The 61,233-nt window shown below is 36.4% G+C and overlaps 1 protein-coding gene across 1 annotated transcript; it reads right to left on the bottom strand.

Annotated features, from left to right (window-relative positions):
* Positions 1-24,079: 24,079 nt before the first annotated feature.
* Positions 24,080-26,221, bottom strand: LOC135783340 (interleukin-3 receptor class 2 subunit beta-like). Its single transcript, XM_065294030.2, has 7 exons — positions 26,115-26,221; positions 25,863-25,995; positions 25,468-25,591; positions 25,288-25,375; positions 25,086-25,185; positions 24,868-25,004; positions 24,080-24,766 (listed from the first exon to the last, which is right to left on the bottom strand). The coding sequence occupies exons 2-7, from the start codon at positions 25,948-25,950 to the stop codon at positions 24,512-24,514; spliced, it is 792 nt and encodes a 263-aa protein (XP_065150102.1). The 5' UTR covers positions 25,951-25,995; positions 26,115-26,221; the 3' UTR covers positions 24,080-24,511.
* Between the last annotated feature and the right edge of the window lie 35,012 nt (positions 26,222-61,233).

Below are 61,233 nucleotides of genomic sequence, written 5' to 3'. Positions count from 1 at the left end.
AGTGTTTGTGTGTTTGTGTGTGGTGTTAGTGTGTGCATATGTGTGAAGTTTGTGGTCAGTCTAAGATGGAATACTGATAACTGGCGCCAGTGTGATGATCTCACCATCTCTGGACACGGCTCATTTCTCTCTCTCTCTATCTCACATAAACACACACACAGACGCACACACAGACGCACACACACACACACACACACACAAGAGTCTTTGGCCTACACAAACCAGGCTTGACTCCAAAAAATGCAAACTATTTCCCAAGCTGTAGAATATAAGCTATGTCTTAAATCAGACCTGGCTGATAATAAAACAGGTTATATTCATTGACTTACATTAAGGGTTGGGGGTTAAGCTATATCTTAAGCTTTTTAAAGCAGCAAACTACTAACCAGTCAGCAATGCCCTGGCAATCTTCCAAATCATGCAAGCAACCACCTAGAAATTCCAGGCTACTGGCAAGTCCAAGCAAGAACACCGGCAACAACTGTCACTCACATGTTTCTTAGAAACGATAGAAATCTAATGTTCATTTCCTTCTTCCTGCGTTTATATCCAAAGAATCTTTTTTTTTACCAAACTATTGTTCACTTTTGTGGATAAAGTGCACGTTACACGACAGCCATCAACATCACGATGGGCTCTCTGCGAGGAGCACAGCTGCCGGTTAATGGATGACGTGTACGGGTCTTCATTCATCTTGAGATAATTCATCTGAAGGGATTTCAGGTCTGTTACAATAATGCACTTAAACCTGTTAACCTTCAAAGCTCAAATACAGGACACCCAATAGCTCAGGATGTCCATCTGTAACTTTACACCTCACTGTCACTCTACTTGTTTTTTACTCGGCACGAGTCGATATCGTGGCGCCGCGCGGACAGACCTCAATCACTCAAGACCTGACCATGTGAGTCTCAATGCTGTGAACCGGACCCAGTCACAAGACCAGCCTGACTTAGCATTACAAAAGCAAACACAAAGGCATTGGTACGGTCCACAGGGACTCGAAATAAAGCTCAGATTGATTTGTAATTCAATGGAGCTGAAGGTAAAAACCCGATCACCTGCAGACATTTCTTTAAGAGCAGTGCCAGATGAGTCATGAGTCGAGTTTTTCAGCTTTAAAATATGATGCCTATTTCATTTAAAGAAAAGAACTTGGATCTGAATAGTACAAACATATTATAGCCTAAATATATAAGATATAAAACATCAATGAACTAGTTAAACTCACAGAACCTATTAGCTCATCACAGTAAGCTTGTTTGGTTGTCTTGACTAAGCAGACCAATCAGTAGGAAATTATTGTATACATGCACGCACGCACGCACACACAGCTATACTGCTGTTTTCTAAAGTGCTCCTACGGTTCCAGACAGACGCTCTGTATTAAATTAAAACTAATTTGTGTCGGGTTTTGGCTGGATGAAGTTTATCTCTTGTGGATCAAAGATCATTAATCCTGGTTTATACTCTGAAAGTGATTATTCCCAGAAGATCCCACAATAGATCTGCAGTTCTCTATAATAAATGTGACTAACTTCATCAAACTCACACAAGTACTTCAGGTCACAACCCAGACCTTTTTCTTCAGAGGGCTTTTGATCGTACCGTGACATCTTACAGACACAAAACTAACAAATCTTGGTTTTGCTCGGATACACATGGATCTTATAAACTGTAGCCAGCAGATTACTGCATTCTTTAAAATAAATGTGTTTCTGGTTAAGGATGTGTTTCTATAGAAATCTGGGCAGACTCATTTATTATAACTAAATGATTTATGCAAATAAAAGTAAATATGGGCTATATTCATTATGTGGTGTGAGTGAGACACAGACGCAGGGAATTCTGGGATATGTTGTCAATCATATACTGTATGTGCTGTCTAAGAAAGTCTATTTTGGTCTTCATGAGGACCAGATCCCAGTGTGAACGCTCAGGTTTCCTTCCTGCCATTGGTTTACTATTTTTTTCCGCTGTGCAGCTGAGGTAAACAGGGTAAAACTAAATCCCTCTGGTGACTCCAACACAATCCCATACGACAAAAATATGTTTTAAATATATGCTACATACATTTTGTAGAAAGTAAAGCTTAATTAAATATATTTTTTTACATTTAGTTTTAACCTTAATGTATCAACTTTATTTTTCAAAATGCATTGAAAGCATATACACTCACCTAAAGGATTATTAGGAACACCATACTGACATTGATTCAACAAGGTTATTTAGAAATGTTTGCCCATATTGATAGGATAGCATCTTGCAGTTGATGGAGATTTGTGGGATGCACATCCAGGGCATGAAGCTCCCGTTCCACCACATCCTAAAGATGCTCTATTGGGTTGAGATCTGGTGACTGTGGGGGCCATTTTAGTACAGTGAACTCATTGTCATGTTCAAGAAACCAATTTGAAATGATTCAAGCTTTGTGACATGGTGCATTATCCTGCTGGAAGTAGCCATCAGAGGATGGGTACATGGTGGTCATAAAGGGATGGACATGGTCAGAAACAATGCTCAGGTAGGCAGTGGCATTTAAATGATTCCTAATTGGCACTAAGGGGCCTAAAGTGTGCCAAGAAAACATCCCCCACACCATTGCATTAATGAGAAATTGAACAGGTGTTCCTAATAATCCTTTGGGTGAGTGCACATTTCTAATTTTACAACCCATATAGCAATATATGCAAGTTCATTTTATGAAGTAATTGTGAAGTTAAACATATTTTTTTTATTTTAACCTTTTCAAACCTGTTATTGGTTTGTAACATAAACAAATGCTGCGTAAATATATTTTCTTATTGAAACACACACAAAAAAAACATATTATTTTTAAATACATTCATGCCAAAAATAAAGAAGAATCTGTCCTGATCTCTGATTGTTAAACACAATCCATTTCTCTTCAGTAATCCAGAGTGAAACGAAATATTCAACTAGAAAAAAAACTGTAGGGTGATAGTTTATTTTATAATCGATTAGGATAGTGAAACTGCAAGACAAACTTTAAGATAAACGATGTTATGCCATAAATGTCATTCACACAAATGCTCATAGCTTTAATGACACCTGCAACAATAAACATATCAAGACTTGAATGAAGCTTTAATAAACTGTCATTGACTGACTGAGGATCTCACTTCTGGGATCAATTGATGTAGATCTTAATGAAATGAATGGCTCTATAAACATTAAATTATCCCAAATGGACAAACACAATTAACATGAAGTTGTAATTAGACTGCTTCGATAATTAAGATGTTAATATAATAGCATCTTGTGTGCAGGGTTAATGAGAAAGTCAAGATTTGCTCTAATAACTAAAATTAAGATTAATTTAGTTGTTTACTCATATGAGCCTCATATCAAAAGTATTTTACTGGTGTCTACTAAAGCAAGCATTGCTCATCCAAACCTTCAAACCCAGGTAAATAATTAACTCTGCTGTATTATTTGTATGGAAATGAAATATCTCACGTCATGCAGCATGTGTGTTTGTGTATAGAGGTCAGTGTGTGTGTGTGTGTGTGTGTGTGTGTGTGTGTGTCTGTGTATATATATACAGTACTGTGCAAATGTCTTAGGCCACCATGCCAGAATTAGATTTGTTGTTTTTGCAATGTTATGGTGACGATATATAATTGTTTCTCAGTCTCTTTAATAGAATACAGGAAATGTGTATGTAGTACTAAAAACTGTATAATGTAAAGTGATGTGTCAAATTTTTAGGGTAAACTCCCCTTCCACTTGCAGGAAACTGTGGGATCTCTTAAACCTAAATAAAATTAAATCCTAAAATATTTTTACCTCATTCTGCTCAAGATGTGTTTAGTGTCAAGAGAGGTCACACTAAACACCAACGATGCCTAAAGACGACATTTAGTCCTGAAAGTTAATTGTTTTTTGTACATATCTCCTGTGTTTTCTGTTTGTATTTTAAAAAAATAGATTGAAAAATAAATATGGATGGACATTAAAACTTCTAAAACAACAAGTCTGGTGGTGATGGCCTAAGACTTTTGCACAGTACTGTATAAATAAATAAATAAATAAACAATATACATTGTATAAATACTGTATATATACACACACACTGACCTCTAGTGGTCACAGCGTAAATCTTAACATGACAACTGATAAAGTTACTTGAATTAAATGCAAAATATCTAAAAATTAATTGAACATTGGATTTTGGCTAATTCAATATTTTTAGGTAATGTTGTATGTTCTTAAAATGTTATAACAATGTTATAATTATGTTGTGATATTTAATGGTGATATCAGCAGTCACCCCCAGAGGTCATTATTGTCCTGTGGTTTTCGGAATCATGATTTTTCCCTTTCCCTTTAACACAATAGCATTTATATTTATAAAGACCTGGCTTGTTTGTGCATGTAAATGATTCATTCAATTTACTCAGTTTTTTAAGGTAAGTGATCGCAAATCAATTTATTTAAGCTACATTTAAACAAAAGTTTTCAGTTTTTTTTAAATGTAGCTTAAATTATAGATTGCGACCATTTAACTTAAAAAAATTTAGTAAATTGAATGAATCATTTTTTTCAGTGAACATTAACATTTTGTGGTATGTATTTTCTTATTATGTTTTGGGGTATTTTGACTGATATCTGTATGATTGAGGATTTTGGTTTGTTTTTAATCTACACACACACACCTCTTTACTGTAGTTCTTTAGTCTTAAATCCTCTCAGTCAATAGATAATGATGATAAATAAGAAGACATCTCTTTATTTATGATTGTTTATTAATGCCTGTTTAAAATAATTGATTTCTAATTATTTATTTCTTTATTTACTTCATAATATTTACTGTATTATCGTTTTTTTGTGTTGTAAGTGTCAATGTCTTTAAAACTGCAGCCACTTAGGATTTCTTGAGTCCAATTAAAACAGTGATGTCAGAGCTGATGTGTTGAAACAGGAAGTCGATGGTTGAAGAAGAAAAAAAAACACAGGGGTTATGGCTGATTTTACAGAAATCTCTAAAGGAGAGAGAAATGGGTGTGCAAAATGATCAAAGTGTCAATGTAAGTGAGAACATTAGAAGTGTAATAACAGTTTAAGGATATAATCCATCATACTGAGAGAGAGAGAGAGAGAGAGAGAGAGAGAGAGAGAGAGAGAGAGAGAGAGAGAGAGAGAGAGAGAGAGAGAGAGAGAGAGGGGGGGGGCAGGGATTATCATTTGATAGATGATAAATGCTCATTCATTAATATTAGTAGATGAGAGTTGGGATGATTTATTGCTGCCAGCGTGATGCACTTCACTGGTCACTCAAGTGTTACAATTGAAGATTATATATGTATATATATATATGTGTGTGTGTCTGTGCATGTGTGTGTGTTTGTGTGTGTGTGTGTCTGTGCATGTGTGTGTGTGTGTGTGTGTGTGTGTGTGTGTGAGGAGGTAGATGATGGGGTGGCTATGGTTTCCTCATATAAAGCAAACGTCTCTGTATTCATTCAAAACATATGTAGTCCATCATGATAATGAAGTCTCTCAATGATCTTTATTGTTGTGACCAACATTAAATGTGAGACATTATTAGCTATAAAAATGTAATTAATGAATAATTAAATCATTTGAAAGTAAAAGCAAAACTATCGCTATCAGTAGATGTCATTTTAAGTAATTGAATTTCAGTATCAGCACAGAAATTTTGTATCGCAGCATCCCTACCTTAAAGGGGACATGTCACAAGACTTTTTTAAGATGACAAATCTTTAATAAGAAATCTTTGGTGTTCCCAGAGCACATATGTGAAGTTTTAGCTCAAAATACAATATAGATAATTTATTATAACATGTCACAATTGCCACTTTATAGGTGTGAGCAAAAATGTGTCGTTTTGCGTTGTGTCCTTTAAAATGCAAATGAGCTGATGAAATGCAAACACTGATCACCATAATGATGGTGTGTTGAAATTGAAACTCGATTGTGCTGTCAATTATTGTTTTCTTTCTGCACTAAATGGCAGTGCCATGGTTGGAATAAGGGGCGGTATTATTATAATAAGATCCCCTTCTGACATCACAAGGGGAGACAAATTTCAATGAGCTATTTTTTCACAAGCTTGCAGAGAATGGTTTACCAAAACTAAGTTACTGGGTTGATCTTTTTCACATTTTCTAGGTTGATAGAAGCACTGGGGACCCAATTAACATGGAAAAAGTAAGATTTTCACAATATGTCCCCTTTAAACGTGAACAAAGTAATCTTGAATTAGTTTTCATTTACTGAAGTCAGACAGCCTGACAGTTCCATGTGTACATGATTTTCAAATTTTTCAAATATTGCCAATATTATGCCCTTTTTTACAACATGTAATATAAGTCTCAGATGTGTCCAGAATGTGTCTGTGAAGTTTCAGCTTAAAATACCTCATAGATAATTTATTATAGCATGTCCAAAATGCCTCTAGTTGGGTGGGAGCAAGAAGCACTGTTTTCGTGTCTGTACCTTTACATGCAAATGAGCTACAGCTCCTCACTCCCTTGCCAACAGATAGTGAGCGCTTAAAGGGTTAAAAATAGATCTGATTCCTGCGAATACAGAGACAATACTATCTTACATTTAGAAAAGCTTTTGGTCGGAGCCGATGGTGTAGTGGGCAAGTGCTCCGACATATGGTGCAGTCGCACTTTCGGCGACCCGAGTTCGAATCCCGGCTCGAGGTCCTTTGCCGATCCCGTACCCCTCTCTCTCCACCCTATACTTTCCTGTCCTCTCCTACACTACTATATCTAATAAAGGCATAAAATGGCCCAAAAACATAACTTAAAAAAAAAAAAAAAAAAAAAAAAAAAAAAGCTTTTGGGTAAAATGATCCAGTCACTCAATGGCTGTGGGCGGGGCTTTATCAGTGTGATGTCACATTAACAAGAGAATCAAAACAGCATGTCTAATGAGGTTTAATGGGGAATAAAAGTGTGGTATTAGGGTGGTTGTGTTCACACACATTTATGTCCAAACACCTTGTAAAAGTGGACTTTGCGTAGAATGGGTGCTTTAAGGAGGGACAACACTGTAAAAAAAATCCGTAGAAATTGCAGCTGGGTTGCCGGTTATTTACCGTAGATTTAAATTTATGTTATTTACTGGCAATATTTTGTTCAAAGTTAAATGAACATTAAACATTTACAAGTCTTTGTCTTTACAGAGTAAAAATAAAAAAACAGCATCAAGCAAAACATTCTGGAAAACAAAATCTGAAGCAAAAAACAGAAAAAGGTTGATGATGATTTCTGGTTCCCAGAATGCTTTGCATGAGGCTGTTATTGTATAGTTTTATTCTGTAACGATAAAGACTTGTTAATATTTAAAATTTATTTAACTTTGAACAAACTCTTGCCAGTAAATAACATAAATGTAAATCTACGGTAAATTACCGGCAACCCAGCTGCAATAACATTGTAATTTCTACGGATTTTTTTTACAGTGAATGACAGCGTGCACCTTTAATGTCATTTCAAAATGTGACATTGTTGTGAATTTAATAGTGTGATACAGTTTAACACACAGAATTGGAGTGACAACTAGATTGAACTGCAGTATGTACATGACCATTCATCATGTATAGGAGCCTTTAACCAAGTTATTCTTCTGGTAGTTTTGAACTTTTACTCCAAACCCACAACAGAGACTGAGACGAATTATTCATCAAAGTCAAAACCTTCACTTACCTCACTGAACTCTCCGGCCCTCGGGCACTCTCTCCTCACCTTTATACTGTTTGACAAATCTCTCTCTCTCTTGATCTCTCTCTCTCTCTCTCTCTCTCTTTCTCTGTCTTGTAAGTGAAGTCATTTCCCTCCGTGCTGATGATAAATGATCAGGCGATCCTCTCGGTGCCCTTCCAGTTCTCACAGCCTAATTAAAGAAAACATTTCATGATTGCCTATTTTTCCTCATGCGTGACAAGCTATTATTCTTTCTTCTACCTGATTAGGGCTTTATTATGCCGAGATGTAGATTGATTTAACAGGGCAGAGTAATAAAGCTGTACTTGCCGTGATTTAAGTAAGGTGCAGGTTGAGTCGGTCACAGTAATTGTTATTACTGACTGCTGATGGAGGAGGCAGAGAGGGTTGAAGATGAAATTGAATTAGAAAATTAGAAGGTCACCGGATGAACAACAGGTGGCGTTTTGGGCTGGATGGAGCTGTCAAGAGAGAACATTTGAACTGCCCGATTGTCCCAAATGATAAATTGCGTCCATCACGTTTGCTAATACTGACATATTTCCATCAAAACAAGATTAATCTCTTCATCAGAGCGGACAGTGTGTTGATCTAATCTGTGCTACAAATGAAACGCACGCTGGCAAATTGCTTTTTTCTCTCTTTCATTTGTGCATCAGAGGCTGATTGATTCGATTATTTTTTAATAAATTAGGAATTGAAGGAAACAATTTTCAACATCTTTCCTCTAAACTTAAAACTCTGCAGCAGCCTTTTTTTTCTCTGGACACATCGCTGATGAACAGTGTTTAAAATTCATTCAGAAGAGATGATCAAAATACACAAACACTGGATTGTTTCATTATGTTAATGAAGATATCTTACACACTTCTATTGCTTCCATACCAAGCTAATGATATTTTTCAATCCCTGTCCTACACTAAACCCTCTCGTAGATTTAAAGTAAAACATGATGAGGAGCAGGTATGTGACTCTGGACCACAAAACCAGTCATAAAGGTCAATATGTGAATAAATAGGCTTTCCATTAATGTATGATTTGTTAGGATTGGATAATAAAAAAACTAAATATTGAGAAATATTTTGAGAAATAATCCCATTAAACCAGAGCAGTCTCATTAGACGTGCTGTTTTGATTCTCTTATCAATGTGAGGTCACATTGATAAAGCCCCGCCCACTTATAGTCCTGCATTATCATATTTCCACCCTCAGTGAGTTGTACTCTAAATACTTTTTTCTCAGACTGTATTAATCAAATCTATTTTTAACCCAAAGTGCTCATTGTCTGTTTGTAAGGAAGTGAGGAGCTGTAGCTCATTTGCATTTAAAGGTACACACATGAAAACAGTGCATTTTTGCTCCCACCTAAAAAGGGGCATTAAACAGAGAGCTTTAGGGATGATAGATTTTTGTAGGCCAACCCAAAAGTTAACTTCACATGGGTTCCCTTGCAAAAAGTTAATAGGATTTTCCATAGGGTCCATAGGTGGCACTTATACTTTTGTCCATCAAGATGATCTTCACAAGTGAACACAACTTTTATGAATTTTGATGTACAAATAAGAAACTTAAGGATGGTCGGTCGACTCCAACATCATCACCACCAAGCCTCCAGCAGCTCTTTAAAACCTTATTAAAGCATTTCCTGATAAGAAAATTCTTAGTGGATGAATAATTTTTTGGGAGTATTCTGCCCATGTTGCATGATAATGTTTAAAGTTCCAGACAACAGCTGTGTCCCACTTCGAAGGCTGGATCCTACGAATGAAGCGTCCAATGAAGGCGATGACTCTGTCTTTAAAGACCGCAGCCTCCAAAGTCCACAAAGAAAACTGAAATAAGATGGAGGATCCATAAGTTGCATCACTTGCTGTACGCGCCCACTGTGCCTGTCAGTGGGACACAGCAGAGACATTTCTGACTTATTAAAATAAATATGGAACCAGAATTTTTTTTTATTTTATTTTAGAAAATATGACACGTTTATTAAACTAACCAACAGTTCATCAAATTAACCAACCTTTAAAATACAGGCAATACACAGAATAATATTAATACAAAACGTATTATAACTTATACTAAAACAGTGACATGTGGTTTAACAAATGTTTAATTTAAAATATCCAGTCATTACCAGGGGCAAAACTGCACATTTGTTGAGGGGTATGCAAGATCACTGTTGGCGGCCCCCCAAAAATGTTCAAATCTGTTCCCGCTTTTCTGTGCTTCAGAATGCATTCAGTTTCAGTAACGTGACTGTGTTTGTCTGCGCTGAGGGTTAGTGGCTGACCCTTTATAAAATTATATTTTAACTTATAATATAACTTATACTTTTTTAAATGCCATGATTAATTTTGTATTATATTTAACAAATAAACTTTTTATTAGGTATGGGACAATAAATCCCGATATACACTAAAAATATGTGGCCGATCACTATTCTGAATGGCACAGCCGATATTATGCACAGCTATTTCATGTACTGCGACTTTTAATCACCAAGTCCTTATCGATGTGAAATCACTGTTGGTTTGAGTCGATTATAACATGCATTTGAAAAAACAACGTCAAACAAAATCATTAAACATATTCTTTATTATCATGAAAATACCTAAAAAGATTACTCAATCTTAATCTACCTTAAGAGATTTCCTGGCGATGCATGTGTAAAAAGTGTCTGTGGCCCATATTGAGTTTCTGCACGAGAGCGCCCTCTGGCCTTTAGATGTAGCGGCATTTCACCATAATCTATTGAGAAGCATAGCAAGCATCATCGGCCGATTTATCCATCCATCCCTACTTTTTATTATTCGTTTTATAATTTTTTCTATTCACATCTTTTATTTTGGCACAATGGCGCCCTCTCTTGTGCACCCCATGCAATGCATACTCCATTTTTGCGCCACTGCCGTTATATGCACGCAATGAATCTCGGGATAGCATAGGATGTGCAGGATCCATTCGTTCTCTTTCGCTGCCCAGAGAAAGAAGGACGCATTCTGAGGTTGGATTTTAAGCAGACTTTTAATTGGGACGGCCTTACTGAACTTCATGTGCGCTGCTGGGATGCAATCAGTCTTAGATTGCTGCCTTTGGAATTTGCCCTTCGAATTAGGACACAGCTAACATCTGCCCTTTAAAAGGCACATAAAAATATCTTGAGTTTGTGTTAACCCTAGGGTTCGCCTACCTCACCCTACAGCTCTCTGTTGGCTTTGTCTGTTTTTCAGGTTGCCTCCTGTTGTCCTGGTGGTCTGTTTGGCCTCCAAGAAGATGCTGGAGATTTAGTCATTTAGACAAATTAATTTAAACGGATTTAAAGCTCCATATTGTTCACTAGGGCCAATAACAAACCTCAGTACTGAAGGTCAACACATTTGCCTTTAAAACCTGCATGGAGAGGTTTATGGCCCATGCAACAGCAGCGGGTCTATCTGAAGAGCCCAGAGCCGAACAGATCCATCTTTAGTGTCTGTCAAAATACTGGGACAGCACTTGATATATACAGTAAATCTGGGTCCAAACAGGGCAAATACATTGCATTCTAGTCTTGTTTTTGGCAGAATGAGAGCAGTCTGTGTCCAAATCCAGCTGTGATTATAGTGTTAAATCCAGACTCGCACTATAATCTGCTCTACAGATGTAAAGCTTTGACCTGTGAGACATGAAAACACACGCAGTATAATCTCATTCAGATAGGAGCTCAGCCTTGAATATCTCTGATCAGGATCATCTCAAACTGCACGTCTCTCTGTGACTCGGAGTCGTCTATGAAACCGATAGTGAGGAGATTAAAAATGTTATCTACAAATCCCTCTTCATCTTCATCTGTGCTTAAAGAGCCGCAGGGAACGTGAATGAAGATGAATTCGATCTGAACTGTTGTTAATTTACAGTGTAATGGTGAATTTGAGCTCTCTGCAGATTAAAATCTGATCATGTGCTTCACTCTTTCACCAGCAGGAGGAGACACAGCTTTGTATTTTCATCCGCAGACTCAAAATTAGTTCACCCAAATGTGTCAGTATAGACTCATCCACATGTCAGCTTAAAACCGCAGGCCATTATTTCATCTGAACACATGAGATCTAAGCAAGAGATTTTGACTGATTTGTTCCCAGTTTGATTGAAAATACAGCACATTGTATAGATTACATTTACACTTATGCATTTGGCAGATGCTTTTATCCAGAGCGACTTACAAGATATACATTTTTATCAGTGTGGGCTTCAGCACTGAACTATACTCGAACACACAGATGACTTCTTTATGATGCTTCTGTCTGTTTGGTTTTTATTTATTGTTTTATTTTAAATAACAGCAACACAAAGACCCTTCAAAAAATGACACACGAGAAAATGTAAATAAAGACACAATGCATTTGTGTTTTTGGATCTGTCTTTTTGGCCAGTAAGCGGCACTCTTGTCTGTGGCCCACTAAGCGTTTCTGAGGCGTTTGTGTGCACTGTTCACAGCACAGACACCATATCAATATCCACACTGATCTTTTTGTTTAGGTAAATATATAAGGCTCAGTTCTTCAGTAAGTGGTGTATAATTCAATAAGTGGAATCAAGTCTGTGTGTGCGTGTTTGATGTGCACACACACACACGCACGCAATTGACTTGACAATTACAGTAAATGTTCTCCAGCAATGAAGAATGAAATGTTTCAGTCTTACATACCGGACTAAAACTTGTTAATGGTCAAAATTAGATTCTCAACTTTTCAAAGCGTTTCAAACCTTGTTTTATTGGATTTTTGACGTGAATCTGTCCGCCTGGCGAGTAATTTCATTACTGTTTATGCTGTAAATGCATCAAGAGGATTTATACATTAAACTGTTAAATAACTAAAGTGCTGTATCTTAATGCAATTTTAAACAGAATAAGAGGATGAAGGAGAAATGTTTTTCTGACAACAGATATTCTCAGAAGGCACACCTGTATTTCTGCACGAAAGTAATCAAATCTTCGATAGGAGATCTGTTAGCGTTCATGTCTGATCTCATTGAGAGCACAGTGTGGCTTTTAAAACTCAGATTAAACGTGATGGATAGATAGACATAGAGAAAAAGGTCAAAAGTTAAGAAAAAAGTGTTGAGATGATTATTGGTTTACATGTGCACAGGAGGATGAGCGGCCAATATTTGCAGTTTACCCAAAATTCAGTGCACTTGATTCATCCTGACCATTTGTGATAAATAAATACAGATACTTTAAGCTTTGATTTTAACATGTGTTTCTTGGTTTTTATTATACATTGTAAAAAATGTCTGTATTAATTACAGTATTACTGGCATCTAGCTGCCAGTAACTTACTGTAGATTTTACATTTATGTTATTTGCTGGCCACAGTTTGACCAAAGATTTTCAGTCTTTATCTTCTACAGTAAATTACTGGCAACCAGCTGCATTATTACAGCAAATTGTTTACAGTGAATAGTATTTACAGTATTTTACTGTTTTCTTACTGTTATTGTTGCAAAAATGTAGAATAAGGATAAAAATATGCAAAAAGTTTTTTAACCGACTTACTGATGAAAATGCAATGTAATGACATTGTGCGAATATTATAAGAAACATGTACAGTGTTGAATAATGTATTCTATTTCATCATGAAGCAAATTAAGATTGCAAACACACAATCGTTTTAAAATGAAAATGCCGTTTTTAAACCAACTAAATCATCATTCTCCTTTAGAGGAAATGATTCGATGCTAAATCTTAGTGGTGATATTTGAAACCCTTAAAAGGTTTCATACAGAAGCATTTCTAAGGGTTCAGTCATTATGAAGTTTTATAAAGAACCTTTCAGGGGTTTCAAACATGAGATAATAACATTTTATGGATTTAGTTATAGTTTTATTGCCAGAACATTTAATCATTTTCTAATACAGCTGAAATGCAAAACTGTAAAAGTGCATCATAAAAGTTTTGTTAATAAAAAAATCCACTTACAAACATCACTTGCAAATGCCAAACTTGTAAATAGTGTAAATGCATAACGTGCCAAAGGTTCTTGTTGTTCTGTATAATCTTTCTAGCATACAGTATACACAGTAACACCTAATGAACCTATTGTGTTTAAAAGCGTAATAATTGTAGCAATTTATTATTTAATCAACTGTGTGTTTGTGTTGAGATTAAAATATGAAACATTGTCTTTTTCTAATGCTGCTGTCAGATTTATTCAGCAGAGGCACACACACACACACACACACACACGCACGCACGCACGCACATGCACACGCGCGCACACACACACACACACACACACACACATGCATGCACATGCGCACACACACACATGCACATGCGCACACACACACTCTCTCTAAGCCCCAAATAAATGAACACGTTCTCCTGTGTAAAGTTACCCTGACGCTGATGAATGGATCCACAGATCAGCTTTGAAAATCTGATAGATTTGAGATCGGAGAAAAGCTCAGACAAACTAATGCATGTGATTATATTTTCCAACTCAAGTCCGTTGGTGACTGTCTCATTACAACATCATTACATGTAATTGTGGAGAAAATTACACCGTTTGCACTTTTCTTTCTCTCTCGCTGTATGTGTGTGTGTCTGTGTGCATATGAAATGTGTGTTTGTTGTGAGATGAGTTATTGAATTAATTCCTCTGTACATGACGGAGATGAGTTTTAACACCAGACTCTGTGTGCGTGCGTGCGTTTGTGTCACTTTTGCCAAATATCCCCAAAAGTACAGTAAAACTGCACAGCACCCTTGTGTGAGGAGCAGTCAACAATGAAAATGTCCTGGTGGGAATATTTTAAAAATGAACATAGAAATGTTTGTGTGAGAATCAGATTTAACAGTAATGGTGAAAATCATTACTGGCTCAATATACAGTCACAAGGAAATCCTCACAACAGATTAACGAAATAAAAAAATGTGTGTGCGCGAGTTCATTTGTACATTTTATGTTGGGTTGCCAGATCACAAATATAATATCTGCTACTCTTTTATAGATGTTTTGTTTAAAAGGTTTTAATGTGGATTTCTCACATCTGAGCACGGTTTGAGACATTTCTCAATATGATCACAGGGGTCTTTTTCTCAGGAAAGTCAACATTTATAATACATTTCAAAGTAATAAATATTGAGATTTGGATGTGATATCACCATAAAAAATGCTGTTATGAAGCTGTTTGCCAGTAATTTACTGTAGATTTATATTTATGTTATTTACTTGCAACAATTTGTTCAAATTTTTATGAACATTAACCCTAATAAGTCCCTTGGGGTCAATCTTACCCCCAAGCCACTTTCCTTTGGTTTAAAAACATGGTTTCCGTCATCTCACTGAAATAAGATTTTGTGACTATTCCAGATTATCTGTCAAGATTCATATAAAAACTAGGCTTGATTCAGTCGTTCTAAATAGGTATAATAAATTTTTTTACCAAAAGAGTCCCCTTTGGGGGTAAAATGACCCCAATTGAAATAAATGGGAAATGCAAAAAATATTTTTTTTCCTTTTTATTTGTCAAATAAATAAACTTTTTAAAAATCAATGCATCCAGAATAAATCTGGTACTAGAGCACAAATGCAATATAGAAAAGACATGCTCAATCACACACGCACACACACGCACGCACGCACGCACGCACGCACGCACGCACGCACGCACGCACACACACACACACACACACACACACACACACACACACAGGGTCTATATGGGCATCTGCTGGTCACATAACATCTAGATCAGTATCTAAAAACAATTTAAATCAAATTTAGATCATACTTTCTGTGAATTTTTTATAAAAATTTGATATTTTACAGGCAAGCTAATGGTGTAGTATAGGAATTGAGTGGTAAATACTTCATATCTCCCAAAACACAGCATTAAAGGGATAGTTCGGCCAAAAACGATATTAAACCCATGATTTACTCACCCCCAAGCTGTCCGAGTTGCATATGTCCATCGTTTTTCAGACAAACACATTTTCGGATATTTTAGAAAATATTTTAGATCTTTCTGTTCATTAAATGTAATGTCACGGGGTCCAGCAATAGTCCACGACCTTCAAGTCCAAAAAAGTGCGTCCATCCTTCACAAATTAAATCCAAACGGCTCCAGGATGATAAACAAAGGTCTTCTGTGGGTAATCCGTGCGGTGTTGTTGTAGAAATATCCATATTTAAAATGTTATTAATGTTATAAACTACCTTCCGGTAGCGCCGCCATCTTAGAGTGATGCGCATTCAGGATGAGAGCTTTGCAGCGTACAGAGTTTCTCTGCTGCTGCTCTGTGCCCCCGCCCTCCGAATTTGTCATACGTCACTAAGAAAAGTGCGTACACTACGCTAATACTCTCTCCTGAGTCTAAGATGGCGGCGCTACCGGAAGGTAGTTTATAACGTTAATAACATTTTAAATATGGATATTTCTACAACAACGCCGCACGGATTACCCACAGAAGACCTTTGTTTATCATCCTGGAGCCGTTTGGATTTAATTTGTGAAGGATGGACGCACTTTTTTGGACTTGAAGGTCGTGGACTATTGCTGGACCCCGTAACATTACATTTAATCAACTGAAAGATCTAAAATATTTTCTAAAATATCCGAAAATGTGTTTGTCTGAAAAACGATGGACATATGCAACTCGGACAGCTTGGGGGTGAGTAAATCATGGGTTTAATATCGTTTTTGGCCGAACTATCCCTTTAATGTATAGATGCAAATTAAACAAAACAATTGATATCGTTTTTGTATCATTAAAAATTTATATATTTTTTGTAATCACTCTTTTGATTTCTGGGGTCATTTTTACCCCCAAGGAACTAAAACGTATACAGGAAAATAGGGGCTTATGAAACTAAAATAACAGCCTCGTAAAGCATTCTGGGAACCAGAAATCCTCATCAACCTTTTTCTGTAGTTTCCTTCTAATTTTGTTTCCCAGAATTCATATGGTAGTCAATGGTCACTATCTGCTGTGAGTTTACCATAATTTCTCAAAATATCTTCTTTTGTGTTCATCAGGAAAAAAAAATCATACAGGTTTAGAAACAACATGAGCGAGAGTAAATAATAACAGAATTTTCATTTTAAAGTCAACTATCCCTAATAAAACACATTTAAATCAGGCTGCAATAAAACAAAATTGAAAAAGTAACACAGCATATTAAAACACTTAACACAAAATTTCCTTTATGATATTAGTTTAAATCAGTGTATTTGCTGGGATCAGGTATATATGAAGAATGGGTCTTCTGCACCCTGAAATAATCCCAAATCTCATCATCTTTGTTGTTAGATCAAGGGCCCATTTCAGAAAGGTGGTTAAGAGTTTTCGGTTTCATTCACACATTTTTATTATGTACACTCTAAAATATTTTTAGGTGTCTTTAAAGCTGTGTAAGATCTACTCCCATCTAGCAGTGAAAGTCTATATGACAACCAACTAAATATTACTTTCTAGCCCCCATAAAATTGAGCTTCCATAAACATTCAACATACACAGACTGGACAGCTCATGAAACTTCACAAATATGAGATTGAACAACAATGAAATTAATAAGACATATTACAGTTTTTTTCGATTGCTAAACGCCAGTGGGCACAACTGGAGTCACATGTGCAAAACTCTAACTACAGTCTGCACAGCAGCAGTTCATGTGGACCAAACTCTAGTTCGTTTTTCATTGCTTGAACACAGTTTTCAATACTTTACACACTTATCCCATGACTTTAACCACAACCTGCACAACACTGTGGATTTACAGCACTTTGTTCAAATGCTAACACACTGCTGTCAAAACTGTGAACCACACATTCAAAACACAATTGATTTCAGCCTTGTGCCTTTCAAACACTGCTGATTGCAATTTCATATAAATATAAATTTAAATTTCATATATGTATTTCATTTATATATAATATTACCTTTCATGTACTTTAAGTTTCTACCTTTTTTTCTCATTACTGTAATTCCGTAAATTACTACAGACAACTGAAGCAAACTGCTAATTTTCATTTACCTTAAAAAATTATGGTGTTCTAAAAAAATAATGTGATAAATCAATAAATAAATCATTCTTTAAAGAAAACATTACTTGGTGTGACATCACTGAAATTGTTAAAACTGTAAAGATATAAAGTTAGTATTTTGTGTATTGGTGTTTGATGTTAGTGTTTTTCCTCTCAGTGTGTTGTGAGTGACAGTGTGTGTTATCTCAGTGAGGGTTGTGTTTAGTGTTTGGCTGCACGGAGCTGTTTTGAGCCATGTGTGTAGAGTTGTGCTCAGGTGACTTTTGGTAGTGCAGACTGTAGTTAGAGTTTTGCACATGTAGCTCCAGTTGTGCTCACTGTCGTTTAGCAATCGAAAAAAACTGTAAAAGGGCATTGAATCAAAAATTCTTTTTTAACTTGATATTCTGTTATATAAGAGGTCATCATACTTAAATGAACATCCTGCAAGCTTCAGAACTGAAAATGTAATTTTTACTGAGACGTAATAGTTTTTGGCACCAAGCAAAAAACAAACAAACAAAAAAAAACGGTTGGTTCAGGAATCTGCAGAAATGTGATGTCAGATTAGAATTGAAACACCTCCCCAAACCCAAAATACAAAGACCACTTTTGTAGCCCCGCACACAGCTTCGCATGGCACACGTGTGGGCAAGGGGCTAAGCAAACCATGCAGTGTCTCAACAATCAGTAAACATGTCTTTAAAGATTGCTAAATGTTATAACAATCTGTTATGAGTACCCATAGAAACGGAGTGTTCGGTTGTGGAAGAACCGTTTGGGAACAACAGAGCCGCTTACAGGACAAGTTCGGTATTTTACACTTAAAGCCCTGTTTTCAGATTGTTTAAGATGAAATAGAATGGTTTTGAATGAGATTTGGGCTGCTGGCCCGAGAATTTTCGGTTCCCCCCCACCCTCACAATGGCTGCATTGGTGCACTGGAACAATCCTTCCTAAAATGCATTAAAGCGACACCATGTAATTTTTCAACCTTCATAATACATTTTCAAGACCCTTGTGATAGTACATCGACTTAAAATATGTTAAATGACATGTCTACCATAGCCTGACGGGGTCTGTATCGCTTTTACTCGTACTTTAAAACTTAGGGTTTCGGGTAGTAACCAGAGCACAAAAAAACGACAAAAATTCGACTGCTTTACGGCATACGTCACTTCCTCCACACTTTTTTAACGTGAATTTTGCTGGAGGCTACTTAAGGAGTGTAGAGAGCAACTTCTATTGTGTGACTCTGTGGCACTGTTTTAATGTCACGGACATATGACATGGGTGACCCAGGTTCGATTCTCCTTTAAGGCAATTTTTATATAAACTCACGATCTTGATTCATACATAGATGCGATCTTTATAAATGACGGCAATTATCTTGCATATTGTTCCCTGTATTCAGATACTGCATTCACGTGTTCAAGTATTTACCTTTCTTTTACTGTTTATAGTATTTACATTACAATCCAGGATGCTATAGCAGTCAAACTTGCTCAAACTCACACAGTGTAAAACCAAACCCTATTCATTCACCAATCAGATCCGAGCGTTTCTCTCTTCTCTCTTCCTCATTTGCTGTGTTCCGCTGTCACTCGCGTGACGTATTACAAAGCGGCAGACCTAAACACATCGGTTTACTTGGATTTGGAGCGACAATTTTCACACAAAAGAGAGGAAAAACGAGCGCCATTGCGGAAAATCCTGGTGGCAAGGGAGAGAGAGACGATGCAACAATATTTGTTTCGAAAAAGGCAAGGAAATACTTCTGGTCGTTTCTCAATTGGAAGGCTGCAGCCTCCGGAGGTCAAATATGCAGGCTGCATACGTCATCAAGCCTGGTTTATTAAGGTAAACTGAGCATTACATTCGCAAGTCATAAGCATACTGCAACAATTTACGATTAACTAAGTATAATAGTCAACTTTATAATTGTTAATATTCTGAAATAAGACAGTCTTGAGGACGTATGCAGCTTAGAAATACGACATCCGGAGTCTGCAACCTTCAGATTGAGAAATGACTTCTGCCATGAGTTCCTCATCAGAAAGTTGTAACATGACTGTGTTTCTCCCTGATGCCTCAAAATGTTGATCGTTTAGCGTTTAGTTTTTAAAGGTTTAGTTTTTAGTTTAGTTTTAAGTTTTAAGGTTAGCCAGTTCTTTTCCTTTGCGACAGTGCTGCGGCGCTTGTGGCCTCTAGGGGCGCTAGGCGTGAAAAATACATGTCTAGCGCCCCCTAGTGGCCAAAAAGTTCTGCGGTGTGCCTTTAAACTTTCATTTACAAAGACGTGAAACTCACCGAGTGGTCAGGGGTGTTCACTGATATGCTCACACAAAAATCGCTGCAAAAGATGCTTTCCAACAGGTGTTTTAGCATTCGTTGTAAACTTGTGGACCTAATTTCCAAACGCTTCACACCCGTATATTCTTCCGCTGAGAGCTTGAATAATAAACACTCCAGCCCAATCAATGGCAATAATCCACCTTTGACAATTGCAAGAATACAAACAACATTCCCAACGCGGAGTAAAACCGTACCTCAAAGCATATCTAATACAAGTCAATGAAGTTGAACAAAAACTACGATAAAACCTGTTGGAAAGCATCTTTTGCAGCGATTTTTGTGTGAGCATATCAGTGAACACCCCAACCACTCGGTCTTTGTAAACAAAAGTTTAATGCATTTTAGGAAGGATTGTTCCAGTGCACCTGTGCAGCCATTGTGGGGGTGTACCACAGAACCGAAAATTCTCAGACCAGCAGCATATCTCCAAATTTCAGTCAAAACTGTTCTATTTCATAATAAACAATCTGAAAACAGGGCTTTAAGTGTAAAATACCAAACTTGTCCTTTAACTCGGAGGCTCGGAACATAAAATTAGGAATGTGTGGTTAAAGTTTGTTTTTGAAGAAGTTCCAGCTGGCGTGGGAAGTGTTTGTTTACTTTGTGTACCGCAGATTCATTTGTAAAGAAGCCACAAGTCGATGCTGGATTTGCAGAGAGACTGTGATTAAAAGCACCACTAATATTGGATCTGACAGCAATGGCAAGTATTGTGTGCACAGTGAGTAAAACATTTTACTAAATTACTACATTTCACTATTGCTTTGTTAGAGATTGCTTTGATATGTCCGTTGTAACATCCGTGTCTAATTTACTAAAAACATTAAACGATTAATAAAGGTGCAGCACTTAACAATATAACTGTAATATAACAATAGAAATATACAAAGTTAGTGATAAGGACTTAACCAGGGGCGAAAATTTCATCTAAATGTTGGGGGGGACAATAAACATAAAATTTTTCAAGAACAATTTTTGAAGGGGACACCAATAATACGGGCAAAGGAAATGTGTACAGATAGAAAACGTTTCTCTTTCTCTATGAACGGATGCAAATTTAATTTTAATACACATGAATGCAGAGGTGAAAAGAGTAATAAAATATTCTACTTAAGTAAAAGTAAAGTTACTTTAATAATATTTTACTTAAGTAAAAGTAAAGTTACTGGTCTAAAAATCTACTCAAGTAAAAAGTAAGTCATTTTAAAGCTACTTTTTTACAGCGGGGAGAGGTTTCTAGTATAGTTCAAAAAGGAAGGATATATACATCTCAAACTATGTTTTTAATTGTTAACATCTTTACAATTAAAGTGCAATAACAAAAAGTTAATAAAATAAAAAGCTTTTTTATAACTAAGAAACATTTATGGAATTATTTAACGATTTTTACAGGTGAGTTATGCACTTTTGAAGCAAAAATAATATGAGGTCAGCAGCTAGTAAATACAATCATTATAGTAAGGTTGTAATTGATGTATTGCTGGTAACATACATTAAGTTATTAAACTATATACATAAATGAGCATATAATGAGATGAGTGCCATGGCTATACACTATACATCCTTTATACGTTTATTTTATTCTAGTTTCCCAGACCTGTGTACCTGATGTCTTTCAATCTCTCTCTCTCGCTCTCTCTCTCTCTCTCTCTCTCTGCAATGTCTAATGACATGCGCATTCTCGAGGACGTTCTTAAGTTGTTTGACTTGACGCGAAGCTGCTAGACCTCGGAAGATAATGCGCATGTATTAAAAACGCGTCGTGCAAATTAGCGGTTAAAACCCGGTCGGCAATTCTCAAACTCCGTACTCAAGAGCATGAACCCTACCTGAATGAAACAATCGCTTTGCGTCAATGGCCAGGGGTTTCTTTCATAAGAATTGAATTGAGGGTCTGCATTAGCCCGCGCCTGTCTCGTCCCTCTCCATGGTTCTTTTTGCGCGTTCCCCCGCCCATCAATCAATCATCCGTGGCGCGTCTTTATCACCTTACTTTTTTATTTATTTTTACTCAGTAACGGATATGATTTAACATGTTGCGAAGTAGTCTTCAATACTTTAAACATACTTAAGTAAAAGTAAAGTACAGATTTTAAAAACTACTCAAAGTAAAAGTACACAAAAAAACCTCAGTTACACCAAGGTGAGTAAATGTAATTTGTTACTTTCACCTCTGCATGAATACATAAAATGTTTTCTTGATCGTTTATCTGTTTCTGTTCTCAGAAAACGAAATGTGTTCATGTTTATATGTCAAAATAGTCCAGTTTTAAAACATATGAGGATAAACTGATAAGTGATGGGAAACGTTGTATTCGCGTCGGCTCCGTACACTTCTCTACCACCGGACTGTGTGTCGGTGGTGAGGTAAAAGGGGCGCGGGCAGTGGACCAAACCACTGTGAGGCAAGGGAGGGGGAATCAAAATGTTTAAAACGTTTTTTTGTTGTTGCTCCGTTTGCATTTGTATTGTTTCACTTCGTACACAACTATTTTAAGTGTTATAAATCATTAAATTATTTTCAATACACATATTTTAATGATATTTTAGGGGGGACAACCCTTAGATAGGGGGGGTCCTGTCCCCCCCGACCCCCCCGGGATTTCCGCCCATGGACTTAACAGCTGCAATTTAGATTCTGATTTTCTGAATTTAGGCAAGTTGCGTTTCAAAGGTCAAACACTCAACAACGTTTTTTTTATCATCTAATGTGGTATTTAACGTTACGTGTATGTAAGAGCAACCACACAAGCACAATAGAAATATACAAAGTTATTGATAAGGATTTATCAGCCGCAGTTTAGATTCTCATGCGCGCTTACTGTGTTGTATACGGTAATTTAGTCACATCGAGTTTAAAGTTTTGTTTCTACTTTACTATACGTATTGTCATTTATGTGTATCATATAGCACCCAGAACCTATTGTGGCTCATGTGTTCGGCTGCTATTTTTACAAATTAATGTTTTTAAAACATTTCCCCACATGTAATGACAGGGAAGTAAGCTATCCAATCATAGCAGTGGGCGTTTACGGTCTTCAATGCGGCCCATCCCTTCTCCGGACAGCATCGGAACCATGTTACAAAATAGCCTCTTACTTATTGCTTTTGATGTTTTTGAATGTTAAAAAGCCACGGAACATCATAAGTAGACCTCAGTATAAAACAATAATATCAACAGATTCATTGCCACTTTAAGTTCAAAATATAGAAATATAATGAACGAATGAATGACTGAATAAACAAATAAAATATGGAAATATAATGAATAAATGAATAAACATAAAATATAGAAATATAATGAATAAACGAATAAACAAAATATAAAAATATAATGAATTAAATTAATAAATTAATAAACATGTCAAATATAGAAATATAATGAAGGAATGAATAAATGAATGAATAAACATAAAATATAGAAATATAATGAATGAATGACTGAATGAATAAACATTAAATATAGAAATATAATGAATGAATGAATAAACATAAAATATAGAAATATAATGAATGAATGAATAAACATAAAATATAGAAATATAATGAATTAATGAATAAATGAATAAACATAAAATATAGAAATATAATGAATTAATGAATAAATGAATAAATGAATAAACATTTAAAATATAGAAATATAATGAATGAATGAATAAATGAATAAACATAAAATATAGAGATATAATGAATGAATGAATAAACATAAAATATAGAAATATAATGAATTAATGAATAAATGAATAAACATTTAAAATATAGAAATATAATGAATGAATGAATGAATAAACATATAAAATATAGAAATATAATGAATTAATGAATAAACATATAAAATATAAAATATAGAAATAGAATGAATGAATAAATATATAAACAATAATATGATGAAAAATGATAATAATTAAATTGATAATAAAAATATTATTGAATAATCAAATAAACAATCATATGGATAACTAATGATTATAAAATGATTATGATGATTATATAAATAGATGATTAAAAATAAACTAAAAACACAATAATAAAAGCGTTATGCACTTGAGGAGCTAAGGTAGGATCCATTACTGTAAACCTTCATTTCATTTGACTGAAGAGAATATACGAGTGTAAAAGCGGCACGCTCAACATTTGATTGTTTTACATTTAAACAGAATAATAAAGATGAAGATGCTAAACCCGACTCCTGTAAATGTGATCCAAACAGATTCATAAACATCATTCTTCAGCATGCATTATTATTATTATATCACATTCCCATATTTATCTGCTGGATGTTTTGAAATCCCGTCCCAGATACCGAGTGATGATGTCACAGAAAGTACACAGCAGATTTCAGTTCTCAATCAAATAATAAAACAGATGGGACAATTTCATTTCTCTATTCACAGCAGTATAAGTCACTAGATGTGCAGTAACTAATGTCTTTTTGTTTTATTGTATAAACAAAAAGAAATTTTTGATGACACTATATGATGTACAGGAGCTATGGGTGTCGGGCGTGGTTCACCCACATCAGATGTCCAGCTGTACTCACTGCTCCACTCGCTCCAGATGGTTTTGGTTTTTTTAAAAACAAGTTTGGCTCTGACCCGGAGTACATACAGCTGATGTAAGTACAGATCTTCATGAAGCTTTATATGAGGGTCATTGATCTGAAAACTCTTACTGTCCTGCACACAAACACATGATAATGATGATTATAACAGTATCTATCTTTAAGACTTCTTCCTGTGAAGATAAAGGAGAGAGAACGAGAAGATGATCTGCTCACCGTCCAGCTTTGCTCAGCAGATCTGTACTGCAGCTCAAACACATGACCCGGAAAATATTGTGATTTTGGGGAAGCAAAACTCCATGAAACATTGAGCCCGTCAACTTTCACTCCCACAGGAGGCAGAACTTTCACTACTGCAAAAACACAAACAGCACACGCTCACAAATACACCAGATATTCATGTGATTCTCGCTCTTATTATCTTGTGTGCTTACCGCTGTCCCTGCCTTTGTGTTGTGTCTGAACCACAGGTGCATCAAAGTTCTCACACATCACTTTTTCAGAGATGATGGCAGCACCTATTATGATTCCTCCCTTTATTGAAGAAGAAAACACAACATCACATCTCTGTCACTGTTCAATCAAACCTGTCTACATACGCTCAAATTATTGTTATTCATCCAAACACAAACTTACAGGTGTTTTAAATTCAACGCTGGCTGTGCGGATGTTGAGGTCTGAGCTCTCGAAGGACATCTGCTGCTTTTCTGTTTCACTGCCTCCACTGACAGAAAGAAATACAGAAACATTTATTCATAACTGAAAAGTTACTGAAAAGTTCAGCATGTAAACATGTGAATAAATATAATATCTTACGCTCTTTTAACCTCTACATGTAGGAAGCAGTTTGTCTGAGGTGTGATGGGCGGCTGGATCTGGACGTTTGATGTGTTCCACAAGCATGTGAAGGTGTTACAGTAGTCATTATAACACTCCAAACCTAAAGGTACATTAAACAACTATGACATCTCTCTGATATCTCAGTTTGTCTCATAGACAGTTGCCATCTGGAAACAGAGATCTCAATATTAACTAAACATTTCTCCTGAGTCTCCAACATCACATTCTCTGTAGTTTAATTTTAACAGCTCAAACTGACAACATTTCTGTGATATAATAATTGATCTGTAATATGATGTTTATTTCAGTGCTTAGTAAAGTACAATTCATATTATGCTAACACACACACGCACGCACACACAATATCTTACTTTGATCTGTAAGAGCTGAATGAAGGCACATCATCATCATCATCATCATCATTGTAATAATTACAGTCAGATTTTTCATCCTGCCCATTTCTTCACAGCACAAATCTGGAAATCTTATCCTGGTCCACAAACACTGAGAAAGAGAGAACAGTGAATGTTAAATGTCTACAGCGTGTCTATTATTTCTTTGTAACACACAGACACAGAGACGTACACACATGTACAGACTTATATAAAATGAACGTTACATACATGTGATAGATGATGGGTTGACTGAAGCCCTCTGACTCTATGACACACACAGTTCAGTGTTAAAAGAGTGATTCACAGTGAAATAAACCCTTCCACTCTTCCCACACACACACACAGCTTACACACACAAACACACACACACACACACACACACACACACACACACACACACACACACACACACACACACGACACACACACTGATCTGTGGTGACAAGTTGTGGATGAAACCACTGATGTTGATGTGGCATTTACCAAAATTCAGGGCGTAAAACGGAAACTGAGTAGAACGATATTTTCTCTCTCTCTCTCACCACCAAAGGATGTGCCTCGGGCTTACAGTTTTTTTCTGAATACCTAAACCCTAACCATGATTCTTATAGCACATTTTCTAAAACTTTTAATACCGATAGCAAAACCACTCACTGAATTTACAAAAGTAAAAACACAAACACTGCTTTGCACCAGGGCCGGGTCTACGGGGGGCTGGGGGGGCATTGCCCCCCCAGATTTTCCTTCTGCCCCCCAAAAAATATCCAGCCAACCATAAAATAACGGAGTCTCTTTATACATAAGACGTATTCTGTTGGCAAAGCTAGTGTTTGCAGCTCACGCCCACTACTGTCTGATTAACTTATTCAAGCATTAGTGGTTTCTTCAGCAGTATTTAACTCACAGAAAAAGTACTACTGTTCTCTATGACGGTAACTAAAAAAAACCCTGCATCTTTAAAATATATATTAGAAACGATGCAATTTAGTATTAAATAAACGTAATAACACAACACATATTAAATTTAAACTTTTTTATAGTAAAACATGCCCCTTATCCTTTCTTGGACTCACCTCATTATATATTCATTTTTTCTCCTAGGGGGTTTTTCACCCCGGGGAGGCAGCCTTTTTGGGCTTTACCTAGCTTCCTCTTCTATACGTTGCTTTAGTAATACGTGCACTTATAATATTGAGTCATAGCCGCAGCAAATTTAACTGCTCATGCTATCATGTATTTTGTTGTGCTATCTGTCGTTTTTCTGTGCTTTTCACTGCTTCTATTTATGTAAAGCTGCTTTGAAACAATTGACTTTTGTGAAAAGCGCTATATAAATAAAATTGAATTGAATTGAATTCATTCAAATACAACAGCCAATGGCAAGTCTCCAGCAGCATTTAATGTGTTTGTTTTGTACGTAGTTCTGTTTATTAAAATTAGAATATGCAGTTTGGTTGTGGCATACTATATAGTAGATATAATTGATATAAGATGGTTATACAGTAAATATACAGTATTGTAACAGCTGAGCATCGCGTGCAGTTTTACAATCAAATTTTAGCGTTTTTTTCATCGTCATTCATCATCAGCTCATTCAGCTCGCGCTTGAGAAAATCTTCACACGCAAACATCTACAGACTTTTAAGTTCAGGAGGAGCTTTCACTCCACAAGGTCATCGTAAGGTAAAACGTTGTATTTTATAATGTTGCGTTGTATTATAATATCTAATTTGCTGTGTTATGTACAAAGCAGTTTGATTTATCTTTGGTCTCGTGGCAAACACACTTACAGTTTTTTAGGGCTTGTGCTTTTGTCTGGTGCTGTTATAGGATAACCTTTGACGAATTTGTCATGCATGTCAAATTGCTTTCATGATGTTTCAGTATAGATTATTTAAAGCATTGTTCTTTGTTGTGATATTTGAGGTTGTTGCTGCAGCAGCATGATGGTCAGGAATTAATGAAAATATAGCTTATCACATATATCACATTGAAAATACATTATTTTACATGAAGAAAATGTTTGAGAAGTGGAAATAAAGTGCCCAACAAGTGTTTATTTAGAATAAAGGCATATGTTGGGTAGGTATAAGAATGGCTTTAATTTATCTATAAGTGAAATAATAGATTAAATGCAGTGTACACATTGAACTAAAATATATCTATATGTACAGCTTTGCATTCATATCACCTGCTTGCCTGATTTCTTTAACTGTGACTTAATGTGTAAAACTACATTAAGTGTAATCATTATAACATTATAAATCATTATAAATCTAATCGTATCTAGTTTTAAAATTTGAACGTGTAAAAGGACATATAAATGGCACTTTATTTTAAGACATAGCCTATGCAAAATAATATTGGATTAAAACATCCATAATTTAGTGTATGAATCATTTTAATCGAGAAATGGCTGCCCACCGAAAAATCCTGATTGCCCCCCCAGTCCAGCAAGCCTAGTACCGGGACTGCTTTGCACTCAATTTTTACCTTTGCAAAACTGTAGGTACAATCCACTGCACAACACTCTTTATGCGGAACAGTAAACAAAACTCACTGCTTTAAACTCAATTTCCAAATGATCAACACACTCCTAGCAAAACTATACACATATATAACTATTATATACACTTTGTTTGCAATTCTGTAACACACTCATTGCGAAACTGTCAGGATTTTGGCAGGAAGATGAACCCAAACGCAGACACGTAAACAAGAATTTATTAAATAACAGAAACAAAAAACCCACAAGGGGGCAAATGAACAGAACAAACGCTAATAACACAGAACTACACTAAACTTAACATTTAAACAAAACACTAAACTTTAACTAGAACATACTACTCTAAACTGGAACACACTGGAACCAACGACTGGCATGAAACAACATAGTAACACAGACGAACCCGTACTGAACAACACACGCAAAGACTCTTAAATAGGGACAAAATAAATGACATACACCTGTAAATCATTACAAGTAAGGGATCGGGGAAAAAGTGACAAGAGCCAGAAAATGCGTAGTCAGAATAAACCAATACTAAAACCACGCATCTCCCACATAGAACATTGTACTGTCAGAACCCTGCCATGCTGACTAGATCTAAATACAAACAAGGATCTGGCAGGATCCTGACAGAAACACTACACACGTTTTCTTACATGAGACACTTTGTTCAAAAATGTGATGTTACAGTCCTGTGTACAGTTTGAAAGTACTGTATGTGAAAAAGAACCTAACCAATGACGTTTCAACAACCATAACCATTTCACACTTTTATACCTGCCCTTTACTAATCTAAATCGAGGAATAGTTTTAGTTTTTATTGTGGCAGTGGAAAGTATATAATCAGCAGACTGCAGTGTCTTAATTAAAGCCCATCAGTGTGTTGCTGGTGATATGAAAGAGTAATTCAAATGGTGCTTGTGTGTTTTGTTTTGTTGCAAGAATTTCATTTTTTATAAAGGAGTGTTAAGTTTTGACTGCAGTGTTTCATTTGTGTGAGTTGTTAATCTCCATGTGCTATGTCTGTGTGGCTTGTGTGTAGAGTTTTGACACAACGAGCCAAATTCTGCAAAAAGTGTATAAGCAATAGACAAAAATTGTAAGTCAAAATTATGTTGTTCACCATCATACAACCCTAGGCCCATATAACACAGCACACATTATTACATTCCTGGACACCTTACATGACATGCTCACTAATGTTCAGAGACCAGAGCAGATAAAATATGTAATCATATGGGACAATGTTAGTTTCCATAGGGCTGATTTGGTCCGCAAATGGTTTACAGATCACCCTTTAAAGTACCGAACGTCCCCCTACAGTATAATCTCCAATCTTGTATCCAATTGAAGAGTTCTTCTCTGCGTGGCGCTGGAAGGTCTATGAGTCAGGCATGAATACAGCATTTGGCCGGACCCAGAGAGAGACGACACGATGTAGACTGATTTTTTTTCTAAGTGAAATTATTTTGTTTTTGACTTATGTGTTTGTTTTTATGTGTATAAATAAACACCAGTACATGAAGTATGGATCCCTGTATGTTTACAGAACTATGACAAAAGTATGACCTCAAACTGACACAGATTACCTTGTGCACAGAGAAAGAAAAAGCCAAATGTGTTTTTTATTCTAGTTGATGCATTGTGTGCTTATTAATGTGATGGCTTGTGTTAATGGTTTGATACGAAAATACCTTTATTACAAAGGTTTCAAGAGTTAAGCAAGGTTCCCTTTCAGTCGGTCACGACGTGACGTCTCCGTTCCCTCCTTCAGGGAACGAGGGTTACATCCGTAACCGAGACGTTTCTTGGCTTTTAAAAGAGAACTAAAATGTTTTGCTGATTTGGTGAAGGGTTTTCTTACTTGTGTGTAGAGTTTTGCAAAAATAGTCAATCGTTACAAAAATGTGCTTAAGCCATCAGAAAAAACTGTAATCTTTTCCGCTCAGTGAAAAAAAAAACTTGCATCATGGAGAGTTGCGAGGGTAGACCTGACACCGCTGCGTGCACGCCTTTAGCCTAGACAAGAAGATAGAGATGGTGAAAAGTAAACTTGCTGCAGGTAAATTCACCGTCGCTACAGGAGTGGAAAAATCTGAAGTCTGGAAAGTGTTTGGAGTGGTGCTGGATTCTAATGGAAATTTTACAGGTTATGTGCAATGAATTGTGTGTTTTGAAAAGTAGCCCACCCACTGGCTGGGTACATATTTCAGTTATTAGTGGGGCTTGCATTTATGGAAAGCATCAATATTATTATTGCTCAGGGATATTATGTTTTTTATATTCTGGACAAAATTTCGGTGCGCAAATTATCCCGCAGCGTTTGTTGTAGTCCCACAAATGAGGGCTCAAATCCACCGGCTTATTGGGGAATGGTGTGCTATGAATTTTATAAGCGATCGGGTGCAGGATTTCCTAAAGGGGGGTGAAAAACCACCTGAAAAATCCCATTGATTTAACATTAACGGGTCACAGCTCCACTCAAGGTTTTTCTAGAAACGTGTGGGTTACAACATTTGAAGAGGGTGGTAGGCTCTGTAAGTCCATACATCACATTCGGGTCTACATTGTAGCCCTGGGGTGTAAGAGGTGCCCAAAATTCCCAATTGACTTATAACGGGGCAGGGAACACGCCCATATACGGGAATAAAAACCTTCGCATCACTCTCTCATGATCCTTCTAGTGGTATTAAGTCACGCCCCTAGCAACCAAATATGATCACCCTAGCAACCAAATAAACAAGGACTTTTATCTCTGCATCAGAACAGCGTAGAAACACGGGGGGGGGACTGTTTTACTCGTAGCTCGGAGTGTAATCATAAGTGGATGCAAATGTTCTCCCTAGCAACCAAATACAGTACCCTAACAACGGGATAAACAATGCAATATATCTCTGAATCAGAACATCGTAAAGACATGTGGGTTGGACCGTTTGACTCGTGACTCGGAGGCCAATCACAAGTGGATGCCATTTTCCCCCTAGCAACCAAATATAGTACCCTAGCAACAGAGTAAACAAAGCCTTATATCTCAGCATCAGAACATCGTAGAGACACGGGGGTTGGACCGTTTGACTCGTGACTCAGAGTGTAATCACTATGGGATGCCAATTTTTTCCCTAGCAACCAAATACAGTACCCTAGCAACAGAGTAAACAAAGCCTTATATCTCCGCATCAGAACATCGTAGAGACACGGGGGTTGGACCGTTTGACTCGTGACTCTGAGTTTAATCACTAGTGGATGCCAAATTTTTCCCTAGCAACCAAATATAGTACCCTAGCAACCGAATAAACAAAGCCTTATATCTCTGCATCAAAACATCGTAGACACAAGGGGGTTAGACCATTTTACTTTTGGGTTGGAGTATAATCATATATTGTCCCGGGAATTTTGCCACGGCAAGCACCACTTCACATTTTCTTCAGGAAATGTACCTTTCTAGTTATTATTATTATTATTATTAATATTATTATTATTATTATTATTATTATTAAGTGACCACAGCCTGTGGTTAAAGAAACAAAAAAAAAAATGTATCTATCTATCCCTTTACATGACTGATAATAGCAAATAGTTATTGAATAAAATCCTGCTTCTGTTCTTTTGAATCAGCACAACAACACTGAGAGCTGTGATATTAATAAAACAAAAAAGGAGAAGAGGAAATGTTTTAAAATAACTCTCTGTCATTAACCCTTTTCAGAACTGAGACATATATATATATATATATATATATATATATATATATATATATATATATATATATATATATATATATATATATATATAAATATATATAAATATGTATCTCTCTGAAGGGTTTTTCTCCTCCTAGGAGTTTTCCCACAGGGTTTTTCTCCTAGGGTTGTTTTTCATCCCCTGGAGAGTCAGCCAACTTTGGCTTAACTTAGCACTATACTGCATACGTTACATTATTACTACGCTCGATTGTACGGTTTATCCTTAGCCGTTGTATTCTGCTTCTTACATTATCTATCGGTTATTCTGTGTTTTCCCCTACATCTATTCATGTATAGCTGCTTTGAAACAATTAACAATTGTGAAAAGCGCTATATAAATAAAATTGAATTGAACTTTAAACAAACTATTGCCAGTAAATAACATCAATTTAAATCTACAGTAAGTTACTGGCAAACAGCTGCATGTAATACTGCAGAGATTTTTTACAGTGATATCACCATGAAATGAAATATAAATCACCAATGAGATCACTTTAATATCTTCTGACAACAACAAGATTGGAGCTCAGATTGAGAGTTTCTGTCTTCTTCTTCTCAAGTTTCATAAGAGATCTCAACAATGTTTCAAACTACATTCACATACCCAAAGTCTGTAATTAAACCTCATAGATTTCAACATTTCGTATGTCATTTTTCTCAAATGAAATGGTGTACAGAAAAAGTTCTGTTTGTGGAGAGCAAAGGTTTCTCTTAATGGGAGACAAAACTGAGAACCCCTAAGCTTTTTCCCTTTGGTTTATCTGCTGATTTTACAATGCTGCTTCAATTTTACATTCATTTAAACACAAGAGGGCGCTGTTTCACAGGCCAATCACTTTTGTTTGCAGTAAGTCAACACTGATACTTTCTGCATTTCTCCATCTCATCTCAAGTGTCTCCAGCTTTAAAAAAATCTTAATTGGTCTTTTTTGCTCTTTTGCAGTCTTCTCTTTTGCCGGACACACACAAACACACACGCGCGCACACACACACATGAAATGTCTTTCTCATTTTTTGACAAATGTGATGTTTGGGTGTGCATGTTAATGGGCACACAGGCATCAAAGAGCATACATTAATATTTACAGGCGCTGTGATTTCTTCTTGTGTTTGGTCTCCTGGGGCGGCTGGCACATTCTTGAACTGAACAATCTCCTGCTTTCTCCATGCTTTCAATACATTTTGATATTCTGCTCTCTCTCTCTCTCTTTCTTTCTCTCTCTGTAATGTACAGAGTTGAGTTTAAGGGCCGAAGTGAAGAAAATGCCATCAAAGAGAATTATAATTGAGTCAAATCTTTTGTTTCACTCCAACCCTGATTCTCTTCAGACCTCTTTGACTCTACCAGATGCTTCAAAGTGTAAAACGCTTTAACCTGCTGCATTTACAATCGTTTTATTCTCCGCATGTGCAAATTACAGTAACACACACACACACTTACATCAGTTTACTGTAAATCAGAGCAGCGTTCTGGACCGTCTCATCGTAGCAGGCTTGTATTCTTGTTCAACCCATAAATGATTCACAATAAAAATCTTTGTTATCAGAGCGGTGATGTCTTCTGAGGTTTGATGAAAACAGCTTGTTACATCCTTTTGTTAATAAAATTTTTGGTATGATGTCATAAGATATGTTTCACACAGGTCTCATGTAACACGTACACTATTAATGTGTGTTTAAGGTATGTGGCTTTATATATATGTTGTTTTATGGTTTATTATACGGTACATTCATGGATAAAGTAATGTATATAGTAATCAACCTTATGGCACAAAGGTTTGTTTGGTTACTTGTGTAGACAGGATTAAAGCCAGAAAAGAGAGAGAGAGAGAGAGAGAGAGAGAGAGAGAGAGAGAGAATGCAGTGTGTGTACTGTACTCATATACATGCGGGAGACGACCACACCATTGAACATTTCTTATATTCTCGTCTTCTTTTCTTCGTGTCTTTTCATTCTGTCTAAGCTTTTCTCAATTCATTTTTTTAAGATGTTTACATTTTTTAACTCTTTCAGGTAAATAACAAACTTTTTAAAATATAAAATATATATTTCAATAATCTTTTTATGAACATAAAGGAAGTAACGCACAAGAGAAGCATTTGAGATACTGTTATTGTCATTTATCTATTTTCTAATATTTGTTTTTGTCATTTGTTTATTGATAAAAAGTTTACCTAATCGATCTGGTAAATACGGTAAGTTAACTTGTAAGGTTGAGCAAGTGAGAAAGGTCAACGCGAGAGGTTAATAAAATCTGATATGAATGAATACCGCTGGGTTTATTAACTCAAGAATGAAACTCTGTTGTTTATAACGTAACACACAGATGATGTTTCTGACCAATCTGAACAGATCACCACCGTCTACTAATCCACAACAAATTACCAGAAAAACTGATTACATATTCTTATCATTTATTGTGGAAAGAAGTCAATAAATAGTGTGAATAATTTTTGGGGCCTTAAGAAATGTCTCCATGGTCCTGCTGTAATCATAATGCAGAGATTATTTTAAATGTTATCTGTAATTTCATGGTTTAATTCAGCCTGCTGCTCACATACAAGAGCCACAGACTCTCAAAAGAGAGAGGAGGAATCACAAATAACACCAGGATTTCCCAACATTCTCAGCGGCATGTGGAAAAGTCCAAATTCAGAGGGAATGAGATGCACGCACACACACACAGACACATACACACATGCAAGCACACACAAACGGACACATGCACACACAAACGGACACATGCACACACTTTATTTTCACTTTAAAAATTATTCTTCTTTGTTATTATTTGTTTTGATTTGCCAAAAGTCACATGAAACAATAAAACAATAAAACATTACTTGACATTACTGTGGAGATTTGCACAAAAGTTATTATTTACCTCTAAAGCAGCTCAACATGAGCTCTGACTCGACTTATGAACTGATAAAAACTGTTCTCAAATGGTTTGACCTCAGTATTTTTACATGAGATATCAAATGGTGACCAACCAAAGAACACAAATAGTACCAAAGTCAACACATACATCAGTGAAATCAAATGTAAAAAGTATGAATTTTCCACAGACTGCATTAGTCCAACAATATGCGGGTAATTCTACAGAAACATCTACTTTTGGTATGTCAAGATGTCTTAAAATGTATTTATTTTTCTAACATCTAAACTTAGACCACATTATTAGATTACTCTTTGACTTTAAATGACAGCTTAATGATTTTTTATTTTTTGTGTGCATGTACTTAAAGACTGCATACACCATTTTTTTGTCAGTGGTGTTACCTTACTTCTTTAGCAATAGTAAAGGTGTTTATGAAATATTATTGATATTTTTTTTTAGCTTTAAAGCTTAATTCTTAAAAAAAAAATTATCTTTAAAATTATCATCATGTCACATGTGAAAGATTTTAAAATCACAGTAACACAAAAAATCATCAGTCACTGGTGTTACTGATCTTAACTGGTGTTACACATAAGGAAGGTAACACCAGTGACAATTTTCATGAAAACTGCATTTTACAAAATTGCTACTGCAAAGTATCAAACCAGATGTTGTCAATCATTGTATACTCACGAAATTAAGTAGTTTAATCCATTTGTATTCTAGTTTTTTGCAATTCCCAAACAATAAAGGAGGTCATAGCAGTGACTTAAACTAAAGGCTTCAAATGAAATCATGAGATAAATGAGAAGATTTCTGATAACTGAAAAGAGACAGTGGCCTTACCATGGACTTCTCTTCATAGATCTCCACGAAATTGAAAGAAGGAAATCAAGTGATGTCATCAGTGTGATTTTGATTTAAAAATAAGAGCTTTTTGTTGAATGGTAACACCAGTCACACAACTCCAGGGGACCCCTACTTTCATTATATATTTTATAATATTTATTTAGCATTTTGTCTTTTAATGTAATTTACATCATATATTTGATAATTATGGACACATTATTGTATTTTAAATGGAAGAAAAAACTGTTTCTGATCTCAAAATAAAGCATTTTCCTTCTGTACATGACTGTGGGAATGAGCACTCATGTGGTGCTTGGAATTCTAATTAATTAATAAAAATCAAATATTGGCTCAAGAGGGTGTAATTGTTCAATTAACATATTATTTAATTTTAAAATATAAAAAATTGTAAGCATAAAGTGTTTTTCAAGTGTAATATTTCTTTAAAGGCTAGGGACAGAAAAATTGACATTTCTGTACAATTACCCATGCAACATTAACATGAATAGGTTTGAATGATGCTTAAACACCAGAAGCGTTATTTACCACGGTAACACATAGTAAATCAAGCACTAAGGAGTATATCAATATTAGCCACATTATCCACAAATGAATTTAGCCCAAAACACCAGAGATGGGGATGTGTGGTCTTCAAAAATCACACCTTCTTGTTTTTCTATCCAAACTATTTTAGGGTTTGTTACATTTTATTTTTATTTAGCACTTTTTTAGATGCTATCAGAAGGGATTTTTGTTAGTGACACATCAGTTCTGTAATATTTGTGTGTGTGTGGTTTAAACTCAAGTTTTGTGAAGTCTCACAATCTGTGTCTGCAGCTGAGACCGCAGCTCACACCCCAAATGCTGTAAGTGCCCCCATTGCCCAAAGCCTGGAATGACGCTTCACCATCTTTCTCTTCCAGCAGGGGCCGACGGGAGACACTTGGTATCCAGACGTAATCTTTTTTTTTTTGCTGGCCGCGTTTGTGTTTTGGTCTCAGGCGAGTCTGAGAAAATAAAAGATGTAAAAGAATGGAGAGCTTACAGTACAACTCGTAATCCAGCGCGCGGTCCGGGCCAAACCTCTACGACATCCAGCGACACGTGACCCAAACCATTCCAGCATTTCTGTCCTCACTGCACAAATCACAAACACGAAACCGTATTTATCACGTCACACTGAGACCAAACCCTAAATCTGTTTATTAGATTAGGGTCGGCTTTCATCTGTCTGGAGTTTTATTTCAAATTGAATATTTGGGATGAAACAGTCGCTCTGTCATCATTGAATGATGTTTCTAAATGTGTACTGACCATTTCAAATCCATTTTAGGAGATTACTAAGCCGTCATCTTTTCAAGGGCAAATCGTAAAAACAAACTTCTAAACATATGTTACATTAACTGAAACTTTAACACAGTAATTTCAACATTACATTGTTATTTAAGCACAAGGCAATGATTTGTGCCCGTGACCCCTTAGCTGGGACTTTATTCACAATATGAATTAAGAAAAAAAGGACTCAAATATGACCCTGGACCACAAAACCACTGATAATGGTTGATTTTTGTAAATGAGATTTATATATCAAATAAGGGTTACATTGATGTATGGTTTGTTAGAATAGGACAATATTGGGCGAGCTAAAATTATTTGAAAATTTGGAGTCTGAGGGTTTAAAAAAATATTAACTATATAAAAAAATATTGAAAATCATCACTTTAAAGTTGTCCAAATCAAGCAACACATATTACTAATAATAAATACATTTTATGTATACAAAATTCACGGACATGATCTTTACTTAATATCCTTAAGATTTTGGCATTAAAAAAATCAATAATTTTGACCTTTAAAATGTATTGTTGGCAATTGCTACAAATATGCCTGTGCTACTTAAGACTGGCTTTGTGGTCCAGGGTCACAAATCTTTATGAAAAAGTCACTTCAAATAAACGTATTAAATTAATATGAAATTGCTGATATGAATATATATGTGTGTGTGTGGCTGTTAAATGCATTGTATTAAATCACAAAAATAATATTAAATGACACAATTTTCTACATTCAGATGTCTAAAATCATTTCAAAAACGAAACCTAATTCAACCCAACAGTTGGGTTTGTCCATATTTTACTCAACCATAACGTTTTTAGAGAGTATGTACAATATTTGATTTATTTCGAGTCATGATTGATGAAGTCTAAACTTCTGACTGTTTCCACAGGAGAACAGAGATGGAAAAAGAGAGAGAGCATCATTAGTTTGCGTACATCGGAGGCCCATTTGTGTCCATTTATGCGCGTGGCGTGGTGCAGCTGAGTGTGGAGCGCGCGCCTTAATGACCGCCTGTCACAACACTCAGTGGGGGGGCAGCGCGCCCAAATCAACCCCTGTCACGAGGGGCTGGCAACCTGTAATCCAGCGACACGTGTCCTTCCTGCCCCGAGCGAGTAAATGCGGTGAATCCGCACACAGTTGTGTTTAATAACAGCGAGGAGCGCGTGCTAACCACGCGGGGTTAAGAGCGTTCCTGTCACGAGCGCTCGAGCGTACGCTAATCTATTCACTGAAACTCTGCGTCTTTACAATCGCCAAGCAAACGGAAAACAATTAAGAGACAGTGGAAAATTGTTTAAATGTTTCCCAGCTTTGGCCGCAGATCCTCGTGGTTCGATGCGGCCGGTGCACGCACGTGTGTGCCATGTATACCATTATTACTGTAAGAGTGACACTTCAGACCATCATTTTAATATCGACAGAGAAACAGATCTGAATCTAAACAAGCAAAGTAATTTAGTGCACAAACAGATTTCGAGTTTATTATCGCTTCTCCAAAAATGTTTAAAAATGCTTTATAGTCCAGGTTCACTTCATCATCCATCTAAACAAAACTGTTTGATGCTTTAACCGTCTTGATTGTTTGTATTTATCTCTCTGTAGGAGATTGTTTATGTGCACAGGCGTGTAGTGTTTCTTTACAAGGTAACATCGCCATCTACTGGCCTGGCACATGTAATACAGTGGATTATCTCCTATTATTTCCTGGACGATCTCATATCACATGATCAGTGCAGCCCCATCATCCTGTGAATGATGTGGTCAGAACGATTCACGAATGAGTGTCAAACTCATAGATGACTCACTCACTGAATCAATGAATCACTGAATCATATCTAAGTCAAACTACATGAAGGATTGTTTCTGTGATGTGAGAACCGCAGGTGTATTGACTTTCTGAACTTCATGATGTTTTTTAAGTTACCAAATGAATGTTCTTTTAGTTTCGTATTGCGTTTATGAAGAAATTTTTGGATCAATTGTTTGGTTCTCCCTGAAATGATTAGCGGGTTCACTTAATTCCTTCCGATGGGAATCCCAAACGAGAAGTCTTTGAAATAATCTAACTTAAGAAGCATAAAGTAAATTCTCTACGAGCGCAGAAACACAGTCGTGCTGTAAAAGCGCCGTGTATCATTTCTGATTAATGAAATCATTTGAGCTCAACAGCATGATATCAGCGGGAGCGCACATTCATATTCACCAAAACAACAACAAAAAACAGGATTCCTTTCAAATGCCCCCAAAAGACGAAACGCGGAAGTTGGCCGAACCTGAGAGAAAGAGAAGAAATTAGCAGTTGAAAAGCGTTTTCGCACTAATTTGTCATCGATCCATAAATCTTGCTGACAGGCAGGCGCAGCGTAATGGCATCGCGTTGGATGGCAAATCTGTGTAAACTTGCGCAGTTGCAGAAACTGAAAAAGTATATGTTGAACATCACCTTATTTGCATAATTTAGCGAAAGCCAATGAGGCAGCACAGAAAGAAGTGTGGCGTCTGTAAGTGTTTGAAGGGGGGGCAGTAAATGGGTCGCCTATGGGGATTTCTGCGCTCCGTAGGGGTGGGAAATGAGGAATATTTTTCAAACAGCAGGGGGAAAGGTTTTAAAAGCAGAAACACACGCAGAGATAAAGATGTTAATGCCATGGGGTGCGATGCAGGAAAAACTCTCCGCATTGAAAGAAAGAGTGAAAAATATAAACTAGGCTGCGTAATTTCAGCATTAAGAGGTCATAATCATGTTTCACTTGCGATATTAAAACGGCAACGCGCGGCCTCTCATGAGAGAACTCAAAAGATAAATAAAATAGCAGATCTCATCAGGTAGGTTTGGCTAATGGACTGTTGGATGTGTTATGGAGGCTCAATGACGGTCGTCACAACTCTGTGAGTTTGTAAACATTGCGATCGTGTGTGTGTGTGTGTTTGTGTTTGTGCAGGAAGACCCCGGCGGGTCGGGGTGCGAGCGTGTTCACCTCTCGCAAACAAACATGCACACACCTCATGCTGAACGCGGAAGATGTTTGTACGTGCGTGCCTGTGTTTCTTTTATTGATGTTTGGACTGACTCTGACCCGCGTTGACTGAAATGCAGTTGGGATTTCATGCGCGAGAGCGTTTCTTCACGGAAGGAAGATTTTCCCTGTTGTTCGGCTGCTGTGTCATAAAACTCTGCAATTCAACAAGAAAACAAGCAAAACTATAAGAGAAAGTCTGAATGAGAGTAAAAGATCTTTACAATGACAGTCTGTTGAACCAGACAACACATTTATCTTTTTGCCACACCTGTCAAAACTTTACAGGTCATAAGTATTTCTTCGAATTATTATTTTTTTATATTTGTGGCAAACTATCTCAATCTCTCAGTTAAATCCTCACATAAACATTAAAGAATACACATCATAAAATTTTTTAAGTGCTATAATTGGGTCCCCAGTGTTTCTATCAACCTAGAAAATGTGAAAAAGATCAACTCAGTAACTTTTTGGTAACCATTCTCTGCAAGCATGTGAAAAATAGGTGATTAAAATCTGTCTCCCCTTGTGATGTCAGAATGGCCTTAATCTGCACTATCCAACCACAGCACTGACATTTAGTGCAGAGATCAGCTCATTTAAAGGGACACACCCCAAAACGGCACATTTTTGCTCTCACCTACAAAGTTTTAACATGTTATAATAAATTATCTATATGGTATTAGGTTAATCTTCACATTATGTACTCTGGGGACACCAAAGATTTATTTGAGGTCTTGTGAAATGTCCCCTTTAAGATCATCATTCTGTTGAAAAACACCTTTATTAACTTACAAAATTAATAAAAAATATAGAAGTCAAAACAGATATTTTCATTACAAGACGTTTGTATGGCTTTGATTTGAGTTGGTGGGCTTTCAGCATTGTCAACAGAAGGAGAGAAAGAAAATAATAGAGAGAAAAAAAGAACGTAAAATAGTTGTGGTGGTATTTGGACATTTCTACAAAAACTGCTAAGCCTCTTTAGAGACGAAGAAAGATTAAAGCACAAATGTGTGTGAGAGACAGATAGAGAAATGAGAGAGAGATTGGGAGAGAGAAAGACGGAGGGGGGCACCGAAAGAGGACTTGGCATTCAGAGGTATTTTAAAAGCCAAATACAGAAATTACACCGTGGAGCAATCGTCCTTCAGTGATAGAAAGAGAGTTGTATACTCTCTCTCTCTCTCTCTCTCTCTCTCTCTCTCTCTCTCTCTCTCTCTCTCTCTCTCTCTCTCTCTCTCTCTCTCTCTCTCTCTCTCTCTCTCTCTCTCTCTCTCTCTCTCTCTCTCTCTCTCTCATTCACACAAACACACAACCTGGAAATGAATGCTGTCCGTGTTTGACATGAGAGATGTTGGTGTGAGAGGTGTGATAAAGTAATGGTTTGATATTAGAGTTATGAACCGTGAGTTTGTAAGAAGTGTGTAGCCTCAAAGAAGCAGATCAACTTCATAGTTTGCTCTTAAAAGCAATGATATCATAATGAGACTTCAGCTCGTGTACTCTTTATATTCATGAAATGTAAAACACGCATTTCTCTTGATTTTCAGGCAGAGGACAAACAAATCGAGCAAACACACATTGACTTAATGGCTTACATTGAAGTATATTTTCTATTATGTAACGCTAACCCTGAACCTAGAGCTCAACAAAACCTATTTAGCATTTGCACTACTTTTTCCATATGAACTAATTTTCCGCCAGCCTTTTTTTTAAGTTGGCCGACTGCATTTTTTTGTGATTTTCACAAAAGTTTCACAAAATGCCTTTCAGGTAAATTTTCTTCAAAAAATATATAAACATACAAATATATCAAATGAAAGAACAGACCCTCTGCTTTCAAACAAACAAGCAAACAAACAAACAAAACAGGAAAAAACTTTTTATCCTATCTTTATTTTTTTCTCTGCTTATAAACTCTTAAATATGGGTATTTTTCTTAAAAAATATTTTTTGCAAAAAGCTGAAATAATTGCATTTTTGTGAAGGAATTCAGATTCAGAACGATTATCAAAACATACATGGAGTGTAAAATTAATCAAAACAATTTGCTTCAGTGTTTTTATAAATTGTTTAAGAGATAATTGCGGTTTTACAATTACCATTGTAAAAAAAAGTATTAACTCGTCAATGGCGGGGAATGAGTTAAAAAGTCCAATATAGCAAATATCAGGTATAAATATGCAATGCCAAATTCATGGCAAGCGTATGGCGGTATGCATTAGCGTAGAGGTGACACACCCCAATACTCAGGGGGCGCTAGAGTTTTCTGCACAAGTCAGTGACATTAAACCAGACGGCATGCAAACCGACCGTCGGCTGAACATCCGATGCATACGGCACACTCAACTAAAACACTTCAGCAGATCATCCTCTGATTGGTAGAATTATACAGGAATTATCAGAGAGATGCGTGCGTCGTGATTTTTTTTTACGGTTCCCCTTGAAACAACACAAAGCCATCTGATCGGAAGCTTCATCAAGATCAAATAAGTATGTGAGGTTCAGTGCATAAAGTCTTTAAGAGGTGTCCAAGAGTTTTAAGTTAAAAGAGATATTTTAACGTGTTTGCCATTGTTGTAATAAACTTTGGAGACGTTCATGAATGAATGATTTACTAGTTGCACACTGGTCTGTTATCGTGGAAACATTTCCATGCCCCTAAACATAATGTCGCACAAAGCGAAACGTGATTGGTTGTTTAATATGTCAGTCAGATCCTGGATGGTCCTTGGAGATTCAAAGTGGCCATGATTCCCAGACCTTCAGTCTACGCCAAACTAGTGTCCAATAAACATGTCGATGATTTAACCAACTTTTAGTTTTACTTTGCTCAGTGAGATAATTTTTTTCAAAACTACTACAACAAGAGTCAAACTGAATGAAAAGATGATTTACAGATTAAATCTGGCTAATGGACACTATAACACCATTATAAAACACATTTCAGACTGGAAACGTATGTGTTCATGTACCCACATACTGTGCTATGGGTTATAGAAAAAACTTCATGTCAACATGCTTATATTTGATAAATTCATTTGCGTATATATATTTATATATATTTCATTTGACATCGAAGGGCGAGGAGGCATTTTGTCAATTCTTAAATGTTGAATGAAGTTTAGTGTGACTGAAAGGACATAGGGAAAGCCCTAAGATTAAGGAAATTTGACTGACATTACTGCTGAACTCTTCACCTTCATGTCCCACGAGGGTCACAGCTCCAAAATCTGAGAAAAAACCCCACTGTAACCCAAACAGCTCTGTGACAGGAGGTCAAAATCTATTGAGAGTTTCTGTGGCCTTACGTCTCTCTGGATCTGTCAGACAGTCAGCAGCTCTTTACATTTAGTCAAACTGCAAATCAAACAAATCTGAGTCGGGTGGGATTGCAATTTAGAGGAAGTGAGAATTGCTTTACTTTTCACCATCACTTCAGTGCCTGTCCAAAATGAGGCAATAGCTGTCAGCGAATGAAGAAAGATCTCATACGCTTTCATTACAGAGAGAATCAGAACTGAACACCACACAGAGACCCAACACAAGACTGTCTAGCGTAGAAAAGCAACAAAAAACATCAAATATAACATGAAATTCATGAAATGCCTATAATACTGATCAACAGACAGAGTTCAGAAGACTTAATGGAGTTCTCATTGAAGTCTAAACTTGCAGACACATGTGTGAGTTGACCGGCGTCTCGTTGCTGTCTAGAATAAACAACAGGGGTTTTTTCTTTCCTGTAGGACAGCAGAGGTGAGATTTATGTTTCTTTTGATTATTTGCTTTCTTTTGAAAACCTCAGCAGGATTGTCTTTATAGTCTGAGTGTTCAACGTTCCCATGGTCTCAACAGCCAATAATTCACCACACAAAACACATCGGGGTCGCCACAAACTATGTTCCTCATTGCAAGTGAACCTGTGTTTAACGTAGCCTTGATCGTATTTTATCTTGCGTAATTTACAATCATGATGGATTATCACGTTGACATCTTCCAAGGTTTTGGTTCCTTGCCGCAGACTGCTGACATTACTGTATATTACTGTAGCTTAACTTAGGGTTTAGTGAATTGTGTTAATGAAACTTTTATTGTAATGGTCCGGCTACTTAATAAAATATTCAATTAAAATTGGTAAAACTTTTTTTAAAAAACTTAAAAGTTAAGTCAACTTAATTTTTCTCACTTTCAGCTTTTAAAATTACTTCAATTATAGTAACACCTAAAAATGTATTTTTTTTTCAACTTAATTTTTTACTCCGGATTGGTTACTCAACTGTTTTTTCCTATTTTCAAACCATTTTCGCTTCGCTTCGGTTTAGGGTTAGATTTGGTGTTTGCATTAATATGTCACTTTAACTAGTGGTTTATACTATTTTTTCTGATTTATTCTTTTATATTTTATAAACTTTAAACAATTGTCGCCTGGCGTTGGGGTTAGAGTTGGGTTTGGGTAGGGATTAGGGCTGGGTATCGATTCAGATGTTCCAGATTGATTCGATTTCGATTCACAAGCTATCAAATCGATTCGATTCCGATTCTCGATTAAATTTTCGATTCCGGTTCTCAGGTAGGTTTTTATACTCGATTCTCGATCCAACTCAATGAATATAGATTAAATACACTTATTACACGGCTCTCTGGAATGCCTGATTCTGATTGGTCAGTTGAGACATTTGCAGGTTCGTTCTTTTCAAATAATAACCGCTCCAAAATAATAACGCATAGCCGGACTACTTGCACGAGTAAGATCGCTCCGCGCCAATAAAGATCAATAAAGATTACTGTCTGTTTGGCGCCATCTTGTGACAAACACTCGACAACCACGACAAGACACAGAGAGCTTACTGAGACTGAACTTGACAAAATAGAGCATGACAGCTACGAAGCCAACACACAAAAAAATACAGAATGGGCATTAAAACTTCTCAAAGACTGGCTAAAAGAGAAAAAATGGAGACAAGTATGAAACAGAGGATCTTAATAAGGTATTACGATCATTTTATGCATCGGTGCAAAGTTTCGCGGAAGATTAAAAATGTTAATTTAAAACAAATATGCTTCGCGTCGGGTCCTGATGACACTGTCGGGGCTTATTTCCCAATAACTACCGGCTGCCTCTACATTATCCCTTACATACTATATTAATAAAAAAGAACAGTGAACAGCAGTTTACAAGTGGGTAATTAATAAAAAGAAATTAAAAGCCACAACACGTCTTGCTTGCGAAATCTAAAATGCTTCCATTCCTCCGGTCAATGTTTGCGGAAATAAATATGAAAAAAAAATATTGATTCTGCTCTTTGAGAATCGATTTTTAATCGACCATGTTTTAAAAAACGATTAATCGAAAAATCGATTTTTTTGCCCAGTCCTAGTAGGGATGTCATTTCATGTAAATCTTACCCTAAACCGAAGCGAAAATGGTAAGAAAATAGGACAAAACAGTTGAGTTACCAATCCGTGAGAATGCCACAGAAAAAGACAGTCTGTAGCAGAGCCACGGAAAAATGCGGAGATCCGTGAAAATGCCACGGAAAAATGAGCACAAAATTCTGTGACTATGCCACGGAAATTCATGAGATCAGGTTGTTTTATCTACATACATGCAGGGCCCCCTTACATGGAAGTCGGCGTCATATTTCTACAGTAGCCCTAAATAGACAAACTGAGAGCGCGTTTCATCCCTACGTTGTCTTAGACATCAACTTGTTTGTCCTGTGGCAGCTACGATATGTGTCTTGAAATTGAGGGATGAGCTGATGGTTGCAATTCGCATTCTCACCACTAGATGCCGCTAACATTTACACACACCAACTTTAACTCATTCCCCATTATCGACGAGTTAAGTTGTCACTTAAGAGAAATGCCAATGACTAATACGGCAATCCTTAATACCGCTACTATCCAACAGGTGGCGCTCTTACCCAACTTATAAAACCTGGAAGTATTCCCTTAAGGCAAAAAGTTCAAACTCTGTGTATGTTTTGATCATCGTTCTGAATCTGATCTCTATCAAAAGTCCTTTACAAAATGCAATTATCTCAGCTTTTTGCTCGAAAGTTGGTATTTTTGAAGAAACCTACCCATATTTGAGAGGTGATAAAAAGAAAACAAATGAAGGGAGGATGAAACATGTTTTTTGTTTGAAAGCAGAGGGTCTATTTTTTCATTTAATATTTTGTATGTTTATATATTTAAAGAAGAACATTTTCTGGAAGGCATTCAACTTTTGTGAAATTTATAAAAAATGCTGGGTAGCAACTTAAAAAAATGCTGTCGTGGAAAGAGTTAAAGTAAGAAAATGTAAAAAATAAACAATTTTTAGGTGCTACCAATTGAATTGATTTTTTAAATTTAATCCAACTTTCACTTTTTACAGCATAAAAGCATTCTTGTTTTAATTTTGTAGGCAGGTGGTGCTGGGGAGGACTTACTGTAATGATGATTAATGAGAATTTTTTCCTTACTTTTCACACTGCAGTTCATAGTATTATTGTAAATTCGTTATGTAGTATAAAACTCCAGGGGCCTCATTTATAAAGCGTGCGTACGCACAGATTTGATCGTAAAGTGTGCGTACGCAAAAATTTACGGCAAAGTCTATATTTATAAAAACTGTCTTTGACGTGATCAAGTGCTTAGTGCCACGTCAGGGTCTGAGCAGACATACCCACTTTTGTTTGTCCGATTGCTGTAGATTTTTGGAAATTTATGCCATTCTTGCTGTTTAAAACGGGTTTAAACACCGACAAGCGCTCTTTTATATGTCTATGATGTCGTTTAAAGATGGGATCTGAAACTGCTCATCTGCACGCAAGATCAAGATCATTTGCGATTTATAGATTTCACATCTGAAAGAAAGGGGGGGTATGCATGTTTGCTGTGCGTACGTTCGTTTTATGAAACACACCTACGCATTTTTTATAAATGATTGTAAGATCAAATGTAGGATGGTTTCTACGCAGCATTTTATAAATGAGGCCCCTGCTCTACTTTTTTCTTCATTTAAGATAGAAAATGTCTAGTTTAATATGACGCCTGTTATGTATCATATTATTTGACTAAATGTTGGTATTCAGTGAAATGTTTATACCATTTCATTAGACTGTCATTTATTTATTTTCCCATTTTTTTGTCTTATTTGTCCTGTGTAGCAGCTTTGAAGTGATCAAACATTGCAAACAAGCATTATACAAATGTGACTTGACTTTGGCTAAACTTTTAATAAATAACAGATACTCACTACACCACAGTTTCACAGAGGAAAAATACACGGAGCACTTTTTCTCTCTGAAGTTTATTTGTTTTTATGTGTGTTTATATACAGTTGTGTTTATTTGTATTGAGCGTTGCTTTCTGCGGCCTCTCACAACCAAATCTCCAGTTGAGATTCAGTGCTGTAGATAAGAGCAGAACGGCATCGCAGCATCTTTGTGTCAGGTTGAGAGAAATGACTGAAGCTGTAGTCGATAGTTCAAGTGCCTCTCTGCTGTTTAATGAGAGAGTCGCTTTCCTAAACGCATTTTGAGCGGAACAACAACAGCGCCCATATCTCTCACAGCAGGTATCGCCACCACGGCAACAAATACCTCCGTCTGACGCGCATTCGTGATCCCCATCTGCTCTCGCAGGTGCTGTTTAGATTCCAGGCCCCCGGGGGATGAACCACAAACTTTTTTTATGCTCCTTTGTAACGCAGAAACACTCACTGATCTCTCCCCGTACCACATGTCACACCCGAAATACATCACAAACCACGTCGTGGGAGAACTGAATCGCTCGCTCGTAACCGTTGTCGACTTCGCCGCTCAAATGTTCGGCGTTTCTGTTGTGCTTTTAAAACAAACACCTTCATTTTCATAAAGAGAGCTGAAGGATCAGTTTTCTGCTAGTGGGCAATAAATCAATGTACCTGTTGTGTTCTTTACCGCCCGAAGATGAATTGCTTGTTTTATAAAAGATGACTCCTCCAACACCGCGACAATTACCTGCCTTATTCTCATTATGAAGCGGACAGCCGACACTTCACATCATCATGCATGACAACACAGAGATACACATTACACATTAATCATGAGACCACAAAACACACACACACAGAATCACTCAACCATCTATCTATCTATCTATCTATCTATCTATCTATCTATCTATCTATCTATCTATCTATCTATCTATCTATCTATCTATCTATCTATCTATCTATCTATCTATCTATCTATCTATCTATCTATCCATCTATTCATCTATCTATCGTGTCCGTATGTCCATCCATCCATCCATCCATCCATCCATTGTGTCTGTCTATCCATCACTCCCTGTCCATCTCTGTATGTCTATCTGTCTTGTGTCTGTCTGTCTGTCTGTCTGTCTGTCTCTCTGTCCATCTCTGTCTATCTATCTATTGTGTCTGTCTGTCTGTCTATTGTGTATGTCCGTCCATCCATCTATCTGTCTGTCTGTATGTCAATCAGTCCATCCATCCATCCATCCATCCATCCACCCATCTATCTATCATGTCTGTCTGTCCGTCTGCCCATCCATCTGTCCGTCTGTCTATCTATTGTATCTGTCTGTTCATTTATCCATATATCTGCCTGTCTGTCTGTTTGTCTGTCTGTGTGTATGTCTGTCGGTCCATCAGTTCATCCATCCATCTATCCATTGTGTCTGTCTGTCCTTCCATACATCCATCTGTCTGTCTGTCTATCTATTGTGTTTGTTTGTCTATCTATCTGTTGTGTTTGTTTGTCTGTCTATTGTGTATGTCTGTCCACCCATCCATCAATCCATCTATCTATCTGTCTGTCTGTCTTAATGTCCATATGTCCATATGTACATCAGTCCATCTATCCATCTATCAATCTATCCATCCATCCATCCATCCATCCATCCATCCATCCACCCACCCATCTATCTATCGTGTCTGCCTGTCCTTCCATCCATCTGTCTGTCTGTCTATCTATTGTGTTTGTTTGTCTATCTATCTGTTGTGTTTGTTTGTCTGTCTATTGTGTATGTCTGTCCACCCATCCATCAATCCATCTATCTATCTGTCTGTCTGTCTTAATGTCCATATGTCCATATGTACATCAGTCCATCTATCCATCTATCAATCTATCCATCCATCCATCCATCCATCCATCCATCCACCCACCCATCTATCTATCGTGTCTGCCTGTCCTTCCATCCATCTGTCTGTCTGTCTATCTATTGTGTTTGGTTGTCTGTCTATTGTGTATGTCCGTCCATCCATCCATCCATCCATCCATCCATCCATCCATCTATCTGTCTGTATGTTCATATGTCCATCAGTCCTTCAGTCCATCTATCCATCCATCCACCCATCTATCTATCGTGTTTGTCTGTCCTTTCGTCCATCCATGCGTCTGTCCGTCTGTCTGTCTATCTATTGTGTTTGTCTGTCTGTCTTTTGTGTATGTGCGACCATCTATCTATCTGTCTGTCTGTCTGTATGTCCATACGTTCATTAGTCCATCCATCCATCCATCCATCCATCCATCCATCCATCCATCTATCTGTCTGTCTGTATGTCCATATGTCCATCAGTCCATCTATCCATATATCTATCTATCCATCCATCCATCCATCCACCCACCCATCTATCTATCGTGTCTGCCTGTCCTTCCATCAATCTGTCTGTCTGTCTGTCTGTCTATCTATTGTGTTTGTTTGTCTGTCTATTGTGTATGTCCGTCCATCCATCCATCCATCCATCTGTCTGTCTGTCTGTCTGTCTGTATGTCCATCAGTCCATCTATCCATCCATCCATCTATCTGTCTGCCTGTCTGTATGTCCATATGTCCATCCATCCATCCATCCATCCATCCATCCACCTATCTATCTATCTATCTATCTATCTATCGTGTCTGTCTATCTGTTTTTGTAAGATTAGTGTGGTGAAGCAGATATTTCTTCTTGTTCCTCTGTTTTAAACAGCTATACACTGAAAAGATGGTAAAAAGCAAAGCAGTCCCCCAAATTATTTACAATATTTGTAACTGAAAATGTTGTTAAAGTGTCACTGATTCACTTCACGCTGAAAAAAACCCTTTTACTTTGTTGCACCATCAGATGTCTGAGAAAACACTTTCAGTCTGAGAAGACACATGGTCCTCTATAGTAATAAACAAACGTTTACTCTGTTTAAAACATTAAAATATGTTTTTTTTCTTTTTAAGATTATTTGCAAATGTTCCACACAAATAAAAATACAACACATGAAAACCATAAAGTGGTTCAGACAAACAGAGCATCTTTAAGATCTAAAGTAGTGGAATAAAATCATATTGAGCTTTATCACATTTCAATTTTATCTCAGGACACAAGACAAAGTATAAAGTGCATTTCTTTCTCTCTTCCTGTTGTGACTGTGAGTGACAGTAAGAGACGGACACAGATGGATATACAGTACTGTACTGGAGATATAATCACATGTGATAGGCATCAGTGATTCTGACTTGAGTGATCTGCTTCTTATATTTCTCATCTGCTTTACAGACATAAAAGAAAAAATCACATTTGGTCTCAAGAAACATAATAAGCAGCACTTAAGATGGACAACATATTCATTTATTATCATAAACTTTGAGTCCATCTCCTCCATCCAGAGACGTTTCCTCTGATAAATCACCACAGGCACTAAACTTTCAAAGTTTAAGATCTACTTCACGTAATGGGATAAATGGAGAAAGAACAAGATGATGAACATGAAAAGCTTTAACAATAAAGATGAAATAAAGATAAAATCTTGCGGCTTTCCAGTTAAGGAAATAAATAAGACAAGTGGAAGAATAGCAGGAGCTTTAAACTTTACTTTCTTTTTGTTATTTTCTCTTGTTTTATGCTGAAGTCTAATGGCAATTCGTATGCATTTTACGAGATAGCTAATGTGTATTAATTTGTACGACCACATTTGTACATTTTTTGTATGATTTGATTTTCCACTGTGATATTGGGGTTAGGGGTACGTTTTTGTATGATTCATTTTCATACGAATTAGCCAACTCGTACAATATGTACAAATTCTGGTGAGATCAGGATGTGATGTGATGTGATGGTTAATGATAAGATGATTGTCTGTGATAGTGTTGTGATAACATGGTGTTGATGGGATGTGTTTGTGATAATGTCATTTTTAATGCACTGCTGTCATGTTATTATGATGGTGAGTTATTGAAGTGATGATGTGATAATTTTGTGATGGTGCATATAATATTATGTTATATGTTGCTTTCATAATGGCATAATAAAATATTTTTATGTGATAGTTTGAGGTTATGTGCATAGTTCTGTTGTAATTGTGTGATTTGATGGTAATGTATGATGATAAGATGTCATACTGTTCTTGTGATGTGATTCCCAGGAGATTGTTGCTCACAGAAAACAAAGCAAAAGTGGCACCTGCAGATGGAGTTTTACATATTTAACACTAAAGTGTCTTGTTTCTGGCCACTGTGTCCTGGTGTACTCTCTCAGATTTACATCACATCAAATACGATGCAGAAACAAATTAACAAGTCTATAATCAGTAGAGAAATCCAAAAGCAGAGGATCTCTGTACTACTACACATGCACGCACGCACACACGGACGCACACGCACGTCTTACAAATGCATTATCTGTTGTCTTTAAAATAAATGCCATTGGGAAGAGAAAGCAGTAATTAAGTGTATTCTCCACCTCACTCAACACATTCAAGGGTTATTTGGACAGATTTAATTGTTTTAAATGGTTAAAATAATACTTGAGCCGTGTTGCTTTGATGGGTGAAGTATTGTGTTGAATAAAAGCCGTGTCACAATCGTGAGTTCATTTAGCCACTGTTGTGTTTTTAAGTCCTGTGGGGAGAAAATTCATTTAACTGGTGTGAATAAAAGCACAGCAGGAAGAAATTCATCCTCATTCATACCGAAGAACACGGATAAACATGGATTAATGCAAAAACATTGACATATCTCAGCCTTGACACTGACAGTCTATTCAGATGGAGTTTTCCTGAGCTGTTACACTGGATTAAGTGCTAACATGTCAGATCATAATACACCCCTAACATTACTACAAATAATCACATTTATTTACGCTCACAATTTACCACTATTAAACAAAGACAAATGGAAACTACACATCACAACGTCCATTTGCTTCATTTCATTTATTCATTTTTAACAGGTTATATAATGGATTTGTGTCTGAAAACTAAATATCTGTTTAAAGTTAAAGGGATAGTTCACCCAAAAATGAAAATTCTGTCATAATTTTCTTACACTCATGTTGTTACAAACCTGTATAAAGCTTTTTATTTTGATGAACATAAAGGAAGATATTTTGAGGAATGTTTTTAACCAAAGCCCCATTCACTTCCATAGTATTCTTTATTCCTATATGGAAGTGAATGGGGCTCATGATCGACATTCCTCAAAATATCCTTGTTTTTTTGTTAATCAGAACAAAGAAATGTATACAGGTTCTTAACAACATGAAAGTGAGTAAATGTTGACAGAAATTTCATTTTTTGGTGAACTGTCCTTTTAATCTGCACTCATTAAAATCAACTGTATTGATGGTAGCATGACAGTAGATGGCGCTGTGGTCTCCTTTGTATTTAAACAAAAAAATTTACATTTTATTGATTTTATTACACCACAAACAACACTTTAAAAAATGGCCTACTTAGTATTTTTGTCTTGTTTTCAATACAAATATCTAAAAATTCTTAAATCAAGATGGATTTTCTTGCTGAGCAAAATGGCCTAAGAAAATAAGTCTAGTTTGTAGAAAAAAATATTTACATTTTAAGTGAATTTGTGCTCAAAACAAGCAATAAAAAAACTGGAGTAAGGGTTAAGAACATTTTTTTATTTTTCTTGAATCAAGTGTTTAAGAACAAGTTAACGTATTTTACGATTTTTTTCTTACCCCATTGGCAGATTTTCTTTTGCATGTTTTAAGCACAAATACACTTAAACTGTATATTTTTGGTACTGAAAACATACTAAGTAAGAATTTAGAAGTGTTTTTGCGTTAAATTTCACTAAAAACTAAAACTTTACAGCCAGTGTGTGAATATTTCACAACCGAAATGCATACACTGCAAAAAAAAAAAAAAAATGAAGAAAAAAAATTCGTAGTATTTTTGTATTGTTTTCAGTAAAAATATCTAAAAATTCTTAGATTAAGATTCATTTTCTTGATAAGCAAAATGACCCAAGACAAACGTTTAGTAAAAAAGACCAAAAATTTCAAATTTAAGTGATTTTGTACATAAAAAAAGCCAAAAAATCTGCCAATGGGATTAGCAATTTTTTTCTTGAATTTAGTGTTTAAGAAAAAATTTCACTATGTTTTTGCTTTTTTTATTCACAAAATCACTTAAATTTGATATTTTTGGTCTAAATACTAGACTTATTTTCTTGGGTCGTTTGCTCATCAAGAAAAGCATCTTAACTTAAGAATTTTTAGATATATTTACTGAAAACAAGACAAAAATACAAATCATTTTTTTCTTGAAAATCATTTTTTGCAGTGTATACATTTTAATGTTGATGTTTTTTTTAGACACAGAATCTTATAAGTGCATTAAGAGCAGCACTGAAGTCAGCAGACTGGAGTCGTGTTAAAGCTCTTCAGCAGTGTAGATTTAATTCAGCGTTTGGGAAAAGCCCACTCAAGCGTTTTTCTGAGATTGATAAATGGCGGATTGTGAACGCAGTGTTGGAGGGGAATGCAGATATTAAGAATTTGGTCAAGAATCTAATTAGCCGGCAGTAATTAAAGAGTGGAGCTGAGGGTCATTAATCTCTCGTGTGGACCTTTGATGTTGTGTATTCTGTCCCACTGTCATTAATAAAACTCATAATGCTATCCTTTGTGTTGTTTTATCCTCCTTGTGTGTGTGTGTTTTTTTTGTAGGAGCGCAGAGCAAGTGTCAACACATCACATGGGTTCAACACAGCTAATTTACTCTCTGCCCAATAACTAACCAACAGCACAACCTCTGAACAACCCGCACACGGGCGCGCGTGTATGCATGTGTGTGTTCGGCCTGTCAGGCAATGCGAGGGGAGAAATCACTTTGTTGTGTGGCCATTGTGTCTCCGTAATTACATTTCTTACAATCAGTCTATCACAAATCAGTCATGCCGTAAATATTAGCAGGATGTGTGCGTGTCACTGTGCGTAATTTCTAGTATCATCATCCTCGTGTCCTGATCTGAATAACACCACTGGTACCTACACTTCACACTTTTTAATGGCTACTTGAAGATTACCGCGGTATATGTGTGTGTGTATGAGTGAAGGCAGCATTAATTTACTGTTATCTTAATGAGCTGTGCTGTAATGTACATGCACTGGTGTAAGGGCTCAACAGAAGAGATACTGTACTACAGAGAGGGAGGGAGAAAGAGAGAGAGAAAGAGAGAGAGAGAGAGATGCTTGCTATAGTGATGCGTTGGATCTTAATAGGTTAATATATTGCCTACTGAATTAAAGGCTAATTTTCATGTTAAACACTGCACATTAAAATCACTGCTCTCTCTCTCTCTCTCTCTCTCTCTCTCTCTCTCTCTCTCTCTCTCGACAGGTCCTCGCAATACTGTACATGAGTGTGTCTATAGGTGAAATGCTTTCTGCCTATAACACAGTTTATTTCTTATTGGATTAAATGCAAAAAACACAGGACAGCCACACGGTGAAAGAAATAACTGCAGTGTAAAGTTATCATAGGTTTGCTTTATCAGGAAAAAACACAGCTACTGTACTGACCAATCAGCAATGTGACCCTATAATGATTGTGTATTATTGCACAAATCTTGGGTTATAGTACTTAAAAATAAAACCATCAACAGCCAAGTTTGTTCCAATTCAGCTGCTTTACGTTTCCAATCCAGAGATTTTTAATAACAACAGATATCATCAGTTCCCTTTTGAGGGAACTTCAACGCTGCTTCAGAGCTGACACTATGGGGAATGAGAGCTGCATCTATAGCGTCAGCTCTGACCAGCGTCTTATTCCCTTCTCAGGCAACAAGGGTTACATACGTAATCTGAGACGTTCCCTTTTGAGGGAACTTCAACGCTGCTTCAGAGCTGACACTATGGGGAACGAGACGCTGCATCTACATAGCGTCAGCTCTGACCAGCGTCTCATTCCCTTTTCATGGAACAAGGGTTACATACGTAATCTGAGACGTTCCCTTTTGAGGGAACGTCAACGCTGCTTCAGAGCTGACACTGTAGGGAACGAGACGCTGCATCTACATAGCGTCAGCTCTGACACAGCATTTCGTTCCCTTCTCAGGGAACAAGGGTTACATATGTAACCTGAGACGTTCCCTTTTGATGGAACTTCAACGCTGCTTCTGAGCTGACACTATGGGGAACGAGACGCAGCATCTACATAGCGTCAGCTCTGACTAGCGTCTCATTCCCTTCTCAGGAAACAAGGGTTACATACGTAACCTGAGACGTTCCCTTTTGAGGGAAGTTCAATGCTGCTTCAGAGATGACACTATGGGGAACGAGACGCTGCATCTACATAGCGTAAGCTCTGACCAGCGTCTCATTCCCTTTTCAGGGAACAAGGGTTACATACGTAATCTGAGACGTTCCCTTTTGAGGGAACTTTAACGCTGCTTCAGAGCTGACACTGTGGGGAACGAGACGCTGCATCTACATAGCTTCAGCTCTGACGCAGCGTTTCGTTCCCTTCTCAGGGAACAAGGGTTACATATGTAACCTGAGACGTTCCCTTTTGACATATGTAACCCTTGTTCCTTGAGAAGGGAACGAAACGCTGCGTCAGAGCTGAAGCTATGTAGATGCAGCGTCTCGTTCCCCATAGTGTCAGCTCTGAAGCAGCATTGAAGTTCCCTCAAAAGGGAACGTCTCAGGTTACGTATGTAACCCTTGTTCCCTGAGAAGGGAATGAGACGCTTGTCAGAGCTGACGCTATGTAGATGCAGCGTCTCGTTCCCCATAGTGTCAGCTCTGAAGCAGCGTTTAAGTTCCCTCAAAAGGGAACGTCTCAGATTACGTATGTAACCCTTGTTCCCTGAGAAGGGAATGAGACGATGGTCAGAGCTGACGCTATGTAGATGTAACCTGAGACGTTCCCTTTTGAGGGAACTTCAACGCTGCTTCAGAGCTGACACTATAGGGAACGAGACGCTGCATCACCATAGTGTTAGCTCTGATGCAGCTTCTTGTTCCCTTCTTAGGGAAACAACGGTTACATATGTAACCTGAGATGTTTCTTTATAGTGAGTTATTTGAGGGGAATATTGCATATGCAAAATATGTATAGTCACACATCTAACACACAATAATATCACACACTCTCTGTGAAAATAGGGCAGAATACTGTAATATATGAAAGAATTTGATCTATATTTATGACTGTATTGGATTGTTTGTAAAATATACAGGTAATATCCTGACAAATAAAAACTTGTAATATTTTTACAGTGCACATAAATGCATTATAATGAGATTGTTAAATTTCAATGATTTCAATGTTATTAGATAAATAGAAGCGGATAATAAAGATAAACTTATAAGAGTAATCTTTGATAAAGAGTGTGAAAGTGCCGTTGGTTGTATAAAGAGTCAATGATTTTAATCCCAGTCTTTATAAAGCTGGAGGAAGGAAAGCTTTCATCCCGCATGCTGTTCTACAATATGTCAAAGAATTTGCATAACTCTCATCTACACATTCACAGCGACAGAGCAAACAATCCTAAAACTCAACAACCACAGGTACATTCACAACATACAGTAAAACATGCATTTTTACATTGTTTAAATGTATAACGTTTTAAATAAGAACCAGTAAATACAAGAAATAAATAATCAGAGGTTTAACAAAATCCATCTGAATTTAAGGAAATGCTCTACTCGCTCTGGTCTTTTTGATTTGAAGGGTTAATTTTATTCCTATATGAATAATCTGCTCTGCATTCAAACCAGCTACAAAATACACCATTTATTCTTTACATTTCTGGAATATGGCACCGTGGCAACACTTACATACTGAAGATGTTGTGAATGAGGCTACAAACTAAACTCACATTTTGGTCAATCTGTCACGGGTTCAATATAAAAAGCTTTACACTGCTATTGAATAAGAGACAGACACAGATAAACACAGCAGCTGTTAAACATCATTTTACTCGTGTTTCTCTAAACTAAGGAACCGAGACATCAAAAGCCTTAAACAGAACCGGGTCAGTACATGTATTTAAACATATGAGCAGAATTACTTTGACACATTTTACACAGGAGTAAAAATTTACTACAAGGCACTGAGTGTGAAGATCTCACCGAGGGAAAAATGAAAACACAAATATCTCAGCTAACACAATGCATGTGAAGCCCATTGAGTTATAAACACTCCAGTGACTCAAAAATCTTCATTTCACGCAACTACAAGACAAATGAAATGAATGTTGTTACAGTTTCAATATTGACAGTTTGTGATGCTTAGATCGTTATTTGTGTGATCAAATTTAGGATACAGAACAAACATATACCTGCAGTTGTATACCTTACAGCAAATTATGATAAAAAGTTAATATTAAAATGATCATTTTCATTATTTTATCTCATTTGAAACAAACAGTACACTATGTAAAAGAGGATGAGTGCATGAAATGTGTTTGATATTAGTTGAGTTTATTTTAAAGTCTGAAAGCACCTGGCAGGAGAATCGGCTGACACCTCCACATCTCATCCAGTTTGTGCTCATTACCTCTTCATTTCAGAATGACAGTGAGAAAAAAGGTCTGAGATGTGTGAGAATCTGATCTGGAGAAGAAGAAGAAGACTTGGATGGTGAGGATTTTCTCAATATGAGTGTTTTAAGATAAGACTCAATGTCAAGAGAAATGAAAAGCCGTTTCACAGGTGGAGGAAGTTATGTTATGATGAAAGATTACACACACACTTACACACACACACACACACACACACACACATACAGGCACGCACGCACACACACTTTTTCTTTTTGAAATAATGCTGCCTTGTTCAAGTGCTTTGTTGTTAAAAATTGGGAATCCTCTGTAAGTCAAAGTGTATACAAGTTAAGGTCATTTCACTCAACTACATCCCATTTTGACTGTGTATAAAATTTGATTCTTGATAAACAGCCGAGGTAAATATTAGGACACTACTTTAAGATTATTTTCAGTTTTTCTAAATGTCTTATTTATAGATGTGTTTAAGTAAAATTATCATTTTTGTTTCATTCTGCCAACTACCAACATCATTTCTGCCAAGTTCCTAATAAAAATAATGTTTTTATTTGCATTTATTTTCTAAAAATTGAAATGTGGAAAACATGGTCCAAATAATAAAAAAGCAGTGTTTTAATTTCTCAATAACAAAATACTAATGTTTTTGCATGTTTTTTTAAGAAAATGTCAGAAATATAAATTTGACTCTGATTTTGAATCACATCTTTAATGTGTCTTTGTATCCACTAAGTCTTTTACTGTACATTGGTGTTGTGTGACTTTATATCGCTCATAAGGTTTGCTTTTCTTGGAATTCAACAGACACTGAATAGAAATGGTCATAATACATCTACAAATGAAGATTAAAGCCAAAACTGGAGTAGTTTCTGAATTTTTTCCATGGCTGTATGGAAACATGCAAGAGTTTAATAGCAAAACAAAGCAATGTAGTTTATGTGAAGAAAAACTAATGAAAATGTAAGTAACTACGTCAATTGATCTCCCCTCTGTCTTGTTTAAAAGTTTGTGACTCGTCTATAACGCAATATCAAATATCAAAGTTATCCTATTCATAAACACTTTTTTAACTTACAAAAATTTTCCGACAAGGAAACTTTCATTATTCAGCCTGATTGAGATTTATATGTATTTTTTACGAGTCGGCTAATTCGTAAATTTGTAAGAAGTTATTTATACAAAACATCCCGAACCCCAACGTCACAGGGGCAAAAGTAAATTGCACAAAAATGTGTGAATAAATATGAATTAGCCAACTTGTAAAATATGTAAGAATTGCCATGAGATAGCATTGGATAATTTCACATGAATGCAGCATTAGATGATCTGTAAAAAATGCTTTGTTAGATAGCCTAAAAACAGTCAAATTGAACAAACTACTTATAATAAATAATAAATTAAATTAAAAAACTAAATCTGCCTGACATTTTAGAAACAGCTCCTAACTGTAACAAATGAATGACGTTTTTAATATTAATTGTCAATGTCATGATGAAGTACTTCACCTTTATATTCAACGATTTCATGTGGATTGTGTGTTGTTGTATGTTTTTGATTGGTTTGTGTTTATACTGTGTTTTTTTTATAATTTTACAACGTCAGATATCTCTAAACCTTTAAACTACTACTGCATTCAAAGCCTCCAGATCACCACTGCCAATATTTCCGCTCTCAAATTCATTAATGTTGGGTGATTAGCAGAATATTTTGGCCTCAAACATGAATCCAAACTTATTACATGTTTAATCCAATCAGGGCTTGGATAGATTCAGCTATAAACAACCATTAAATGCCTGATTTCATGTGACTTAAAAACTGATCTTGGTCAAGGGGTTTGTAACACAACACGTGCTTCAGCTACCGCATGAGACACTTAGACGATAGAGAAAACAGAGAAAGAAACAGAAGCGTCAGATTCAGCCTGTGTGTCAGGAGTTAATGTTACTGAATGTGTTTGTTGTAATAGGATTTAACAGTGAGGTCTGCTGTGGGCCACTGGGACTCGATACTTTTAAAGAAAAGCATAAAGCTCAGCCCTGGAGGAGACAAACAGCTCCTGTGTGGGGTAAAGTCAAATCTTTTCCTTCACTGGACTCCTGTGCTACCCATGGGCCCGGGGACACACCCATGAATCTTATACAGAAGACTCGATGTGATTGGTCACTCATGACAGTCAAAGACCTGACAGCATCTGCATACCCAGACAAATTTACTAACAGCTTGTGTCAGCGCAAACCATCATTTTGGTGTTGAACGACAGGTAGGATTTACTAAACTCATTCCCTGCTACACTGTAAAAAAATCCTTAGAAATTACAGTGTTATTGCAGCTGGGTTGCCGGTAACTTACCGTAGATTTAAATATATGTTATTTACTGGCAACATTTTGTTCAAAGTTAAATGAACATGAAACATTTACAAGTCTTTATCTTTACAGAGTAAAACTAAAATAACAGCATCAAGCAAAACATTCTGGGAAACAAAATCTGGAGCAAAAAACAGAAAAAGGTTGATGATGATTTCTGGTTCCTAGAATGCTTTGCATGAGGCTGTTATTGTATATTTTATTCTGTAAAGATAAAAACTTGTTAATATTTATTTAACTTTAAACAAACTTTTTCCAGTAAATAACATCAATTTAAATCTACGATAAGTTACCAGCAACCCAGCTGCAATTACACTGAAATTTCTACAGATTTTTTTACAGTGTAGCTTTTATTTAAAAAGTTGCCCGCCAGCATTTTTTTTAGTTTTTTTTTTAAATCCTTCCAGGAAAATTTTCTTCTGAAAATATATAAACATACAAATATATCAAATGAAATAACAGACCCTCTTCGTTCAAACAAACAAACAAACAAACAAATCAAATGAGAAAAAATATATTTTATCATATCTTAATTTTTTTCTGCTTATAAACTCTTAAATATGGGTAAGTTTCTTCAAAATTACAAAATTTTTAGCAAAAAGCTGAAATAATTGTATTATTGTGAAGGAATTTTGTTAGAGATCAGATTCAGAACGATTATCAAGAAATACACGGGGCCCTATCTTGCACCCAGCGCAATTGACTTTGTCAGTGACGCATGTATCATTCGTATTTTGCGCCGGCGCACAGCGGGGTTTTTCCCTCCACAGATGCACGTCAGCAAACTAGGGAATGAACTTGCGCTCCCTGGGCGGTTCAGCGCAAAAAGGAGGCGTGTTCCGGCGCAAACCATCCCTG

Source organism: Paramisgurnus dabryanus, chromosome 7, assembly GCF_030506205.2.
Source record: "Paramisgurnus dabryanus chromosome 7, PD_genome_1.1, whole genome shotgun sequence".
NCBI classification, from domain to species: domain Eukaryota; kingdom Metazoa; phylum Chordata; class Actinopteri; order Cypriniformes; family Cobitidae; genus Paramisgurnus; species Paramisgurnus dabryanus.
This window is presented reverse-complemented; position numbering and strand designations above follow the sequence as displayed.

Coding starts and splice junctions, on each gene's coding strand:
- LOC135783340 (XM_065294030.2), bottom strand. CDS start 25,950: ATGGGCAGGATGAAAAATCTGACTGTAATTATTACAATGATGATGATG. Junction 25,005..25,085: donor ACACAAAGGCAGGGACAGCG/GTAAGCACACAA, acceptor GTGTTTTTGCAG/TAGTGAAAGTTCTGCCTCCT. Junction 24,767..24,867: donor CTGCTGAGCAAAGCTGGACG/GTGAGCAGATCA, acceptor GTTTGTGTGCAG/GACAGTAAGAGTTTTCAGAT.